General features: G+C 37.9%; 6 protein-coding genes, 1 long non-coding RNA gene and 2 other non-coding genes across 12 annotated transcripts; 7 read left to right on the top strand and 2 right to left on the bottom strand.

Moving 5' to 3' along the window:
• The first annotated feature begins 13,747 nt into the window (after positions 1-13,747).
• LOC121769851 (remorin-like) lies at positions 13,748-15,293 on the top strand. The gene is made up of 4 exons (XM_042166616.1): positions 13,748-14,061; positions 14,277-14,364; positions 14,617-14,698; positions 14,956-15,293. The coding sequence occupies exons 1-4, from the start codon at positions 13,896-13,898 to the stop codon at positions 15,154-15,156; spliced, it is 537 nt and encodes a 178-aa protein (XP_042022550.1). The 5' UTR covers positions 13,748-13,895; the 3' UTR covers positions 15,157-15,293.
• A 493-nt stretch (positions 15,294-15,786) lies between these two features.
• On the top strand, positions 15,787-17,440 carry LOC121769850 (LIM domain-containing protein WLIM2b-like). Its single transcript, XM_042166615.1, has 5 exons — positions 15,787-15,955; positions 16,359-16,458; positions 16,561-16,580; positions 16,684-16,773; positions 16,857-17,440. Exons 1-5 carry the CDS (start codon positions 15,821-15,823, stop codon positions 17,190-17,192), a joined length of 681 nt encoding a protein of 226 aa, XP_042022549.1. The 5' UTR covers positions 15,787-15,820; the 3' UTR covers positions 17,193-17,440.
• A 257-nt stretch (positions 17,441-17,697) lies between these two features.
• Positions 17,698-20,790, top strand: LOC121769849 (tetraspanin-10-like). Its single transcript, XM_042166613.1, has 11 exons — positions 17,698-17,931; positions 18,428-18,540; positions 18,640-18,694; positions 18,785-18,840; positions 19,328-19,375; positions 19,546-19,594; positions 19,695-19,778; positions 19,879-19,946; positions 20,028-20,153; positions 20,246-20,321; positions 20,438-20,790. Exons 1-11 carry the CDS (start codon positions 17,872-17,874, stop codon positions 20,510-20,512), a joined length of 810 nt encoding a protein of 269 aa, XP_042022547.1. The 5' UTR covers positions 17,698-17,871; the 3' UTR covers positions 20,513-20,790.
• Positions 20,791-28,809: 8,019 nt separating this feature from the next.
• LOC121773096 lies at positions 28,810-28,916 on the bottom strand. Its single transcript, XR_006044669.1, has one exon. It is a non-coding gene; the product is annotated as a small nucleolar RNA R71 (small nucleolar RNA).
• A 5,077-nt stretch (positions 28,917-33,993) lies between these two features.
• Positions 33,994-36,348, top strand: LOC121772440. Of its 2 annotated transcripts, none has more exons than XM_042169553.1 (2): positions 33,994-34,352; positions 34,807-36,348. In XM_042169553.1, exon 2 carries the CDS (start codon positions 34,817-34,819, stop codon positions 36,143-36,145), a length of 1,329 nt encoding a protein of 442 aa, XP_042025487.1. In that variant the 5' UTR covers positions 33,994-34,352; positions 34,807-34,816; the 3' UTR covers positions 36,146-36,348. The 2 variants fall into 2 exon arrangements, with proteins under 2 accessions (XP_042025487.1, XP_042025488.1); XM_042169554.1 differs by having other exon boundaries at positions 34,031-34,132.
• A 3,869-nt stretch (positions 36,349-40,217) lies between these two features.
• On the bottom strand, positions 40,218-42,632 carry LOC121770228. The gene has a single exon (XM_042166999.1). The coding sequence runs from the start codon at positions 42,630-42,632 to the stop codon at positions 40,218-40,220; it is 2,415 nt and encodes an 804-aa protein (XP_042022933.1).
• Positions 41,965-42,071, top strand: LOC121773108. Its single transcript, XR_006044681.1, has one exon. It is a non-coding gene; the product is annotated as a small nucleolar RNA R71 (small nucleolar RNA).
• A 6,220-nt stretch (positions 42,633-48,852) lies between the features above and the next one.
• Positions 48,853-59,236, top strand: LOC121771810. 3 transcript variants are annotated; one of them, XM_042168698.1, is made up of 13 exons: positions 48,853-49,067; positions 50,960-51,058; positions 51,590-51,694; positions 53,435-53,584; positions 53,663-53,761; positions 54,257-54,361; positions 55,258-55,365; positions 55,959-56,066; positions 56,440-56,547; positions 56,635-56,730; positions 56,865-57,011; positions 57,765-57,822; positions 57,949-59,236. In XM_042168698.1, the coding sequence occupies exons 1-13, from the start codon at positions 48,987-48,989 to the stop codon at positions 58,917-58,919; spliced, it is 2,235 nt and encodes a 744-aa protein (XP_042024632.1). In that variant the 5' UTR covers positions 48,853-48,986; the 3' UTR covers positions 58,920-59,236. The 3 variants fall into 3 exon arrangements, with proteins under 3 accessions (XP_042024632.1, XP_042024634.1, XP_042024633.1); XM_042168699.1 differs by having other exon boundaries at positions 48,933-49,067; positions 50,967-51,058; XM_042168700.1 differs by lacking the exons at positions 51,590-51,694; positions 53,435-53,584; positions 53,663-53,761.
• A 4,605-nt stretch (positions 59,237-63,841) lies between these two features.
• On the top strand, positions 63,842-65,398 carry LOC121769903. The gene is made up of 2 exons (XR_006043714.1): positions 63,842-64,743; positions 64,960-65,398. It is a non-coding gene; the product is annotated as an uncharacterized LOC121769903 (long non-coding RNA).
• The last annotated feature ends 5,502 nt before the right edge of the window (positions 65,399-70,900 follow it).

The raw sequence follows: 70,900 nt of genomic DNA, 5'->3' as shown, positions 1-70,900 counted from the left end.
TCCGGAAATTCACCTCTTCGGCTCTTTCTCTCCTATCACAGCCGAAACAAATTTTGTTATTTATACTCTCTTAAAGTAGGGCTTCAATAAGGGTGGAAGCTTTTGGGCTGGGCTTTGCTTGATTTAATTTTGTTTCAACTATATTTTGATAGTTAATGAGTAAATAACAATAGTTAATTGTTTCTGGAGCTTCTTTGGAAATGTTATTTTTTCGCATTATTTTTAACATGCGTATGTCAAAGTGGTCACTGTTTCATGCTCAAATTCATGACAATAAGTCTTTATTTTAAACTCATAGATATTATGTATTAATATTATTTTAATTATTTTTATACTTATTTTAATAGTATACTTCTTATAAATTTATATCATAATAATTAATACTCACAAATATAAAGACATTGAAAGAACACGCTTAATATAGACAAAGGTGAACACCCCATCCCCACTTTTATGTGTAGTTGTACAAAGAGAGAGAAGATAATTGAACTATTTGTTATAGAAACTAATTTTGGGTTGGAATAATATATTAACTTATTTTCATAATTCTAGCAATATATTATTATTATTGTTAATTATTAATCGATTTTTTTTAATTTAAGATAATTGTTCTTATTGTCAAACATTTATAATTTTAATCAATTCTAGCAATATACTATTATTATTATTAATTGATTTGTTTTTATTTAACATAATTGTTCTTATTGTCAAACATTTATAATTTTATTTCAATTCTTCAAAAAGAACAAAGTATACTCATTTATTTATTACTATAACAAATATTGTGATGTATGCAACATTCTAATAATTTTAAAAAATTTGACTGTTAGAATAAAGATAAAAATGAATTTTATTCATTTGAACAGAGATAATACTGTACATACTAATTTTTGAAATTTGACTCTCATAATAAAGACAAAAATGAATTATATTCATTTGAACAGATATAATACTTACTATTATTTATTCAAATTATAAATACAGTATAAAAAGATGTAATGCATTCAAATTTAATATGCTAGAATTATATATAAATACAGTATAAAAAGATGTAATGGAATACTCCTATTAGTTTGATTTTTACAAATAATCCAGTTACAGTTGCGGACGGGCGAAAATGAAAAAAATGAGATATTTAATGGCGGACGTATTGAGTATTACTTTATTCTTTCTTCACTCAAGTCACAAAATAAAAATGTATAAAATCATGTGTCGAATAGAAATACTTCACTTATAGTGGGATGAGAGAAGTACATTTATTTTTTGTGAAGTGTACATAATGATATTATTTTTTATTTTGTTTTATTTCAAATTTATATCCAATTAGTGAAAATCATATTACCCGCACGGGAGGTAATACTAGTGGGATTAAATGAGCCAAATTACAGAGCCAATTCCAGCTAGAGTAGTCCATAGAATGTTCGATGTCGCATACATTAATATGGTATACCTAATTTGGCGGACTTGAAACAGGTTTGATTGATTTGGGAAACACATCTTTGTTCCTATGGCTTGCGAAAGAAGTTTCACATTTACTACTTTCATTCTATATGATTGAAATAGTTAGAAACTCCAGCAGGTTTCATACTTTACTATATCTCAGAAAAACTGTTATACTGGCTTTCATAGTTACTATTCATAACTACTTACTATATCTGAGAATGCTGTCGTCTACTATCTGACTGGAAAAGGTCGAGAAATGATGTCTACAACAGTATAAAATTCATTGTTATAATCTTGCACGCCTAATAAGTGTTCTAAGAAAAAAAAAATTTGTGTTTGTGTTATTTGATTAAAATCTAGCATCCAATTGTTAAAAATTTCATACTCCCTCCGTCTCATGTTGGTTGCACTTTTCATTTACGGACATTTCCAAACTATTTGCACTATTTTTTTTTTAAGTAAAAGTTAGGGTATTTAGTTAAAATATTAGAGTTAGTTAAGTGTTCTCTTGTTATACTTGAAATGCTAATTTTATTACATTAATTACTCATGCTTAAATTTACGTTGTAAGTATGAGACAGAGTGAGTATGTTATTAAGGTTCAAAGTTGTGCTGATATTAGGGCTGCAAATTTGGATATTCAATTCGAAATCTGAAAATATGAACTCGATTCCTTTCGGTATCCAGTACTTTATTTATAAAAAAATTGAAATATTGGCGAGGGCTGCCATTAGGGCCGCGGCCACCGGATTCGGATGTCGGGTCTCTGTGCCGCCAAAATCTTCCAATTAACCGGAGAATTACCGCACTAATTGGACGGAGAGACCATCCAGTAGCTTGCGAAATCGTTGCCATAGGGAGTGGCACCATCCCTGTCTCCACCCTAGCCGTCGGCAACTGCGCAATTTCTCAACATGCCAACTTAATTTCGTCGGGCCTTCACCAAAATATTGACGATTTAGGCCTATGATTGGGGGAAATTTGGGAAGGACTCACGTTGTGGCTGAACTGATTTGAGAAGTGGAAGTGATTAGGGTTAATTGATTTGGAAATTGAGAAGTTAATTTTTCTAAATTGTTGTAATTGTGATTTAAAATAAAATTAAATTAAAAATTTACTGGTCAAAATCGGGTAATACCCGATACCTGAAAAAAATTAGAAATTATCCTACCCAAATCCATACCCAATATCAAGCAAGTCAGATATCAGGTACTGGAAAAAAATCGAGTTATGTCAGAAATACTAAATAATCAATATCCAAATTGACAGTCCTAATTGATTTATATCTAGTTGATTTATATTTCATTTATTAGGTATATATAAGTTTTGTTGTGATATGAAATTTTAAAAATATCATATTGATTAAATTGGAGTATATGGAATTTGTGGTCAATAGTCAATACACTTCTAGATCAAAGATAAGACTTGGTGAAAGAAATACTTCTATTCATGCATATAAGTGAATGAAGTCTGCAAATTATTTTATTTCACCGTAGAGATTGACAGATTGTATGCACTTACAAAACTCTCTTCCTTGTAATTCTTACTTAATAAAAATCAGGTGATGATCAAGAATAAGTTTACTAACTTAAGAATGTGGAAAAGATATTTATGTCTTGTCTATAAGAAATAGTATGTTACAGCTTCTTCTATGGTAATTGCGACATTAAAGTTAAAGGTTACTTTTTTTGCATCCCTATATTTAGTTTTACTCATACAAGTATTATGAAATGTGCACATATGCAAACACTCTCATTATGTTATTTTTGGGTAGAGTATTATTGAATGTGTACATGGACTGCCTTTCTTAGCATGTTAATAATCAAACATGTATAGGTGAAAACACCAATAATTGATACCTTAATTTGACTATCATACCAGTCTTCATAGTAGTACTATCTAAAAATGGCTCATTAGAAGCTTATGTTAAAGGAAGGAAAGAGGATTATGCGTTTTAGTAATAGTATGTGATGTACAAACATTGCCATATTATATATAGATACATGGACTGTCTTTTCTTTGGAAAGTTAACTCTGACATTAGGTCATTGAAAGACTTTCGTTGTGCAACCATAATCCAATATATATCAGGTGAATCTGAGTTCTGTCTTTGGTTTGTTGATTTTTTATATTTTTGCAAAATACTTATCTAGCTCTTGTTTGGAAAATAATTCATACAAATGTTGGACTAGAACAGTATATATGATGCATCAGCACAATGGTTAGAAATAAAGATATATATGTTGGGTTGCATGAGCATATTCTGGTGCTAAATTAGTCATACAGTGATACAATTACATTAAGATCACACCCTTCATGTTTCATTTTATAGAAATCTATGGTTCCATCTTAAAATCAATTGGTGAGAGGAGTAGCCCATGAGATTTATATAGTAGTTTCAGTTTTCTCTTGATATGAGGAGTGGCTCATAGGATTTATATACTAGTTTCAGTTTTCTCTTGAAAAAAGATGTGAGATAGTTTCTCAATACTATTCTTTCTCTTACTTTACTATTTATCCACTTTAATTATTTATTATCATTTTTATAAAACGAGTGCGAAAAAGTGATCGGGACTCCTAAAGTGGGACGGAGGAAGTATTTTTTAGTTTCAATTGTCAACACCTTCCTCAAGGCCCAAATTTTAAGTCCAAATATACTGCTGGTCAGTCATTTTTTTTGTTTCAGTTTAGATATGCTGCTGGGTCAGTTATCTTTTTTAGTTTCAGCCCAGATATACTGATGAGTCAGTTAAATTTGACCCACAGTCGGTGTCCCGCTCTGATACCATGATAGATTTGCATTGGTTCCATCCTAAAACCAATTGGTGATAGAAAGAGTGGCACATGGATTTATATACTCCATCCGTCCCAAGTTACTTGAGTCGTATTCCTTTTTGGATTGTCACACATTACTTGAGTCATTTCTCTTTTTGGCTAACAACAAAACATCTAATCACACCTATTTTATTCTTTCTTTTACTTTATTTTCTCGGATCTCTCTTACTTTATTCTCTCTTCTACTTTATTTTACTTTATTTAACTTATTAAACACAACTTTCTTAAATCCGTGCTAAAAAGAAACACCTCAAGTAACATGGGACGGATGAAGTACTAGTTTCAGTTTTCTCTTGACACCGATGTGTGATAGTTATATGTTATTTTTTAGTTTTAATTGTCAACATCATCTATACACAAACAAAATACTTTCCAAGCATCATATTCATGATTTTAGTACTATAGTGTCGTTCGATTTCTATAACTCATTATTATATAATTATTTATTTAAAATTAGGTTATAAGATTAATTTAATGAAACTGAGACATCTATGACTAATTATCATATAATTAAAGTTATAAAATTCAATTTTATAAACCAAACGTAATGATATAAGTATTGTAAAAATCATGGATTAAATATGCCCGGTCAATGGATTTTGACCAAATAATAAATGTGACGAGACATTTAATTTTGTGAAATTAAATGACATAGCGTCGATCTACATTTTACGTAGGTAAATGTAGTATATTCACTTTCTCAAATCCGATTTCCGGTGAGTGAGAAATAGTGGATTAAAGTTGGGCATAATTAGCTTTTAATTAAAGCTTGGAGATGGAGCTTAGGGAATAATTAACTAGTGTTAATTATCCCACATTGGAGGATTAACACATCTTTAATGTGTATAAATTAAGTGACTTTATGTTACTTAATAATTATAGTGGACCAAGATGGGTGAAAGAGCCCACACGCGCGCACACGCGCGCGCCGCCGCCGCCGCCCGCCCGCCCGAGCCCGAGCCCGTGCCCGTGCACGTGGTCGCGGGCCGCGGGCCCGGGCCCGGGCCCGATCCCGATCTCGATCCCGATCCCGATCCCGATCCCGATCTTGGACTTGGACTTGGACTTGGACTTGGACTTGGATCTTGGCAATTGGTCTTGGCAATTGGTCTTTGGGCTTGGTGCTTGGCCCAAACTATTCTTTTTGGACCACCGTCGAGTCAGCAATCCAAGTGGCTTGACACGTCGTCAAGCGAGGCACAGTCACGGGTGCCACGTGAGAAATCCACACGCTCCACACACGGATGGCACACTCCTGCCACACGTCTGTAACCGACATCGGTTACGAATTGCCATGATGACAGCCATCATGGCTGTTGACCCCCTGCAGTGGACTGAGCCTATAAATAGGCCAGCCATTCCATGCATCACTAAACAATTCAAAAAGCATTCTGCATCATAAGCTCTCTCCCTCTCCCTGCATAGTTTTTTTGTCGAAGCTCTGCCCTCTCCTCCATCCAGTTCGCCGGAGCTCTGTTGATTGCGGTGCTGCATCAATAGAGACGTAGCCGTTTTACCTTTGGGGACGACACGCCAAACCGAAGAGCACTACCGGGGCGTATCTCGTCTTGCGGGAAGAGGCCTCCTCGACTCGGCTAATCACACTGGTTTAGTAGTTTCGATTATACGTTGTATTTTTAAGTTCAGTTCTTCCTTTTCTTTCTTTTGGGTTGTATTACGCCCGGTAGTTATCTTTGTAATCCCAGAAACCAACATTCGCAAGACGAGATAACTTGCCTTTGAAGGAATTTGGACTTCTAAACTGAACTAAAACTTTCGAAATATTAAACACCTTTGCTGGAGATGTCTACCGACTCCAACACCGCCGCTGCCACCACCGCCGCCGCCATTCCCTCCACCATGGCGACCACTGGACCGGTCAACACTTCATCGGCTCCCTCGATGATGCCAACTCCCGGCTTCCCAGCTGCCTCATCCACCGTCCCTTGGGTTTGGGACAACCCCTTCGGGGCGTCCACTGGTTCCACCTTTGGTGGTTCGGTTGGTTCCACTTTTAGTGGTTCCTTCGGATCCTTTAATGGATCGAGTGTTGGTGCCTTCGGGCTCAATACTAGTGTTGGATCTTTCGGGATCAACACGAATGCTGGGGCCTTCGGGTCTCATGCGGGTGCTAGTCCCTTCGGGGCTGGTACGACCATGGCGGGCTCTATGCCCAACATGAATGGTGGGGGCTCTATGCCCAACCATGTTGTTGGCTCCTTCGGGGGCAACGGAATTGGTTCCTTCCAAGGACCAAGCGCGGCACCTTTGGCACCAAGAATGATGCCACCTGCCGAGAAGCCACCAAAGTTTGGAGGATCTGACTTCAAGCGGTGGTACCAGAAGATGTTGTTCTACTTGACAACATTGGGCGTCGCCAACTTCCTCACGGAGAACGAGCCGCCCGTGCCAAGCGACCAAGAGACTAGGCTCGAAGTCATGGCAGACTATGAAGCTTGGAGGAAAGGAGATTATCTTTGTAAAAATTTCATTCTAAGTGCTTTAGATGATAGTTTGTACAATGTATACTCCAATGTAACCACATCTAAACAAATGTGGGAAAGCCTAGAAAAGAAGTATAGCATAGATAATGCTGCAGGGACCGAGAACGTCATAGTAGCCAAATTTATGGACTACAAGATGGTCGACTCTCGACCCGTCATGGAGCAAGTCCAAGAGCTCCAAATGATCATCCACTCATTAGTGGCTGAAGGGATGACCTTGCCCGATAAATTCCTAAGGTGCACGATCATTGACAAGCTCCCTCCAAGTTGGAAGGACTTCAAGAGTTATCTCAAGCACAAGCGAAAGCAGATGACCCTTGAAGACTTGATCGTGAAGTTGCGCATTGAGGCCGACGTGCGCAAAAGTGATCAGAAGGCTAAAGGCTTCACCCCAAATGAAGCCAAAGCCAACCTGTTGGAGCGGGGCGGTCCCTCCAACAAACGCCCTCGCCCAAACCGTCCAAATGACAAAGGGAAGGGAAAGCAGCCTTCAAGGAAGTTTGAAGGCGACTGCTACAAATGTGGCAAACCGGGCCACTTTGCCAAAGACTGCCGCAGCAAGAAGAAGAAGCCGGCAGCCCACGTCGTTGAGAAGGAGTTCAAGGACTGGGATGAGAACGACCTCATTGCAGTGGTCACTGAAGAGGTTAACCTTGTTGATAACAAGGGAGGCTGGTACATCGACACCGGCGCTACTGCTCATGTTTGCTCCGACAGGAGCAAGTTTGCTTCCTACACTGCTGTTGAAGGGAGGAAGATCAACATGGGGAATCAAGCATCGTCCGAAGTCCTCGGCGTTGGCAACGTGATTCTCATGATGACGTCTGGCCTAACTATCACTTTGAAGGATGTGCTGCATGTCCCGGACATCCGCAAGAACCTAGTGTCAGGATCAATACTAGTTAATAAAGGGTTTAAACTTGTATTTGAGTCCGATAGGTTTGTCTTGTATAAGTTTGGAAAATCCATCGGAAAAGGTTATGTAACCGATGGGCTTTTCAAGCTTAGTGTAGCAACTCGAAGTGTTGCAAAGCCATTGGCTAATAATAATAAAGCATCTACTTCCTCTTACTTGACTGAGTGTTCAAATTTGTGGCATTGTAGATTGGGACATGTAAATTCAAAAGCCATTAAAAGATTAGTAAATTTAGATTTACTAAAGGCTAATGAATTGGATATCCAAGATAAATGTGAAATTTGTCTTGAAGCAAAAATGACTAAGTTGCCGTTTCACTCGGTTGAACGAAGCACAAAACCCCTTGAATTAATTCACACGGATGTATGTGATTTAAAGATGGTGCAAACTAGAGGTGGTAAAAAGTACTTTATCACTTTCATAGATGATTGCACAAGATATTGCTACATTTATCTTTTAAAAGGCAAAGATGAAGCAATAGAGGCGTTCAAAAATTATAAGAACGAAGTTGAGAATCAACTTGGTTGTAAAATCAAAATGATTCGAAGCGATAGAGGAGGCGAATATGTAGCCCCGTTTGAGGAGTTATGCAACGCAAGTGGTATAATTCATCAAACAACTGCTCCATATTCACCACAATCTAATGGTGTTGCAGAACGCAAGAATCGAACTCTAAAAGAGATGATGAATGCACTGCTACTCAGTTCAGGATTACCACATAACATGTGGGGGGAAGCTGTTTTGACAGCAAACTATATCTTGAATAAAATCCCTCTCAAAGGAAAAGATGTTACTCCTTATGAGTTGTGGAAGGGAAGGAAGTCATCCTACAAATACCTCAAAGTGTGGGGGTGTTTGGCAAAGGTGATGGTTCCTCCGCCCAAAGAAGTTACAATCGGACCTAAGACGGTTGATTGCATCTTCATTGGATATGCACTTAACAGTAGTGCATATCGATTTGTTGTTCACAAGTCTGAAATATCGACTATCACAGTAGGAACAACAATTGAGTCGAGGAATGCTGTATTTCTCGAAAATACCTTTCCTTGCAAAGATAAGGAAAAGGTATCAACCAATTCTGAGACAAGAATTGAAGAAGCCACTAGTTCTAAACAAGTGGAAGAAGAAGCCACTAGTTCTAAATCAACAGATGCGGAACCTGAATCGCGCAAGCGTGCAAGGCCCGATCCAAAAGATACAGTACTAAGACGTGGTAATAGAGTCAGAACACCAAAAACTTTTGGTCCTGACTACATTGCTTTCATGTTGGATGAAGAACCAACATCGATAAAAGTAGCCTTTGCTGGCCCAGACGGGCTGCATTGGAGAGAAGCTGTTCAAAGCGAAATTGATTCAATTTTGCTAAACCACACATGGGTGTTGGTTGATTTGCCCGAAGGTGCTAAACCTTTAGGATGCAAATGGGTTCTTAAAAGAAAGTTTAAGGCCGATGGAACAGTTGATAAGTATAAAGCCCGATTGGTAGTAAAGGGTTTTAAACAAAAAGAAGGACATGACTTCTTCGATACCTATTCACCTGTAACAAGGATTACATCTATACGAGTGCTTCTCGCTATTGCTGCTTTGCACAATCTTGAGATTCATCAAATGGATGTAAAGACCGCGTTTCTAAATGGTGAACTAGAAGATGAAATCTATATGGAACAACCCGAAGGGTTTGTAGTACCTGGACAAGAGAAAAAGGTATGCAAGCTCGTGAAATCCCTATATGGATTGAAACAAGCGCCATTGCAATGGCACTTGAAGTTTGATAATGTGATGTTATTAAATGGGTTTAAAATCAACGAGTGCGACAAATGTGTCTACATCAAGAGCACTAATAACGGTCATGTTATAGTGTGTCTCTACGTTGATGATATGTTAATCTTGGGTAGCAACACTCAAGTAATTAACGATACAAAGGCCATGTTAAAGAGAAACTTTGACATGAAAGACATGGGTCTAGCCGATGTAATTCTTGGAATGAAGATTCTAAGAACGAATGATGGAATCATCTTAACACAATCACATTATGTTGAGAAGATATTGAATAAATTCAAAGCCTATGATGGCGCGCCGGTTAAGACTCCAATTGAACTCGACGTTCACTTGAGCAAAAACAAAGGCGAGCCCGTTGCACAAGAAGAGTATGCACGGGTCATCGGGTGCATTATGTACTTGACTAATTGCACTCGACCTGACATTGCTTGTGCCGTGAACAAGTTAAGTCGTTACACGAGCAATCCAAGCAAAGAGCATTGGAGAGCTCTTGTGAGGGTTTTGAGATATTTAAAACACACTCAAAATCTTGGGCTACACTTCTCGAGATACCCCCCGGTACTTGAAGGGTACTGTGATGCCAATTGGATATCCGATAATAGAGACTCACTTTCGACAAGTGGATACGTCTTTACTATTGGGGGTGGTGCTGTATCGTGGAAATCCACAAAACAGACATGTATAGCCCGATCAACAATGGAATCGGAGTTCATTGCCTTGGATAAGGCTGGTGAGGAAGCCGAGTGGCTTAAGAACTTCCTTGAAGACATTCCATGTTGGTCTAAGCCAGTGCCACCAGTGCTGATTCACTGCGATAGCCAAGCGGCTATTGGAAGGGCAAACAATGGTTTCTATAACGGTAAGTCTCGACATATACGTCGACGACATAACACCGTGAGACATTTGATCACAACAGGGGTGATTACAATTGACTATGTGAAGTCAATAGATAATCTAGCGGATCCGCTAACCAAAGGGTTAAACCGTGATCAAATGAATAAGTTGCTAGAGGGAATGGGTTTGAAATCCACAAACTAAAGAATTGTCATAGTGGTAACCCAACCATGATGACTGGAGATCCCAAGAACTTGGTTCAAAGGGACAACTAAGCTATGAGAGTTCATGGAAAAACACTCAAACTATATCTATTCCCTAGAGAGCAATAGTGTGTTGGAGAACTTGCCTCGTGGTAAAGGCTAAGTCTATGACTTTTAATGGTTCTTAAGGATCTCAAAGAGATGGAATTCTCAAAGAGACCAAGTATGGCAAGGTACTTGACTAAGAATCACCTATGTAAGTGCGAAGTGTGGTCGCTTCATAAAAAAAAATGCACTTATGAATCCAAAGTGGTGTCCAAGACCGCAATGGACACAAAACGTGAGAACGGATGAGGTTGAGGTGTTTAAGCGTTAACACCATTGTCTCGGTGCACGCCGTGGGGGATTAGTTCAAAGCATCGCGCTACTAAGCCGCATGTGTATCCGATGGTGTCGACTATGGAGGGTTCAAAGTCAACAACTACCTATCCTTATGCTTATATACCTCTCGAGGGTTGAGCTTGTGTCTGCATGCATATGCATTTGGCTATTTCCACTCATGTGGGGGATTGTAAAAATCATGGATTAAATATGCCCGGTCAATGGATTTTGACCAAATAATAAATGTGACGAGACATTTAATTTTGTGAAATTAAATGACATAGCGTCGATCTACATTTTACGTAGGTAAATGTAGTATATTCACTTTCTCAAATCCGATTTCCGGTGAGTGAGAAATAGTGGATTAAAGTTGGGCATAATTAGCTTTTAATTAAAGCTTGGAGATGGAGCTTAGGGAATAATTAACTAGTGTTAATTATCCCACATTGGAGGATTAACACATCTTTAATGTGTATAAATTAAGTGACTTTATGTTACTTAATAATTATAGTGGACCAAGATGGGTGAAAGAGCCCACACGCGCGCACACGCGCGCGCCGCCGCCGCCGCCCGCCCGCCCGTGCCCGTGGTCGCGGGCCGCGGGCCCGAGCCCGATCCCGATCCCGATCTCGATCTTGATCTTGATCTTGATCTTGGATCTTGGCAATTGGTCTTTGGGTGGTCTTTGGGCTTGGTGCTTGGCCCAAACTATTCTTTTTGGACCACCGCCGAGTCAGCAATCTAAGTGGCTTGACACGTCGTCAAGCGAGGCACAGTCACGGGTGCCACGTGAGAAATCCACACGCTCCACACACGGATGACACACTCCTGCCACACGTCTGTAACCGACATCGGTTACGAATTGCCATGATGACAGCCATCATGGCTGTTGACCCCCTGCAGTGGACTGAGCCTATAAATAGGCCAGCCATTCCATGCATCACTAAACAATTCAAAAAGCATTCTGCATCATAAGCTATCTCCCTCTCCCTGCATAGTTTTTCTGTCGAAGCTCTGCCCTCTCCTCCATCCAGTTCGCCGGAGCTCTGTTGATTGCGGTGCTGCATCAATAGAGACGTAGTCGTTTTACCTTTGGGGACGACACGCCAAACCGAAGAGCACTACCAGGGCGTATCTCGTCTTGCGGGAAGAGGCCTCCTCGACTCGGCTAATCACACTGGTTTAGTAGTTTCGATTATACGTTGTATTTTTAAGTTCAGTTCTTCCTTTTCTTTCTTTTGGGTTGTATTACGCCCGGTAGTTATCTTTGTAATCCCAGAAACCAACAAGTATAATATTTCAAACCTAAGGATTCTTAATTAAAGTAAATATAGGTACTTTATTCTTCACGTCAACAGATCTAAAATCAACATAAATAAGTAAATAACCATTGTGTCAATTTGTCAACTGGGCATATATGGTCGGCCAGACTAGTTACCTACCAACATTATCTCTTTAATTATCACTACTAATTAATCTATAGTTTATTGATAAAACTATTAATCTATAGTTAATTATTTGTACAGTACGCAAAGGTTTAGGCAATCAATTACATTGACTTCTAAATCGGGTACACCCAATCAAGTGAAGCCACTTGTGAGAAGGGATCAATCTTAATTATTAATAGTATACTAATTTAGAAAATTTTAATTTTATGATTTTTTGCACATTATACACTTCATTTATATAAATTAACATATTTTTAATTACACAAATATTGACTAATATATTACGAATGTATAGAGTTGGCGATAATACGCAAGTAATGTTTAATGATGCAATTTCAGAATTGTAGAAATACAGAAAGGATAAATATTTATAAGGGAAATTGATCAAAAAAATTATAAGTTTTTACAAAAATTTGATATTTCCCACAATCTTTAAAAGTTGTCATAAAAATCAGCAACTTTTTGAATCATGCGGATTTCCTACAATAAAGTTTTCGGCATAAATTTTGCCTATGTGGAATGTAACTCCGACTATTACATGTAGGCTTTTCGCATTCCACGTATGCAAAATTGATGTCGAAAACTTTAGTACGAGAAATTCGCACAATTTAAAAACGTGAATATTTTTTAAGACCCCTTTTAAAGGTGGTGAAAATGCTAAAAATTTGTGAAGGTTCATTATTTTTTCTGACCAATTTTCATATTTATAATTATAAATGTTCAAAGATTGATTTTTTATCCACTTTAAAAAATACCGAAGTACCTTTGTATAAAACAATTTGTGCTGGAACATGTCAAATAGTGATGTATCTTCTCAATCCAATATATACTTTAATTCACACACAATTATATGAATGAAAATCAATTAATTTCATTTGCATTTGAGTATGAAGATAATCTAACATGCCAAAGAATAAGAGCAAACAATCCTTAATTAGAACATATTCTTGGCTGTCTATTTCTACCGGAGCGAAGATTAGAAAACTAAATAGCCAGTGAGAAACATTTTCAAGTATTAAAACCTCGAATATATATGTCATCTAAATCAATTTCTAACGTCGAATATCAATATGCCACTAAACCCAAGTGCGACACGAAATGATGTGGATTTGACTGATTAATTAAAAAATAGTACATGAATCTCGTCATTGATTAAATCTGAAATATTTTTTTTTTGGAAGTTTTTTTTTCTTTGGTGTCTCTCTCTACAAGATTGAAGATTCTCCACCTGTCAATGGAGTCATTGTTTCTTTGATTTTAATATTTTGTGGACTTCCACTTCACATATACGATTAGTCTATTCATGATTTTTTTCCCCACTAAATATTATCCAAATCTAATATTTTCTTTTTTAAAAGTTTCATTCTTTTCTCCTTTTCAAAAAAAAATGCGAGCTATATTCAACCGAACTTACCAATACTATGATGTGATGTCACCACCTCAATTTGGCATTTTCCAACTGCATAGATATCCAATTTTCACCCACCCTTCAAACCTTGGTTTTACTCACTCTTCTTCTCCAATTCTTTATCTCACACACTTGACAGAGAGAGATGGGAGAAGAAACAAAATCAGTGAATGGGAAAGATGAATCAACTGCAGCAGCAGCCGCAGTTTTGCCTGCTGAAGAAAAAGCAGATTATAGTGAAAAACCAATCACTCAATTTTCATTGCAGGATTCTCAATCATTAAACTCTAATCCACCTCCCACTTCTTCAAGTATTTCTCTTTATCTCTTTGTTACATGTGACTCTTTTAAAGATTATTACTATTGCATTAGATTGTAGTAATATAGTAGTATATGATATTTTTTTCTAATTTTTTTGGCAAACATATGTTGTTGGGAAAGCTGCAGGGGTAATTACTAATAATCATTCTTGAATTATCCTTTTTTGGGATTTATTCCAATTGCATCTATGGTTTTCTATGTTTAGATGATGTGCTTGCAAAAGTGGAGATTGAGAAGAAATTATCTCTTATCAAAGCATGGGAAGAAAACGAGAAAACAAAAGCTGAAAACAAGTACACTACTCTCTTTTACTTTTTAGTTTGTAATCAGAACCCTAGGAATAAGTATTACTATTAATTACAAATAAAATTTGAGAATGTTGTGATCATAAACGATTAAAAGATGGTGTGGTAATTACATTATTTTTGAATAATTGCAAATTCATATAAAATCTTTTATGGTGGTCTATGTCAAAGCTAACTATATGAAGCAATTTGTTCAAATAATAGTAATTGATTAAAAGCAACAAATTTATTATGATTCAGGGCACATAAAAAGTTATCAGCCGTAGATGCTTGGGAGAATACCAAAAGAGCAGCTGTGGAAGCAGAATTGAAGCAGATTGAGGTAAGGATTTTCTGTCTCAGTTTTACCATCTACAATAACTTCTTAATTTTCTTAAGTTTTTCTTCTTTTACTAATACAACCTGGTGTATTCTGTGTTTTTATCAAAACTGAAATGTTTATGGAAACAGAATATGTGAAAAATATTAACCAACCATGACCAAAAATTATTAATATAAAAAATAATTCAACTCTAGAGACCATGAGATAGAAAAGAAGTTATAACAACAATTTACTTTGATAATTGAATTAAAAAACAGGAAAAGTTTGAGAAAAAGAAGGCAGAATATGCAGAGAAGATGAAGAATAAGGAGGCTTTAATTCATAAGGCAGCTGAGGAAAAGAGAGCGATGATTGAAGAAGATCGCAGCAAACACTTTTTGAAAGCAGAGGAAATGGCTGCCGAATGTCGAACCACAGCCACCATACCCAAGATATCGTGTGCATGCTTTAGCTTCTAATTCTACTTTCTCATCCATTGCACTTTTATTTCATGTTTTAATTAGGCCTACTTTTGGTTTGTTATGATATTTGGATCCGTCTGTATAAATTATAACTCGATCACTTTTTGAAGTTGGAATTTATTATTATTATGTTATAATGTTATACAACAAAATTTATAAACTTATCTAATTAATCAGGATTTAATTCAATGGAAATTTTCTCTCATACAACTACTCTCTTCTCAGAATTTTATTGATTTCACTATGCTGAGAGGAATAGCTATTTATTTACCTGCTAACTATTAATGTGAATTGGGCAAATACTATAGATTAATTTTGTGAAAAAATCTTTCTTTCATCATAGTATATTATTTTGTTTTATTTCAAGGGTCCTACTCAACTAAGAATGGTATCCACTAACATATTTGCTATTTTCCGTATATAATTTCATTACATCTACTACAATGTACTCCATCTAATTTCAAGTTTCAGTAAAAGTAGCTCTTCCACTCCATTCCCTTGATATCAGGCTAAATTTGTTGCTCCACTAATATTTTTCTCACTTCATTTTCATCCTCATAATCTAACATATTAAGAACAAAAAGGATCAATTCACTTTTCAAATAATCCCTTCTGACTATTAATTTTAGTTTTTCTTCAACAAAAAAAAAAGAAGAAGAAAATGGCAGGTTATGGGACAACGCAGAAATGCAAATGTTGTGATAAAACTGTACATTTTGTAGAGATGATGTCCGTGAATGGAGTTCCATATCATAAGTCATGCTTCAAATGCAATCAATGCAATGGACGTCTCTCTGTATGATTCTTCGTCTCTATATATTTTCAATCTTGTATACTAAAAAATCTCAATATCTATGGACTTCTTTTATTGAACAATATGTTTTGTTATATAGTACTCCTATTTTATATGCATGTCATGTATGTTTGCTTGTACGCATATAAAAACAAAAAAGATCTTTACCAAGTCGATATGGACAAACATAATTTCAATAAGTCCTCCTATCAATATCATCGGTTACTGCACAAGACCAAACACATCGTGGAGGACTCAAGTTACTCAACTCTGATACGATATTATAATTGAGCCCATCACCAATAAAATCTTTTATAAGATGAGATGATTATCCAACTCAAAATTGGCTCTTTATCTCTACAAAGTCTACGAGAGATAAATAGGAGTAACATGAATGTGTTTGCAGATGAGTAACTACTCTGCTGTGGATGGAGAACTATACTGCAAGCCTCACTATGAACAACTCTTTAAAGAAAGTGGAAACTACAATTTTAGCAAGTCTCCAGGTTAGCTTTTTCCAAACTCTCAATTAAAAAATAACTATTAATATTACTTAAAAGTTTGATAACCAATTGTCTTATACACCATTTTAAATGTATTTCCTGCAGCAAAACCAGTAGAACCACAGGTACATGTAATTGATTCTCATATCCAGTATATTTAACCCCACACACTTTTCACAAAAATAAATAAATAAAAGGTTGGTTGTTTGGCGATGTAACTAAATGCAGAAGACTCCCCCTAGTAAATTCTCCTCCATTTTCTCCGGCACTCAAGAAAAATGTGCAAACTGCAAGAAGACAGTGTATCCATTGGAGAAGGTAAATTCTTGATATTAAGTCATTTTTAAGACAAAATTAAGTTAATACTAGTACATACAAAACAAACATTGTTGTATATATAGATAACAGTGGAGGGTGATTTCTACCACAAGAATTGCTTCAAGTGTGCTCATGGAGGGTGCCTCATCACACCCTCATCCTATGCTGCTTTGGATGGAACAGTCTACTGCAAAATCCACTTTGCTCAGCTCTTCAAGGAGAAAGGTAGCTACTCCAATATCACTAAGAAGAAGAATGCTGGAGATTCCACGCCCAACGACTCTGAGGCTGAGCCAGACAATGACCCCGAGCCTGCCTCTGCACCCGAGGATGAGGTTGTGGCTGAACCTGAACCCGAGCCAGAGCCTGAGCCTGAGGCTGATCAACCGAGTGGATCACCCCAAGCAGTTGAGAATTAGGGAGGGAAGACAACAATTTATAACATTTTCTTGCTTTTTTGTTTTTTAATTTATTTCGAAATTTCATCGAATTTTATTTTTTGATGAAATTATTTATTGCATGTATGATCATTTTATATTTCTCAGGATTGCATAGGGTCACGTTTGATTGAGAATGTTTGCACGTATGTAATAGTATCTTATTATCTCTCTATGTATACATACTTTACCATGTGAATTCATTTAAATTTTTAGCACTTTATATTTTATCTCATCGACCTGATTATATGTATGTAGGATTTTACTAAATTGAAAAGTTGTTGGTGTTTACATGACATAAGACTCGTTGAATAAGGCTGATTATCCCAGACAAGTGTTATTTGGGCCTTGACTCGAATTTGGAAAGAAGCCAAACTTTTGATTTTATAACTACAGTAGTAATTTTTTTATTAGAAATACAGTTATTTAATAAATATAATTGTTACTCAAACGAGGACAGACAAGCACAACTCGATGGTCAAAAGAAGTCTCGACTTTGGATTAAAATTATTTCATATGACAGCAAAGTGGAGTAATAAAATCCTCGAACAACTCCCATTTCTAAAGTTTCAATCTTTTACCTTGCACGCGATTCTTGCTGCGTGTTGTCTGTGGAGTTCTTGACATTGAGAGAGGAAGTGGAGGAGGTGTGGAGAAAAAGATGAGTTCAGAGGCAGGAACAAGTACTTTTGTAATCCGATGGATCAATTTTCTGACAATGGTATCAGTTCCTTTTCGTTTTTCCCTTTTACTTCTTTGAATGTCAGCTATGTTAAATTAAAAGACCCTTCTTTTCACGTGGGCTTCTGATTTTAATTTATTTTGTAGCTTTCTGATCGACCCATTTTTAAAAAAATGGATTCTTGCAGTGTGTAACTAATGCTTTAGTTTGTGCAGAGCAGGGGAAATCATGCCACCTCATTTGATCTCAATTGCTTCATAATCTTCGTTGAAGTTAATATATTTATGTGTATTTGTGTTGAATATGATGCTTCATTATGTTTTTTCGCATTGTTGGAGGATAATTCCTATTTTGAGAAAAACGTGGATGCTTCATTTGGTTAACCTGGTTCTTTAATTTTTACCTTCAATAGTATAATACACAATGCTGACTTTGCAATTTTGGAAAGTGTTAATAGGTGGATAGTTATAATGCCACCAATTCTTGCTTTACTATTGCCTTTTTTTTAAAACTGTGGTGTTCAATGTGTTTTTAGTTGATAGCTGTGGGCATTGTTGGTTTTGGGGTGTGGATGAACTCTCATCATGACAGTTGTAGGAAGTCTCTGACACTCCCTGTTATAGGACTTGGTGCTGTTATCTTTGTAGTGTAAGCTTTCGTTCTTCTATAACTTGTTGTTTTCTTTACTGGCTAGAATCCGAAACTTATCTTACTTGTTGCCAATTGATGTATTGTTCATCTTTTCAGATCAGTTGTTGGATTTTGGGGTGCATTGAAGAATAATTCAATCTTGTTGTGGATTGTATCCTTATCAGCTTCTTGTTTGCCTAATTTCCTTTTCTTGCTCTCTTTCGTACTTATGCTCAGTTCTTCCTTAGCGTGTACTTTGCAGTATCTCATCTTGCTTTGCATCATACTGGTGGCGATTTTGCTCTTCACGGTCTTGGCGTGAGTACCCTCATTGTGGAATTCCATTATAATCTTTTGATTTACTCGTGGTTATTTCCAAGTTATAGATCTTATAGGAATATCTTCCGCTGTTTCTTTTCCAACCTTGTTTGAGTTTATCTTTTGTGTTATCACTTATTTGAGCCTTCACACACTATTTGCTTTCTAATTTGAGAGATCGAAATGTCTATCAATTAACACTTCTGAGGTTTGGGAGGTCCTGTATTTACTGTGCTTACCTAAATAAGGTTTTCTACAATTCGGCTTTAGTTTTTCCAGAACTCTTTAAAATTTTATTATTTGTGGTGAATTGGATGTAAGCACAATATCCTCAATTTTGCTTTTATTAAGCTATGACTGCTCGAAATTCTTCTCCATTGTTGGATTTTTGTAAAGACTTTACCATATGCTGTTTTCATATTTTTTTAGAATACACCACATTAGACTACCATTCACTATGAACTAATCTTCTGTGTCATTGCTGCAGGTTTATAATAACAAACAATGTCTCTGGTCATAACGTCGAAGGTCTCAGGTATGAGTCGTATGACAACTTACTACTCAGTTCGGCTCTTTTTTCCTTCTTGCTATTGCACACTCTAGTGTTGTTCCCCCGCTGTTCATATGTCTGTGACAGTGTAGTCACTTGAGTGCTCGTTTCATCTCACTCCTTATCAACTAAGATATCAATTACTCCCGATTTAGGTATAAGGAGTACCAGCTTCAGGATTATAGTTCCTGGTTTCTGAAACAAGTAAGCTTCCATTTACACATCATAGAAGGTTGGCAATCGGCATTAACGAAGTCGAATCATGAGTAGAAATCATGTTTTCCACTTTCCACCTATGTTTCAGCTTAACAATTCTCATAACTGGGGACAACTGAAGAGTTGTCTTGTCAAATCGGATGACTGCAATAACCTTTCCAAAAAATACAAGGTTATCATGTGACTTTCAATTCCCACCACCTTCTTCTTATTTTTATTGCAAATTCATTTTTTTACAAACCGATTTTGTATTTCTGACCTGCATGCTGCAGACTCTCAAGCAATACAAATCCGCCAAATTGAGCCCCATTGAAGCGGGTTGTTGTCGACCACCATCTGAGTATGTTGTCTATTCTCTTTCCTTTATCGCCTTTGGCAACTACTCTCCCCGTGACGTGGTGGTATCATCTTTTCGTATCAGGTGTGGTTACCTAGCTGTCAATGCCTCTTTCTACGACATGAGCTTCCACCCGATAAGTTCTAACAAAGATTGCAGGCTCTACAAAAACTCCAAGTCTACCAAGTGCTATAATTGCGATTCCTGCAAGTATATACCTCTATACTTTTTTTTTCCATATTCCTCTTTAAATGCAAATAAAGTCTGACATGTCGTTTCATTGCACGTTACCAACAACCAAGGGCTGGAGTGGCACAATACATGAAAGTCGAGTGGAGGGTGGTTGCAATCTTCAACATTATTCTCTTCGTGGTCCTGGTATAGCATGTTTTCTTTTTGCTCGCTTTTCAATGATTTGTTGCTTACGTTATTTCTAGAGAAATTGCTTTCTTATCTGATTCCTTTTCCTGTATTTTCTGCTCATCTCATTGCAGTCGACGATCTACTTTGTTGGGTGCTGTGCAAGACGACATGCTTCCTGGAGTAACTCCAAAGTGTTAAAAGGATAAGAAGTCCAGGCATTTTGTCGAGGCGAATTAACTTTTGTCGACATCTCTCCTAGCCATATTGTGGAAACGTGGACACAGATTCGCGAAGTATCACGGAAAGCCAGATTCATTATTCGCTTCATCATATTCACTCACGTTCCAGGTTTAGGCCCGTTTACCATAAAACGATGAGAGCTCACATTACTTTATTGTATTTGAGATTGCCAAAATGAGTTGTGCCATGTACATCGGTGCTATACTTTTTAATTACATCATTCGATTCATTGCTTGATACGACATTCATTTTCCACGTTTTCTTGAATTCTGCTATGATATATATAACCTGATCAACTAAATAATCCCCCAAAACATTGTTGAGGTATGAATGCTATACATGATCACAGACAAGCCCATAATCATGGCGGCAATCAGGGCAACACGAGTTTCTGGTGGCCATCCAGCGGTAAATGCAGTGCTTGTGATAAGCGTGGCCGCAGGTAGGTAGCACTACTAAACCCTCGCCTTCTTTGAACTCTTCCAAGCATATGTGACAATCTGTGAAGTGAAACTTGCCATCTGTCTGCGGGAATATTATCTCTGGAAACGAGTCTATTACTCGCGTGTCAAGTTTCCTTGTTGCTGCTGTGATATGTTCGTCGTGCTGTGCTGCTGCAGCTGCTGCTTCTTCGTTTCTGATGTATCCTAGGATGAATATCAGAGCCCTTTTGTAGCGTTGTTTCGCTTCTTTCTCGTCGTTTCTGATGTCTGCATTGCCCGCTTTGACGACTGGGTTTAGGAAGGGTAGAAGTAGCCAAAGTGATGGTATATAAACCTGATTGAAGGTATGGTACCAAAAATAAATAAGGACACACATTGAAATCCATTAATTTCTCCTAATTTCCAGTATTTATATATATATAAAAAAAACAGACCTGTGATATGCATCTCTTTCTTTTCTATCAGTTTTTCTTTTTATCTTTATGAAGACATAATTATATACCTTGCTTGAAGCATAAAAATTTCTATGAAAATCGAAACTTGTTGAGTGAAAGGAAAAGGAGAAAACAAATGTTTAAAGATGACAAGAAATTGTGAATTGTGTCGGAAGCTGAAATATTTATGATCATGTTGTATTTATAGGTAGTATGGTGTTGAGAAATTACAGCTAATAAGTGTGAAAATAGATGGCAATTTCTTGAGTTGAGACTTGAGAATATCGGAATATATATATATATATATATATATATATATATATATATATATATATATATATATGCCCGCAATTTCACTTATCTGCATTCACCCATTAATAATAGTTTTGGTTGTAATGGGAAGTTGTTGTGCGCATCAACACCATTGGATTAAAAGATTTAACGACCTCCGTTTGGCATTTGTTCTACGTTTGGATTGTGATCAAGATAGAACCATTCTTAAACGTAGAACAAATGCCAAACGGAGGTCGTTAGATCTTTTAATCCAATGGTGTTGATTTGCACAGCAACTTCCCATTACAACCAAAACTATTATTAATGGGTGAATGCAGAGAAGTGAAAAAATAAAGCATGCATGGACTCTTCTTCGTTTCATTCATTCTTCCATCAACATGTGAGTTTTTTCACATGTTGAGTCCGGAATGTCGTGAAAACATAGTCTAATATGTATGATTTTTAATCTTGACCGTCATTTTTTCCTCATCCAATGAATAAAATATGTAGAGTTCTAGGTTCTACACTTAAGAATGGTTCTATCTTTAACGCAACCCTATATATATATATATATATATATATATATATATAGAGGGGGTTGTGATCAATGTCGAACCATTCTTAAGGACCGAACTAGAGACCAAATTAGGGCCCTCCATCTTCTAGATCTTGTGGTTATGATTAATTTACCATTATTTCATTGTTTTATTTTAAAAAACTTGCTGAGGTTATTTTAGGAAATCAATTTATTAACTCTCCAAAAATACGTGTATCATCTTTCTCAAATCTTCGATCGCGGATTTCTTCAATCTCCATCGATCTTCTTCCTGTAATCTCCTTAAATCTCCATCGTCTCCATCGCCTTCATCGCCTCCATCGCCTTCATCGATTCACTATCTGCATCAATTCATCAATTTCATCGATCGTTTTGCAATTTCATCAATTCAACAATCGTGATCTGCATCAAATTCTGGATCTGCATCAAATTCTTCAATCTCCATCGATCTTCATCGATCTTCTTAATGTAATCTCCTTAAATCTTCATCGTCTCCATCGCCTTCATCAATTCACTATCTGCATCAATTCATCAATTTCATCGATCGTTTTGCAATTTCATCAATTCAACAATCGCGATCTGCATCAAATCGTGATTCATCTCTGAATATAAAGCTGGATATATCGACACAATGAAGCCGAACGTGAAGAATTTCGATTACTTCGTGAGATCAGAATTCCGATTACTTCGTGAGATCAGAATTTCGATTACTTCTCAAGCTTACCTTCAGAATCTCATAGAAGAATTCTGATTATGGATGATCTACAAACACCAATTGGCACTCTTCTTCATGCAAACTCATATTAACAATTTGTATATTTTTTATTTTTTCACGTTTGTAATAATAAATATATCAGTATGAAGTAATAGATTATCTGAATGAAGTAATCACCAGATTGAATGAAGTAATATTAGCAGTACTGGGAGGAGGAGGAGGAGGAAGAAGAAGAAGAAGAAGAAGAAGAAGAAGAAGAGCATTAGTAAATTATTTCACCAGTAGGTTTCATTTGATTTTTTCACGCTTTTAGTAATAAACAGATCAATATGAAGTAATTTATTTCCAGTAGGTATTACTTCATTTTTGTAGTTTTTTATTTCATTACAGTAAGTTTATTGCTTCAGTTCATTATCTAATAAATTTAAAATGAAAATGTTTTTACTTCATTCTAGTTGGTTTTTACTTCATTCAAGTAAGTTCATTACTTCATTCCAGTACGTAATATATTGAAATGAACAGAATGTACTTCATTCCATATTACTTCATTTAAATGAGTCGTTACTTCATTCAAACAGGTTTTTAGTTCATTGCATGCAGTAGGTTTTCAAATGATTTAACACATGTTTCATTCGAATTCATTGAACTAGGTTTTTATTTCATTCCAGTTAGTTTTTACTTCATTTCAGTTGATTTTTACTTCATTCAAGTAAGTTTATTACTTCATTCCAGTACGTAATATATTGAAAATGAACAGATTTTTACTTCATTAAATACTACTTCATTTAAATGAGTCGTTACTTCATTCAAACATGTTTTTAGTTCATTGCATGCAGTAGGTTTTCAAATGATTTAACACATGTTTCATTCGAATTCATTGAACTAGGTTTTTACTTCATTCCAGTTAGTTTTTACTTCATTTTAGTTGATTTTTACTTCATTCAAGTAAGTTTATTACTTCATTCCAGCATGTAATATATTGAGCTAGGTTTTTACTTTATTCAGTATAAACAATAGTATAATTTATTCCAATAGATTTATTACTTCATTCAAAAACATAATTACTTCATTGAACTAGGTTTTTACTTCATTCCATTCCAGTAGGACTTCAAATGCTTTTATGCATATTTCATTTCTGCAGTGTCCAAATTCTGCGGTTGAAGATGGAGTAGGAAAAACACCGACAAATTCTGCGGTTGAAGATGGATCTTCATCGACCAATAATGAAGAAGCTAGTATAGGATCAATTCTGGATGTTGAAGCTGGTTGTTTTATTACTTCATTCGGATATTTCTGTTCTTCATTCTCTTACTTCTGTACTTCAGTCTTGTAGTTTCTTACTTCATTTACATTTTGAATTTGAATTTGTTAAAACTTTTTGCAAGCTTAAAGATAATAGACTGAAGTGTTTTTATATGGATTATTTTTTCTTTATTATAATGTTTTTCTTAGTATTACTTTGATATATTTTCCATTTGTCATTCACTCATCAATAATCAATAGATCTCAAAAATGAACTAAGATCTCTGAAATGAACTAAATATGGTACCCAATGCAGTATTACAAGCTAATATTGAACAACATTTAAAGAGGAAAATCCGATGTTAAGGCTGGTTATTCTATTTAGTTCAAGTAGTTCTGTTCCAAATTTACTTCATTCGGATAATTATGTTCTTCATTCCCTTACTTCTGTACTTCAATCATGTAGTTTCTTACTTCATTTACATTTTGAATTTGAATTTGTTTAGACTTTTTGCAAGCTTAAAGAGAATAGACAAAATATATTGTAGGAGTAGATTATTAATCTTACTTTATATGAAATATTTCCATTTGTCAATAGATCTTTGAAATGAACTAAGATTTCTGAAATGGACTAAATCTGTTACCAAATGCAGTAGTATAGGCTAATAATGAACAACATTAGAAAGCGTGGTACTTTATTCAATGCTCATAACAGATGTATGTCGAATACAAAATTTGATCTACTAAAATGATTGATGCGATATTTTAGAGTTCTTAATCAATGTAAAAAGATTATCAAGTTCAATTATTTTAACTCTAATAATACTACACTACTGCAAGAATACAGTATCGTAGTAGTATTTCAAGTGTCGATCCACAGGGAGGCGAGATTGCTTACGCTTAATAAGACTACACAAAGCATAAAAAATATTTTGTTTTGATTTTGAGATGGTTAACTAACTTAAGCTACTGAAATGAGATTTTTGACACGAGAAAGACAGGTCACTCCAAGTTGCTCACTAAGCTTGCGTTGTTTTACACCATTTACAACGAAACATACGACGGGATTATAATTATCAACCTAATCGCGTGCACTGAACATGTCTACGACGTATAGTTCACAGTCAGCTGAACACTTGTTCCATGAACCAACTTTCAACGAACATTTAGTTCCTGCGGATGCGCGGGAATAAATGTCGTCTACTATAATCACTTACCTAATCCACTATCAATTTATCCCCTGAACAGTTCTAAATCGAAAGCATACCAACAAACGATCAATCCTAGCTATGTTAAAGAGACAATAGTTAAGATTTAACAACACTACATCATTAGCCAAAAACGTAGCATTTTAATTAAAGCAAACATTGTTGGTATCAAAACACATGATTCGATGGTGTGAAAACATTCATACAAGCCTAGATTACAACTCGGAGCAACAAAGAGAGCCTAGCCTATACACATGGTAGAATGTAGAAATAAAACCATAGGTGTGATGCTCTCGTCGAGTGGAGTCGGGATTCGGGAATGGATGGTCGGAATAATGGCCGGAATGCCTTCCTTCTCTTCTTCCTCTCCTCCTTTCTCTCCCTCTGTCTTTTTCTCTGTCTCCTCTCCCCCAATCTAAATCCGTCTCCCAGCCTTTTTGATCCATCAACCGCTGGGTCAACTGCAAAATCGCAGTTACGCGACTAAAACGCCCGACCGGGCGAATTCAAAGGAGGTAATCGCCCGACCGGGCGAAAGGCTACTGCATGGCCTCGCGGGAAATGCCCGACCGGGCGTTTAGTTGAAATCAGAACGCCCGACCGGGCGAACTTTCTGGACTCCGCATGCACAATATGGAAACGCCCGACCGGGCGTTTAGCGACATCAAAACGCCCGACCGGGCGAACTCTCTGGAATCTCAGCTATGCATTTCCGACGAACTTCCAGCTTCTAACACCCGAAACTACACTCAAAGCACGACTTGGTGAGTTATAATTAACATGAAATCCGGGGTAAAGAATAGGAAATAAGCTTCGCATCAAATACCCCCAAACTTAAGCTCTTGCTCGCCCCGAGCAAGGTACATTTTTTTTTAGCACAAAAACTCAACGCAAGTCTACCCCGCAGAGAAATTTTCATCACAAAGAATCATGTAGGGACGTGAGTGACAAAATCTAAACCCCCAACATTTCCAATCAAGATTTCCCACTCTCAAGAACAATCACTCATCCCCCTAGAACGTCAAGTTAAGGTGCACTTCAAAATAAGTCCAAGCATGCGATCAAACAACTCAAACCATCATCATTGACTCATTAAGCAATACTAACCACATAGACTCACAGATTTCAAATCGAACCTCTTTAACTCTACCAAGTTCTTTACACAACATCCACAAGCATCAACGATAAGGTCCAAGGTCTTATTTCAAGGTTGTAATGGGGCTAGGGACGAGGTAGGATAAGTATGGATAGTGAGCTCAAAGGCTACTGACAAACTCATAGTTTAGGATGTTTAGATGGGTGATTAACACATGTTGTTGAATCTTTTGAGGTATAAAGTATATGTTTCACCCACTTTTCAGCTATTTTTTAGAGTTAACAAGTTTGTCGGAGTTTTGATGCAAGAACAGGTCTAAAACGGGCAAAACGGAGCGAACGGGCTGACCACAGAATGTTCGCCCGACCGGGCGAATTTCATATAAAAAACGCCCGGTCGGGCGCAAGCCGAAGAAAACAGAAAGTTCGCCCGACCGGGCGTTGTTCATCCAACAAAACGCCCGACCGGGCGTTTGAAGCCTCATCGCGATTTACCCAGATCGCCCGACCGGGCATATTCCGACTTACAGATCGCCCGACCGGGCGATTTGTCGCTGTTGCCAACTTTGCCTCTTTCTTACTCCGGATATAAAAGGGTTCTCACTCATTTCCAAACCCTAACTCCCACACCACGAATCTTAGCAAGAAAGTAAGGTTTTGAGAGGATTTGAAGTCAAGGAGCTTCCCATTTCCAAGAGATTGGAGGAAGGAGACCCCCCACCATCAATTCCACCATAGGGAGTTCTAGTATCATTTCTATTATGTGTAGCTTTGTTTTCCTTGTTTTTGCTTTTATGTTAGCTTTGACTATGAGTAGCTAAGCTTTTAGTAGGGATTTGGTGAAGTTTGAATGGATTGTATGGATTGAATCTATGGTTGAATGCGTATCTATCTCTTTTGTTGGTTTTGTTGAACCTTGGTCTTTTAATATCTAATTGCTTAGCTACCAATTAGATAAATCTTGTACCTAATTGATGTTATTGAGAAATACAAGATTAGGATAGATGTGTAATCAACAACTCCGTGCATTATATGTAATCGAGAGATGCATAAGCTAGAGAGAGGGCTTGGGTCCGTTGTGCTTTGGAGTCAATCTCGAATTGTATGGACGAGACTCCTACACTAGAGATTGACCCACGTGTTAGATGCACCCGAGAGGGGGTCTAACCGATTATCCCGACTTTCCTAACCGCATTTGAGGCCCAATAGATGAGCATGACCCATAGATGAAATCCTTGATCCATTCTAACGGATCCATTTCCCTATACTTTCCCAATTTGTGTGAAAACCTATCTTTGTTTGTTTGTTTTTCTTAGTTAATTGTCTTACTAGCTTATTTGTTCTTTGATCTTAGTTAAGAAAACCAAAACCCCTTTTATTAGTCTAGATAGTGTTCAAAGTTACATCATAGTATTCAAACCGGCTTTTAGTCTCCGTGGATCGATAATTTAGCTTACCACGTGCTACTTAACTCGTACACTTGCGGGTGACGCTTTTGAATACTAAATTAGCACGAGTCAAGTTTTTGGCGCCGTTGCCGGGGACTAAATTTGCTTTTGTGTTTGATATTGTGAAAAGATAGAGAATACTAGTTTAGACATTTTACTTGCTTTAATTATTTAGTTTAGTTTTCTAGTTTAGCTCTATTTTGACTTTGTTTCCTCTCTTGTGTTGTGTAGGTTTTTATGCTCACGCGCTCAAGTCGTTTACCCCTTGAGCCGATTAATTTAGAGATAGAAGCCGCCAATAGAAGAAGAGGAGGACGAAGGAGAAGAGCAAGAGCTCAACATCAAGTTGAGCCAATGGAAAATCCACATGGGAACAATGAGGGAATTCCCCCTCCACCTCCACCTCTATTAAATCAAGACCAAATCATTCTCCAACTACAACAAGAAATGGCGGAGATGAGAAGGGAAAGAGAGGAGGAAAGGAGGCGAGAGGCTCCGGTTAGAGACGCATTTGGGAACGTCAATATCCCACATCCACCCTATGATACAAGGGTGAATGCCAACAATTTTGAGTTGAAGACAGGATTGATTCAATTTGTGGAGCAACGTGTTTTCTCGGGAAGGCCCACGGAGGATCCTAATAGGCACTTATCTAAATTCTTAGAGATTGCCAATACAACTAAGCTTAATGGGGTTCCCGACGATACAATCAAACTTAGGCTATTTCCATTCTCATTGTCGGGATATGCTAGAGATTGGTTTGATAACCTTGAGCCGGGCTCGGTTACAAGTTGGGACGACTTAGCCCAAAAGTTTTTGGATCGATTCTTCCCTCTAAGCTCCACTCTCAACCTCCAAGCAGAGATCTCCCACTTTAAAATGAAGGGCCAAGAGTCTATGTTCGAGGCTTGGGAGAGATTCAACGCCTTGCTAAAGAAATGCCCCAACCATGGGTTATCTCCGGGCCATCAAGTGAGCCTCTTCTACAATGGATGCTCGGAGTTTATCAAGAGTCAATTAGACTTTGGTTCGGGGGGTTCATTCTTGGACAAGGGGGTCGAGGAGTGCAAGAAGATGCTTCAAAGGCTTGCCTATACTAGCAAGGGTTGGAGCTCGGGCCGAGATAGTTCAATGCCGGTGGCTTCGGTTGTGGATTCGGATGCATTCAATCTTCTCAACCAACAAATGATATTGTTGAATCAAAAGGTGGATGGCCTTAGTTTGGGAGTGGCACCTATGGGAGAGCCTTTACATACCGTGGAAGATGTCAATTATGTGCATCAAGGAGGGAATCAAAGGAACTTCTACAACTATCGCCCTAACAATGGGGGTGGTAATTACCAAGGCTATCGCTCACCCTTCAATGCACATCCAAACCTTTCTTATGGCAATCCAAACAATGCTATCCAACCACCTCCACCACCTCGTTTCCCTACACCTAGTGGGTCGACAAGTGGGGCCGCTAATGTGCCCACCAATTCTAAACCTTCAAGTGATGATGTCACCCATGAGCTTCTAAAAGCTCTAATGGAGAAGACCGATGGAATCATGACACAATCTACTAAGAGAATTGATAAGGTTGAGACGGCGGTAGTGGAGGTCACCACGAGAATGGGGGCTTTGGAGCATCAAATGAGTCAAATTGCCCAAGCCGTGGGCCAACTTCATCAACCGGGGCAATTCCCAAGCAACACCATTCCTAACCCAAAGGATTGCAAGGCTATCAATTTGAGGAGTGGAACAAGCTATAAGAGCCCCCCTATGCCCGAAAAGGAAGCTATTGTGCAACCCGAAGAAGAAGAGACAATAGAAGTGGAGGCATCAACGAAGAGCCCACCAAAAGATCAAGCCGAGACAATAGTTCCTCCTAAGCCCACGGAAGTTAAACTTCCTTTCCCTCAAATGATGCAAAAGAAAAAGAAGGATGAACAATTTTCAAGATTTTTGGATATCTTTAGGAAAGTTCAAATTAACATCCCTCTTGTTGAAGCACTTCAACAAATGCCAAGTTATGCAAAGTTCCTCAAGGATGTGGTATCACAAAAAAGGAAATGGGGGCACTATGAGACGGTCAACTTGACGGAGAGTTGCAGTGCAATTATTCAAAGGAAGTTGCCGGCCAAAATGCAAGATCCGGGAAGCTTCACTATTGAGTGCACTATTGGAAATTGCTTTGTGGGGAATGCCTTGTGCGATCTAGGGGCTAGCATTAATCTTATGCCATTGTCCTTCTTCAACAAGTTGAATATTGGTAAATTGAGATCGACTAGCATTACTTTGCAAATGGCGGATAGATCGGTGACATATCCCTCGGGCATAGCAGAAGATATATTGGTGAGGGTGAATGAGTTCATATTCCCCGTTGACTTCGTGGTGTTGGACATGGAAGAGGATAGAATTGTACCTCTTATTTTGGGAAGACCGTTCCTTGCCACCGGGAAGGCCATGATCGATGTTTCAAAAGGGGAACTTACACTTCGCCTCAATGATGAGAGCGTGACATTTTCGATATATGAGGCCTTAAAGAGGCATGATGCGGAACCGGGAGGAAGCCTACAACATTGCAATGTTGTGACCGTGATGGATGAGTGTGTTGGAGGAGTGGCACCGACCTCTTACTTGGATGATCAATTAGAGAGATGCATTTCTCATTCCATGTATTCTTCTCATTCTTTTGATGTTTTGGATGCTAACCCCGAGTTGTTGGAATTTGTAGGTGCTTTGGACTCGGCTAAAGAAATCCCTAGATCACTTCGTCCACAATTTCTACCTCTTAGGAGTGGAAGTGAAGATAGCAATAAAGATGGGGAAAACAAGAAGCTTGAGTTGAAGCCACTTCCACTACACTTGCGATATGCCTTTCTTGGAGGGAATGACACTTTTCCGGTAATTGTATCATCTTCTCTCTCTAGTTTCGAGTTGGATAAATTGTTGAGAGTTCTTAGGAAGCATAAGAGAGCCATTGGGTGGTCCATATCGGACATTAAGGGAATAAGCCCAACCGTTTGCATGCATAGAATTCATTTAGACGAGGGGTATAAGCCTAAGGTACAAAACCAAAGGCGACTAAACCCTATTATGCAAGATGTGGTTAGAAAAGAAGTGTTGAAATGGTTAGATGCCGGTATGATATATGCTATATCCGACAGTGAGTGGGTGAGTCCTACTCAAGTGGTGTCTAAAAAGGGGGGCACCACTGTGGTGAAAGGGAAAAATGATGAGTTGATAGCTACTAGAGTGGTGTCCGGGTGGAGAGTTTGCATTGATTATCGCGCTTTAAATTTGGCCACTAGGAAAGATCACTTCCCCCTTCCATTTATTGATCAAATGTTGGATAGGTTAGCCGGACATGAGTATTATTGTTTTCTCGACGGTTATTCGGGATATAACCAAATTTTGATAGCTCCCGAGGATCAACATAAGACGGCTTTTGTGTGTCCTTATGGTGTCTATGCATTTAGGAGAATGTCTTTTGGGCTTTGTAATGCCCCGGCTACTTTTCAGAGATGTATGATGTCCATTTTTCATGATATGGTTGAGAATATTATGGAGGTTTTCATGGATGACTTCTCTGTTTTTGGTATGACATTTGATAGTTGCTTGGATAATCTAACCAAAGTTTTGCAGAGATGTGAGGAGACCAATCTAGTACTCAATTGGGAGAAATGTCATTTTATGGTCCGTGATGGGATCGTGTTGGGACACAAAATTTCAGCCGGAGGACTTGAAGTGGATAGAGCCAAGATAGTTGCCATTGAGCAATTGCCACATCCTTGTAGTGAGAAGGCCGTGAGGAGCTTCCTAGGCCATGCGGGGTTCTATAGGCGTTTCATCAAAGATTTTTCACATATTGCTAGACCCCTTTGCCATTTACTAGCTAAAGATGTAAAATTTGATTTCACTCTTGAATGTGCGCAGGCATTTGAGAAGCTCAAGGCGGCGTTGGTGAGTGCCCCAATCTTGATCTCCCCCGATTGGTCTCAACCTTTCGAGATCATGTGTGATGCAAGTGATGTGGCGGTAGGCTCGGCTTTGGGACAAAAGAGAGACAAGATATTCCGGGTGATATATTATGCTAGTAGGACATTGGATTCGGCTCAAGCTAACTACACCACTACCGAGAAGGAAATGCTTGCGGTGGTCTACTCTTTTGACAAGTTCCGCCCTTACCTTATTGGGGCCAAAACTATTGTCTTTACTGACCATGCCGCCATCCGCCATCTATTTGTTAAGCAAGATGCAAAACCAAGGCTTATAAGGTGGATCTTGCTCCTTCAAGAATTTGATTTGGAGATCCGAGATAGAAAAGGGTGTGAGAATGTGGTGGCGGATCATCTTTCAAGATTGGAGCATGCTAGTGAAGAGGAAAAATTGAAGTTGGTCATCAATGAAGAATTCCCGGATGAGCATTTGTTTTATGTGGCCAAGGGTCAAGTGGCATGGTATGCCAATATTGTGAACTATCTTGTTGCTAAGGTGATTCCCGAAGGACTTGAGGACTATCAAAAGAAGAAGTTCTTCCACGACGTGAAGTTCTATTTTTGGGACGAGCCTTGTCTTTTTAGAAGATGTGCCGACATGGTGATTAGAAGATGTGTCCCTCAAGAGGAGTGGGAGTCCGTTATTATGCATTGCCACACCGCACCTAGTGGGGGGCATTTTGGAGCTAACCGGACTGCTATGAAAGTGCTCCAAAGTGGTCTATTTTGGCCAACCATCACCAAAGACTGCCAGGACTACGTGAGAAGATGCAACGAGTGCCAGAGAATGGGGGGTGTTTCTAAGAAGAAGGAGATGCCATTGACGACAATTGTTGAAGTCGAGTTGTTTGATGTGTGGGGCATTGACTTCATGGGGCCCTTTCCTCCATCTAGTGGGTTCCAATACATTCTACTAGCCGTTGACTATGTATCAAGGTGGGTGGAAGCCATTCCTACCCAAACTAATGATTCAAAGGTGGTGATTAAATTCGTTCAAAAGAACATATTCACGCGATTCGGCGCACCTCGGGCTATCATAAGTGATGGAGGGCCTCATTTTCGCAATAGGTGGCTAGAGGCGGTCTTAGCAAGGCATGGAGTGAAGCATCGGGTGACAACTCCTTATCATCCACAAGCTAATGGTCAAACCGAGTTGGCCAATAGAGAGATCAAACAAATATTGCAAAAGAGTGTCAATGCTAACCGTAGAGATTGGGCTCTCAAGCTTGACGATGCTCTATGGGCGTATAGGACGGCTTACAAGACGCCAATCGGGATGTCACCTTATCAATTGGTCTTTGGGAAATCATGCCATCTCCCGGTTGAATTGAAGCACTCATCATATTGGGCGGTGAGGCAAATGAACATGGACTTCACCAAGGCCGGCAAGGAAATGAAGCTTCACCTCAATTTACTTGATGAATTTAGGAATGAAGCTTATGCTAATTCCTCAATCTACAAGGAGAGGATGAAGACGTATCACGACAAGATGATTGAGAGGCGTGAATTCCACAAGGGGGATGCCGTGTTGCTTTTCAACCACAAGTTGAGACTCTTTCCGGGCAAGCTAAAATCTAAGTGGTCGGGACCCTTCACTATCAAGGAGGTCATGAGCAATGGCACAATGGAGCTCAAAGGACCCGATGGAAGCACGTTCAAGGCAAATGGTCAAAATCTCAAGAGGTTCTTTACCAAGGAGCAACAAGACGAGGTCTTTGTGGTTGCCTTGATTGAGTAGTGGAGCTTGCAAAGCGTCGGGCAAATGACGTTAAACAATTGCGCTATGGGGGAGGCAACCCCTAGTAGGTAAAATTTATAGCTTTTGTGTTTTTGGTGTGTTTTTATTTTGTTCTTGTTTTTGGTGTGTTTTGTGTGTTTTAAGTGGAACAGGAGATAGGCTTTGATGGGTGAAAAGCGGACAAAAAACTGGAGAAATGGCGAAATGGACTTGGAATCCAGAAAGTTCGCCCGACCGGGCGTTTTTCAAAGTGCAAATCGCCCGACCGGGCGTTTACAGAAATCGAGATTGTCCAGAAAGTTTGCCCGACCGGGCGTTTTGCAAAGTGCAAATCGCCCGACCGGGCGTTTGATGAAATCGGGATTGTCCAGAAAGTTCGCCCGACCGGGCGATTTTCAAAGTGCAAATCGCCCGACCGGGCGATTTCTTCGCGCGATTTAAAGACGCAAACCAGGTCAGTTTTTACACTTTCAAAACCCTACCCCCATTTCTCTCTCGTTCCTCTCTACTCTCTCTCGCCCCTCCACCTTCAAATCTTCCACTTACACTGATTTCACACACATACCATCCTCCCAATCCATCTAATTCAAGGGTTGAACCGATTAATCGGTTGATTTACTCAAGAACAAGCAAAAAGGAGAGAAATCCGTTTTCTATCACTCTAAGCCCGAAAGGTATGATTTTTTTCATTCTTCGGTGTTTAGATGATTATTGGTGAATCGAGGGTTGGAAACTAGCATGTCTTTCGTTTGTTTGGAGATTTCTTGACTAATTGCTAGTTAGAGGATGAATTTGGTTTGAATGGTTGCTTTGAGCATGAATTGTGCAATTTCCTTCATGGGTTTGTGGTTATTGAGTGTGGGGAACTAGCATGCTTTGATTTGTTGATGTCTACATAGATGCAATGTTAGATAAGTGATGCATGTTGGTGGAATGTTTGAGTTAAGCATGATTGAGGTTTATTGTTGTGGAAGAGACATTGTGTGACACAATGGGGGGTTGATTCTAGTCTCGATAAATGTATGAATGAGAAGTTCTTTTAGTATAGAGTATGTTTGGGGGAGAGTGTCTACATTAATGCATCTTTGTGGTTTCTTGTCGAATTGATCTAATACTCTCAATTTTTAGGTAGTGAACGATGGCGCCCAACCACTCTGGAGTTAATTTGAATGCCGAAGAGAAGAAGAAATGGGCCGAACTCTCACAACTACCCTACCGGGTAGCTAGATATCCATGCCCTATCACAATCCGACGGTTGGGCATTGAGCAGTGCTTCAATGAGCTACGTGAAGAGGGGCAACTAAATGGGCTCTTCATGGCACAGAGGAACCCCTCCTATCAGAGGCTTACACTGGAGTTCTTGTCTACCCTTGAGGTAATCATGAACAGGAGGGAGATAGTTGCCATCAAGTTTCGTATGAGGAATGCTGAGTACACAGTGACGATGGCACAATTCAAGGAGATCTTTGGATTTTCAGGGGAGGTGTATAGAGAGCCGTTTAACTTCAGTCACAATGCGAATGACTTCTGGAAGGCCATCACTACCGTTGATGACAACTTCGCCGCCAACAGGGCAAAGGGTTCTCTCATTAGGAACCCAGCCTTGCGCTTACTCCAGAAGGCGTGTGTATGTTACCCCTTCGCTCGTCATGAGCATGGGAGTGTGCAGAGAGACGAGCTCTTCCTGTTATGGACTATTTTGCACAAGGAGGCTCCCTTGAATTTGGGCCACTTCATGATCAAACATCTTGAGAGGGCTTCGAAGAAGAAAACCGGCACACTCTGTGTCGGTGCAGTTGTGTCAGCTATTGCACTCCATCTGGGAGTGTCGACGAGGGGCTTGGTCGCCGACATTGGTGACAACTTGATGGACTTCGGCTTTCTGAGAAGAACAAGGCTGGTCGGAGTGGACCAACGAGGGCAGATATATTTGATACAGAGGGCAGCAGATCATTACCCCCTCCCGGACACCGTCAACACCTATGTGAACGGTCCTTTCCACAAGGAAAACTGGAAGATGAAGGCTGCGGTCCACGAACAAGTCACGGCGGTGAATCCGCGGAACTTGCAATTTAGGGATGTGAGCCCGAGCTCGAGTGTTGATGAAGCGCCCCACATGGGCTTTCCCGAGATCGAGATGGGGGACGAGCAGAATGAAGAAGAAAATGAGGAGGAAGGTGAGGATCAACCGACCTACCAAGGGGGAGATGAAGCCGGGACAAGCACGCAGAGGACACGAAGCCGACAAGAGAGACAAGAGGAGGACTACGGCTCGATCAATGAGAGGTTGACACGGATGGAGTTGCGTCAGCAGGAATATTGGGTCCAGAATGAAGCGCGATGGGACCAGTTCGAAACCAACTGGACCCAATTCACTGATTTCAACAATGCACAATGGGCCAACATCAATGCCCGATTCGATGAATTCCGTGGCCAGTGGCAGCATCCGCCTCCTCCTCCGCAGTGAAGGTCCATGGGAGATCCACTCTCTTTCAAACTTATCCTAGCTTTGCTTGGAATAAGTTTGGGGGGTGTCTAGTGGATTCCCTCTTTTACCTCTCTCCCTCTTTATTTGATGATGATACCCCGGCCTGTACCCCTATTCTTTTGATGATATTTGATGATGATATGTGGGCATGTAAACTTATGTGGTTTTGTTTCCTTGTTCCACTTGTGTTTGTGTCTTTGTTTTTCTTTTTAGGTTTGTTTTTCTTGTTTCCTTTTGTGTTGAATTATCTCCCTTGGCTAGGATGATAGTAGGGTTGAGAAAAATTGAAATTTGAACGAGTGTGAGACATGATGGAGGAGTTGCCAATGATGATTTTGTGCAAAAACTTTCGAAAACCTTGTTGATATGGCTAAAGAACATGTGATTTTTCATTTCAAATTGCCTAAAGTGAATTACATGGTGCCTTGTCTTTTGCCAAAATGACCTTGTGAGAATTGAGCCTATATTGTTCCTAAATGTGTGATTTATCTCAAACATGTCGTATGTTTCTAGAACTTGCTCGCGATTTCTTTGAGTCTACATAGTGATCATAGAGATAAGGGAGGACGTTAGGCCATCCTTGTTAGCCAAATTCTACTTTTACCCGTTATCATGTTAATAATCTTTGTTAGCCCACTTTGAGCCAATAACCTTTCCTTTGACAAACCATGGGGTTGGATTTCTTGTGTTCTATTTTTGAAAAATCAAAAGGAAATGAAAGTTTGAAAGGGGGAATTAGCAAATGAAATAGAAGCTTATTGAGGTAGAAAAACAAAAGAAAAAGAAAGAAAAAATAGTGATGTTACCATGCAAAGCATGGAGAAAAAGAAAGAAAAGAAATAGAAAAAAAAAAAGAGAGAGAAAAGAAAAGAAAATTGAAAGTGAGAAATAGTTAATAATTGGCATTTATTGGAAAGGGTGTGTGAAGGTTGAAAAAGAGGTGAAGAACAAAAATGGAATGTTGGTAGATGAGAAGAGTCTAGGGAAGCCTAGAACTAGCTAGATTGGGGAAGAAAGTTGGTGAAGTTGAGCAAGATATTGGGAATTAAAGTCACTTTAGCCGAAAATTGCCTCACCTATCCAAAGAGCCTACATTACAACCTATTGAAAAGACCTTTCGGACCTTATATCTTTAATCACACCATAGTAGAGGAGAGTGTAAATTTCGAGCAAGCCTATGGTAAACTATGCATGTTTTGATGATTTGAGAGTTATGTCAAGAGTTTATATACTTTGAGAGTGAGTGAAATTTCTAAAATGCACATTGCATTTTCTCCTTGAGAGGGCAAATTGGCAAGGTTGAGTACATGATAGTAACTTGAAGCTATATTTCATAATACTTTACATGCATCCGAGGCCATTGATACTTGTCGTATTTTATTTCTATTGAGGCAATGATGACACTCCACATCCTTGCATGAGTTTGTATGTCTTGTTTCTTTCTTCTTGTTCGAGGACTAACAAATGTTTAAGTTTGGGGGAGTTGACAAACTCATAGTTTAGGATGTTTAGATGGGTGATTAACACATGTTGTTGAATCTTTTGAGGTATAAAGTATATGTTTCACCCACTTTTCAGCTATTTTTTAGAGTTAACAAGTTTGTCGGAGTTTTGATGCAAGAACAGGTCTAAAACGGGCAAAACGGAGCGAACGGGCTGACCACAGAATGTTCGCCCGACCGGGCGAATTTCATATAAAAAACGCCCGGTCGGGCGCAAGCCGAAGAAAACAGAAAGTTCGCCCGACCGGGCGTTGTTCATCCAACAAAACGCCCGACCGGGCGTTTGAAGCCTCATCGCGATTTACCCAGATCGCCCGACCGGGCATATTCCGACTTACAGATCGCCCGACCGGGCGATTTGTCGCTGTTGCCAACTTTGCCTCTTTCTTACTCCGGATATAAAAGGGTTCTCACTCATTTCCAAACCCTAACTCCCACACCACGAATCTTAGCAAGAAAGTAAGGTTTTGAGAGGATTTGAAGTCAAGGAGCTTCCCATTTCCAAGAGATTGGAGGAAGGAGACCCCCCACCATCAATTCCACCATAGGGAGTTCTAGTATCATTTCTATTATGTGTAGCTTTGTTTTCCTTGTTTTTGCTTTTATGTTAGCTTTGACTATGAGTAGCTAAGCTTTTAGTAGGGATTTGGTGAAGTTTGAATGGATTGTATGGATTGAATCTATGGTTGAATGCGTATCTATCTCTTTTGTTGGTTTTGTTGAACCTTGGTCTTTTAATATCTAATTGCTTAGCTACCAATTAGATAAATCTTGTACCTAATTGATGTTATTGAGAAATACAAGATTAGGATAGATGTGTAATCAACAACTCCGTGCATTATATGTAATCGAGAGATGCATAAGCTAGAGAGAGGGCTTGGGTCCGTTGTGCTTTGGAGTCAATCTCGAATTGTATGGACGAGACTCCTACACTAGAGATTGACCCACGTGTTAGATGCACCCGAGAGGGGGTCTAACCGATTATCCCGACTTTCCTAACCGCATTTGAGGCCCAATAGATGAGCATGACCCATAGATGAAATCCTTGATCCATTCTAACGGATCCATTTCCCTATACTTTCCCAATTTGTGTGAAAACCTATCTTTGTTTGTTTGTTTTTCTTAGTTAATTGTCTTACTAGCTTATTTGTTCTTTGATCTTAGTTAAGAAAACCAAAACCCCTTTTATTAGTCTAGATAGTGTTCAAAGTTACATCATAGTATTCAAACCGGCTTTTAGTCTCCGTGGATCGATAATTTAGCTTACCACGTGCTACTTAACTCGTACACTTGCGGGTGACGCTTTTGAATACTAAATTAGCACGAGTCAGCTACACATTTGAGTGCCAAAATCTTCCCTCCTACAACTTCCTTCCAAAGATTAACCAACGAAAAATTACAACCAAACCCACACTCCCCCAAACTTGAGATCTATTCCAGACGAGATTACACAAACAAACATAGAAGCTCTATCTTTATTTCATCAACTTATTTCTTTTTTTTTTTTTTTTAAAGACCTCGACTTTTGTGAATTTGGAGGTCGTCTTTTTCTTTTTCTTGTTTTTTTTTTTTTTTTTCTTTTCTTAGAACTTCATTCTTTTCACCTTCTATCAAGTCTAGAAATGTCTACTCTTTACAATTCACCACCCACACTCAAACTCAAACCACAAAGCTCAACTTGTATTTAGCACCCAAATAGTAGCAAGGTCTATCGATGAGGCTAAAATTAGGCTTATTTCAGTGGCTAAGTGTTTGGCTAAGTGTTTACACAAAGAATAAGAAATTAAGCTCAAGGTGGCTTCTAGGGGATCATTTGATGGACTAGGCATGTGATCATTTGGCCATGGAGTTCATCCTAGTGCCTTGTCCTCCCATATCGTTAACACAAACGAACGCAAGCACTTCACTCGATAAAGCAAATCAATCCAAAATAATTTCCACAAGTCATGCGATTTTCATACTCTCCTCAACTTAAGAAATCGGATGTAATCACGACATGCTTTTTCAAATAGATTCATGCACCCATTCCATTCATCCTAAGCTTCAAAGATGAAGTAAAATCAAGTAAGATTTCCTAACCAGAAAGCCGAAGATAAAGCATGCACCCGTCAACTACATAGATTCAAAACATCTTTATCACGCAAAACACCCAAAAAACATACATCACAAATCATTCATAACCCCCCCAAACTTGAATGCATCCTTGTCCTCAATGCATGCAAAGAAGACAAATAAAGTAAAGGGAAAGAAAACTCCCCCAAACTTGAGATGACATCCATAGTGCATTCGGGTGGGAGGGTGGGTGTAAAAATCCTTTGCAGGTGTGCTTCCTCCTACGCTCCAATCCTAACTCCCAGTTTCTCCTACAAAAAGAACAAAAACTACAAAAAGAAACACTCAATTCAAAATAAATGTTAGAGGAAAGAATTGAGCAAACAAAACCTCCAACATATGAAATCAAAAATAAAAACAAAAAAAACTTGGGTTGCCTCCCAATCAGCGCCTTTGTTTATAGTCGTTGGCTCGACCTTCTTCATCCTTGTCTACCTCTATCCAGGCTCCAATAGGCGCTTCCCCGCCTTCTCTTGCTTGATCACCACATTCTCTCCATCTACTCGAAACATGACCGTATTTGTCTTGGTCTCTATCACAACATCACCGGTTGCTAAAAATGGCCTACCAAATAGGATAGGCATATCCCTGTCCTCTTCCATCTCTAGGACAATGAAGTCAACCGGGAGTACAAATCTATCAACCTTCACCAAGACATCCTCGATGATACCTTTTGGTTTCACAATTGAATGATCCGCCAATTGTAGGTCAATGTCGATTGGTTCAATCCTCGCTTCTAGACCGATTGACCGTGCGGTTTTCAGAGCCATCAATGATATTCCCGAGCCTTGATCAAGTAGGCACTTTGGGAACTCCTTATCTCCCATCTCACATGGGATCACACAGCTTCCAGGGTCTCTTCTCTTTGCCGGCATCTTTCCCTTCACAAATTGTGAGCAAAATGCGCTCAATATCACCACACCATCGTCTTGTATCTTCTCCTTTTTCGCAATAAGATCCTTAAAAAACTTGGAGAATTTAGGAAAGTGTAGGAACAAATCCACCAGGGACACATCTACATTAACTTTCCTGATAATGTTCATCATCCAATCGAGTCCTTTCTCTTGAATTATTTTCCTACCCTTCTTCTTATTCTCGACTGGGAAAGGTGGTGGCGGGATAAAATCTGGAAAATTAAATGGACACTTCGGGTCCATTGCCGGACTTAGTGGATTCTTCTTGTGGATATCACTCATGGTTGACTCTTCTTTTTCTTGTTGACCTTCCCTAGCTTCGGTAGTAGCCCACTCAATCCCCTCGTCCGCCCCTGCGTGCGAGGTTTGTGAGCCAAACAACTTGTCCGCCCCTGCGTGCAAGATGTTCGAGCCATTTTGTGCATCTAGCATGATTGGAGACTCAAGATCCTTCCCACTTCTTAACTTAACTGCCTTGCACTGTTCAAAACCTTTAGGATTGGGCACCGTATCACTCGGGATAGCATTAGGAATTCTTGTGTGAGATGCTGTAGCAATCTGCCCAATTTGAGTCTCGAGGTTCCTCAATGTAGCCTCCATCTGACCAAACTTCTCTACCGTCCTTTCTTTGAAGCTCTCATTCTCCTTTTGACTCTTGGTCATGAAAGAGAGTATCTGTCCCAATTGATCTTCTACCGATGGCTTCTTCTCATAACCCGGGGGTTGAGTGTTTGTCCTCCATTGGTTCCCCGAGTTGTTGCTAGGACCACTTTGATTCCAGTTCGATTGCTGAGGCCTCCAATTCTGCTGATTGCTGTATTGGTTGCCTTGGTTAAACCCTTGGCCATTGTTACCAATGTAGTTCACATCCTCCGTTGGTGGTCCTTGAAGACTAGAACATTGATCAGTATGATGCCCTCCTTGGCACAGTCCACACTTCATCACAGTCACTACTTGAGGTTGAGGATTCAGTTGAAGAGATTTCACTGCTTTCGTCATTGAAGACATCTGGGTGCTTATATCTGCCAATTGAGCTTCAATTGCAGATACTCTCTCTGCATCCTTTGTAGCACCGAATGTGTCTCCTCCTTTCTCCGCTGCTCTCCTTGGGTTGTGCCAGTTCCGTTGATTGTTAGCCAACCTTTGGAATAAGGCTCTCACCTCCTCATGCGTTAAGTCATCCAGGTTTCCATTAGAGCCTGCAGTAACTAGTCCCGTGCCTTCATTGTTGAGTCCCTTGTAGAATTTGAGTAGCTCATGCCCTGGAGCAAGACCATGGCTCGGGCATTTCCTAAGCAATTCAGTGAACCTCTTCCACGCTTCCGCAAAAGACTCATCATATTTCTGTCGGAAGGTAGTGATCTCCTCTCTCAACTTCTCAATCTTCATCGGAGAGTTATATTCCAAGAGGAACAACATCTTCAACTCTTGGAATGTGGCTATGTTGTATCCCGGAATAGAATCATACCACGCCCGTGCTTTATCCCTCAGTGAGAAAGGGAATAAGGCCCTCTTAATCTGATGATGGTCCACATTCGGGGGTCGATAAGAGTTCGTCAATTCATAGAACGCGTTGAGGTGGCTCATCGGATCCTCATCGTCTCGCCCATGGAAGAGATTTCCCCCGTTCACCAAGCTAATGTAATGAGGAGGAATGTTCACGTTGTCATTCGCGTAGGCGAATTCTCCTAGAAAGTCGACTCCCGACCTAAGAGTGTCACCGAACCTTCCTCCAGGTGGTGGGACAGCGTTGTTGTTATTATTGTCGGCCATCGACTCAGCTTCCAGATCACTGTCACTATTCTCAAACAATGGGTTATCTCTGATTGGACTCGGCGAATCCTGTTGAATTTCAAACCCGGCTGAACTTCCTGACCCTTTCCTTCTTTGATAACAGAGTAATCCGAAAGGCGGTGTACCCTGAGATCTCGTGTGCATTCACGACTTTCTTTTTTATTTTTTTTATTTTACCTACACAACAGAAAATACACCAAGCACAAGCACACTATATTTCCTATAACCGAAAGCGAGACCTCTCGACAACTTCGGGGTAGGTACTATAAATCGTGTGTGCTAGTGTGCAAACAAAACTACCTAAAACTAAACTAAGAGTTAGCTAAAATTTACCTAAAATAATACACTCCTTCGTCTTCAAGTCCGGACGTGGTAGATGGCTATCACACCGTGGAACACGAACAATGTACCTAAAAAACTCAAAAAGAAAAATCAAACAAAACAAAATAACAACTAAAACAATTAAGCATAAACAAGCTATTGCCTCCCCGGCAACGGCGCCAAAACTTGATGCGATATTTTAGAGTTCTTAATCAATGTAAAAAGATTATCAAGTTCAATTATTTTAACTCTAATAATACTACACTACTGCAAGAATACAGTATCGTAGTAGTATTTCAAGTGTCGATCCACAGGGAGGCGAGATTGCTTACGCTTAATAAGACTACACAAAGCATAAAAAATATTTTGTTTTGATTTTGAGATGGTTAACTAACTTAAGCTACTGAAATGAGATTTTTGACACGAGAAAGACAGGTCACTCCAAGTTGCTCACTAAGCTTGCGTTGTTTTACACCATTTACAACGAAACATACGACGGGATTATAATTATCAACCTAATCGCGTGCACTGAACATGTCTACGACGTATAGTTCACAGTCAGCTGAACACTTGTTCCATGAACCAACTTTCAACGACATTTAGTTCCTGCGGATGCGCGGGAATAAATGTCGTCTACTATAATCACTTACCTAATCCACTATCAATTTATCCCCTGAACAGTTCTAAATCGAAAGCATACCAACAAACGATCAATCCTAGCTATGTTAAAGAGACAATAGTTAAGATTTAACAACACTACATCATTAGCCAAAAACGTAGCATTTTAATTAAAGCAAACATTGTTGGTATCAAAACACATGATTCGATGGTGTGAAAACATTCATACAAGCCTAGATTACAACTCGGAGCAACAAAGAGAGCCTAGCCTATACACATGGTAGAATGTAGAAATAAAACCATAGGTGTGATGCTCTCGTCGAGTGGAGTCGGGATTCGGGAATGGATGGTCGGAATAATGGCCGGAATGCCTTCCTTCTCTTCTTCCTCTCCTCCTTTCTCTCCCTCTGTCTTTTTCTCTGTCTCCTCTCCCCCAATCTAAATCCGTCTCCCAGCCTTTTTGATCCATCAACCGCTGGGTCAACTGCAAAATCGCAGTTACGCGACTAAAACGCCCGACCGGGCGAATTCAAAGGAGGTAATCGCCCGACCGGGCGAAAGGCTACTGCATGGCCTCGCGGGAAATGCCCGACCGGGCGTTTAGTTGAAATCAGAACGCCCGACCGGGTGAACTTTCTGGACTCCGCATGCACAATATGGAAACGCCCGACCGGGCGTTTAGCGACATCAAAACGCCCGACCGGGCGAACTCTCTGGAATCTCAGCTATGCATTTCCGACGAACTTCCAGCTTCTAACACCCGAAACTACACTCAAAGCACGACTTGGTGAGTTATAATTAACATGAAATCCGGGGTAAAGAATAGGAAATAAGCTTCGCATCAATGATCATTTCTTCTTTAAATATGCTGCAATCATTTTCTCAACATCAATTTCAATGTGTTTGCTTTCCTCTTCGTAATACGCTGCTGTAACAATTTTGTTGTTGAAGCTTTCGTGGCTGTTTTCGGCTAACATCAGCGCCGAACAATATTTAGCCCTAAAGCTCTGAAGCACACCCGAACTTGATTTCTTCAAGTCACAATTCCAGCAACCTTCTCGCTCACCCTTGTACGTTTCCATATGCCGCATTAGAAATACTCCACAATCTTCAACGTTATCCCTCATGGCATTTTCAATCTCTGCATTTTGGAGTTGGACACGATCTTACAATATGCATGGAGACCATTCTTGGTGAGGAAGTGACAAAAGTATGATCTCTGCATGTACAAAACAAATACATATCATTTATAGTTGTGTATTCATATGTATGTGCTATAAAATTCAATCATAAGAGAAGAATACAAACCAATGTTTCTGGAATGTGACCATAATTTATTGTGAGGTCATTGTCATCCCGTTTGCAGAATTGTCTATTACAGCAATAGCATTTCTCTTGAAGCAAAAACAAACAACATAATAATGCTGATTTGCACATATGAGGAACAAGACCTATTGAATGAAATAACAAGCAACATGAATGAAGTAATAAAGTATACTAATGAAGTACTATGAACAATCTGAAAAATGAAGTAACAGGCAACATGATTGAAGTAATATAGTGTACGAATGAAGTAACATGCAACATGAATGAAGTAATAAAGTGTACGAATGAAGTACTATGAACAATCTGAAAAATGAAGTAACAGGAAACATGATGAAGACATAAATTGGACTTGAAGTAATACTAATGATGTTGCGAATTAGCCACCAGCAAACGATTATATTTCACCCCTAATTGAACTTGTTACCCACTGATTGATAAACTAATTACGCAAAAATCAGAAACCAAAGTAAGAAAGTATGAAGTAAAGTAGAATTTTGAAAAATATAAAACTTCAATACAGTGTATTACATGAGGCATAACGTTTTGCCGGAACGCAATCGGCGTCCATCTGAAACAGTAAATCGAAGCAATTTTAGCCATAGACTTCAAAATAGGAAGTTTAGAAAAACAATATAATATAAACCTTCACCTTCCATTGATGAATTTGGTGTCAACTATTTCAAATCGCGTGGAGATGTGGACGTCGGCTGATAGAGAGATAGAGATGCTGAGATCGACGGATATAGATGTTGAATCCGTGGTTAATCAACGACTATCGATCGACGACTTTCGTGTGTCAACCATTTTGAATCTTTGGTTAATCGACTTGAATCAGCTTGAGATGTCGTCGATTGTAGAAGAGGAAGTTGTGGAGTCGTCGATTTTGGTAGAGAAGCAGCGTTTGAGCGTCGATTTGCAGTAGAAGTGAGAGTTAATTTTGAGAAGAAGATGAGCGTCGCTTTGAAGAAGAAGATTCGTCGCTTTGTGGAAGAAAATTCATCGATTTGTAGAAGAATTCTTTGATTTGGAGAAGTATTCTTCGATTTAGAGAAGAAGAAAACGAGAGAGATGAGAAAGAAGATGAGCGGCGTGAATAAGGAGAAGCAGCATGGGATTTTTTTTAGCCTAGATGTAATTTGACCGAAATACCCCTGATTTGAAGTATATTGCTTACATAATGAAGTAGCAAAATTCATGAGACATGGTTTAATCTCATCCATTCAAATCTAGATCTAAGGGCCCTAATTTGGTCTCTAGTTCGGTCTTTAAGAGTGGAAATGTAAATAATAGGACTCTATATAGAGGTGTGATCAAATACAAACTCTCTAAAATACAAACTATGTCACCGGAGTGTACAAATTCTGTCACCGGAGTGTACAAATTATGTCAACGGAATGTACAAATTATGTCACCGGGGGATGTACGGAGTGTACAAATTCTGTCGACGGGGGTGTCCAAATTCTGATTTTTCGATGTCAAAATGTTGACATTAGAAAGATCTTTTATATTAACCGTTGATTAATTGTATTAAGTGAGTATGATTAAAGTTTGTATAGTTTGTATTTTAGAGAGTTTGTATTTTATCACACCTATATATATATATGAAATGATGAAAATTGAGTGTTAAGGCGATTCATACTATATTCGAATCTAAGGGCATATTTAGTAAACCATCTCAATGTCATCGAATGTAGGAAACTAGAATCACTAATTGACATAAAAATGAATACAACATCAATTTGCGAGGACTTAGAGCACCCACAACCGTGCTCTTGCCAATGAGCACGGTTGTGGGTCCGGCGCCACTATTCCTGCATGCTCTTAGCCCTTAGGCAAGAGTACAACACCCATAGTTGTGCTATTTCGCAAGGACGAGCACAATTCATTTTAAATAAAAACATTCCCATAACATTAAAATTTATTAAAAAAATCGAAATAATATTACAAATTATAAATAAAATAAAAAAGACATAATTAAAATCATAAAAAATAAAATTTACATAATTAAAATCCTAAAAATTAAAATTTACATAATTAAAATACTAAAAATTAATAATTACATAATTAAATTCGTAAAATTAAAAAAACCCACTATGCGTTGCCGAAATTCGCCCACATGTGTTTGATTAGGTCTTCTTGTAGCTCAATGTGGGTTCGGGTATCGCGCATTGTGTGTCTTGTTTGGATCCTCTCACCCACCGTCGTATGCACACCTCGACGTGGGGGAGAGCTCGCGCTTGAGCTTCCGGCTTCATCCACGTCGTAGAAGCTAGGCGCCCTCGGTCATTCGTCGGCTATAATCATGTTGTGTAAGATAATACACGTGTACATGATGTCGGCGATATTGTTCAAGTACCACAGCCGAGCCGAGGCCTTCACAATGTTGAATCGAGCTTGAAGGACCCCAAAGGCTCTTTCGACGTCTTTCCGCGCGGACTCTTGACGCTGCGCAAAAAGAACCCGTCTCGGGTCTTGCGGGTTGCTGAGCGTCTTCACGAAAGTCAACCACCTAGGGTAGATACCATCGGCGAGATAGTAACCCATATGGTATGTATTTCCGTTGACGGTGAAGTCGATCGCCGGTGCTACACCATTCAACACATCATTGAAGAGGGGGTGAAGAATAGAACACGTTCAAGTCGTTGTTGGATCCGGCAACACCGAAATATGCATGCCAAATCCATAGGCGGTAGTCGGCGACCGCCTCAAGGATAAGTGTTGGGCCGCCACCTTTGTGGACGCTTAAGTGTTGCCCCTCCAAGCAGTCGGGCAATTCTTCCACCCCCAATGCATGCAGTCAATGCTGCCAAGCATTCCGGGAAAGCCATGGACTAATTCGTGAAGACGAAGCAACCGTTGGCAATCATCGGTGGTGGGTGCTCGAAGGAATTCATCACCGAAAGCTGTACGAACGCCATCGCAAAAATTTTTAAAGACAAAGGATTCCAGTGGACTCACCGATATGCAAATACTCGTCGAAGAGGTCGGTCGTTTGCCCAGTAGCGAGTTGTCGGATGGCACACGTACACTTCTGCAGCGGCGTGATACTTTGCCGGCCGACTGCATCTAGACCTGTTTGGAAGAATTCAACACGGGCGGACAATGTGTTGACAATACGCATAAACAGGCGCTTTGACATGCGAAAACAGCGCCTGAAGTAATCCGCTAGAAACCGCGGCTGGTAGACAAAATAGTCGGCAACGGGCCTTTCGTGGGCTCCCTCCCGGTCACGATGGATGTATTGGCGAGTTGATCTAGTTGGTTGAGGAGGAGGGGCAGGGGTATTCGCTGCGACATATGCACCATAAGCGGCTCGATGTTGTTCGTAGTATTCTTGTTCTTCGCGCTCCGCTTTCGCAATAAGATGGGTGAAATCCATTTGAGGTTTTGAGTGAGAGATGAATGTGTAGATAAGTTGTATGAAAAATATGAATGAGAGATAATTTGATGTGAAAAATGGATGATGAATGTGCGTATTTATAGATGATTTTGGGGAAAAAAATAAAAAAATACAGAAAAACGGACAAAAAAGCGGCCATTTTTTTGGGATTGGGAAAATAATTTTTTTTTATTTTTAATCGACTTTTATAATTAAAAACCGAATTTTTGAAAATAAAAATAAAAATAAAAATATTCAAATGCAACGGCTATGCCGTTGCCCAATCAGCCGTTGACACGTCACCTGCTCGATGGCACGGACGTGTTCGATGCATCGAGCAGCGCCGTGCCAGCGGCGGACGACGTCTTCCGTGCCGCTGGCACGGACGGACGCCGTCCGTCCACCGTTGTGGGTGCTCTTAATAAAGTACTAATTGAAAATTGATGTTAGTCGGTTACTATAAAGTAGCTTCTCGTAACTTTAATTTAAATAATGTTTGGTTCATTTGCTAACGGTTGTTTAGTAAAACCTTTAATTAATCTGAAATCATATTCTTTCTTAAGACTATTATTAGTTTTATTAAAATTAACAAAAAATAATCCACAAAATAAAAAAGTGAGTGAGATTTTTTTTTCCGGTCCAACTCTCCAACTGTAGCAGAGTATATATAACCACGTGTATCCTATCAACACTTTTTTCGATTTGCCCACCTTCCTCAATTTCAATTTTCAACCCATATAAATAATGATTTTCCTCTATTTCCCACACAAACAAAATCTTTCTTTAATCAGAAAATTTTCCGACCATCACCGGAAATTTCAACAAAGGGTTTTACTCTCCGAATTTTGGCGGAAATGGTCGCTACGGACTCGCCTGAGTGGCTTCCTCCTGGCTTCATGGTCAAGACTAACTACAGGTCTGGGAACAAAGTTAAGGTAATCACTTCACTTGGTTATTTTATTTTCAGCTTGTGTGGGAAATAAAATTGAAATTTTAGTTCACTGTTGGATGAAAAATGGAAAGGAATCTTGGTTTTTGCAAGTGTGTAATTGAATCCGTGGAGTTATTGTGCCTTTAAAACTATATGGCTTTGGTATCTTCCAATCAAAATTAGGTTTTGTATCGTTACTCGACTTGGTCGAATTGAATGGTTGCATGTTGAAGTTGGGAGTAGCTATATTGACTTGAATTTCATTCCTATTGGCCTTCTGTTATATGGATTGATTTAAAACCGAGACATATGAATGTTTGGTGGTGTAAAGTTGTTATTTTTATGAGCTTATAAGTATTGTAGAGCATATCTGTATATGTGAACCGACTTTGTTTTTCTTGTGTTGGGATTGCATGGTTAGAGAGAATTGGTGGATTGGCCAATTTAATTCCCTTTCTTTCAGTCGGCAGTGGTCTTGTAGAAATAAGCTGAATTTTGCAGATTTCATATGCTAGATTGTTATACTTTGGGAAGTTGGCGGGTCTTCTTTTGAGCTGAAACTCTTACATTTATGGTAGGTAGTTTAATATAAAAGCAAAGGCTATGAACTAAAGAATGAGTGTGCAATTTTTAAGCGAGCTTTTACCCCTTAAAGAATCCCAGGACTTATGAGTTCTCCATTGGCATATGCTGGGAGGACTGAGGAGTACGTTGTTAGAATCTCATTAGCCGCATATTGATCCCATAAGATTCTGAATTAGCCGTGCAGCATTATTGCAGTCATTTCAGTTGATGTGGAGTGAGTGTACTATTTCTATTAGAAACATATATCCCAAAGTGGAATGTATGCTTTATGCTGTATGTAATTGGACAGTGAGGGTATTGGACCTACGCGATTAAGTTTAGCACTTCATTTCTACAAATAATGGACTATATTTAAAACTCAATAATACTCCCTTCCGTCCCACAAAGATTGTCTCACTTTGACCGGGCACGGGTTTTAAGAAATGTAATGAAAAGTGAGTTGAAAAAGTTAGTGGAATGTGAGTCCTACTTTTATATATTAGTTTTATAATAAAATGTGAGTAAGAATGTGTTAGTGGAATATGGGGTCCACTACCAAAAATGGCAAAAAGTGAAATGGGACAAATTTTGTGTGACGGACGGAAATGAAAAAATAGGACAATCTTTGTGGGACGGAGGGAGTAATAACTGCCGTCATTCTTCTTCCTAGCAACATATATGTACACGTATTAGCATATTTTAGCAACCCTTGCTATATATTAATAATTCATGTGTAAAGCATGTTAAATAAATAGCTGACATGAAGCGACATCTGGTGATTCCTTTCCTTTATGGAATTGTAAATCTATAAAAACTTGCTTTAAATTTTCATAAATGAGGGTATCCGTATAATTATAAAGAAAAATAGAAGTGGAAGCAATGGGTCTAAAAACTTAGATTGGTGTGCATTTAACTTTTTATGTTTGAATCCCCCTTTTATGGGGGCGAGCACTTGGACTTGGAGTGATGTAACTAATAAAGGACAGAGAAACACGACTTAAATTTTCAAGGAGCTTCAAAATGTGCTAGTGACTGTTGATAAAAAGCATAAAAAGTAGCTAGGGACTCGTTCAAGCAGGAAGTATCAGTATGAGATCAATTTTTCTTAGTTAAACATGACTGTTAAAAAGAATTTGCTTCCATTCTTTAATCGAGTGTTGTTACCAAAATATAAAACATTCTCGAAATGATCCACGGTCCACCTAGAAAAATGCTGATGACAATGGGCCCTCCTCGGTTGCCAAAGTTGATGTGGTAGATTTCCACACTAATTGATTGGAGATGTTCTATTCTTCTGCACATTTGTTCTGTGTCTAAAGGTACCTTTTGTAGATATCAGGAAAAACAAATGATTCTACACGGTTGCCTAATGGATGGACAGTGGAAGAAAGAAGAAGAAAGAGAGGCTCAACAGCGGGAATATCTTACAAGGTCTGTAGTATGCATAATGAATAGTTTCGTTTTTTAATGCTTACCAGTGTATTCCCAATATTGAAATCTCCGATGCTCAGAAGAACACAATTGAAAAGGCCACCAAATAGCAAAATTTCTGCAATTAGTCATTTTTATACCTTTTTATAATATACCTCATTTGTCACGTGGCTTTAGCTGGCACTCTTGTGTTTGTGTAGTTGAAGTTTCTCTTGAATATATGCATCAGATGGACTCAGCAGTTTTTGGGACTAAGGGCTAGGGGCTTGTATTTATGTTCAGCCTTTATTACATTTTGTCTGTCCATCCCTTCCTGGTGTAAAGCTATTTCTTGGACATTCTTTTGGGAGGTTCTTAATTTAACCCTGTTTTATTATGAAGTGTCGGCTACGAGTTAATAGCTTTTATCTTTATCTTTAATCATTTACTACATAGTTATCTTACAAGTTACATTGTTCTACTTACACTCAGTATAAACATTGAATTTCTTACATATGGTGCTTTTGCCCTCTCATTCTTGTATCCTTGCAGATATATACCGAATCGTCAACTGGAAGAAAATTTTATTCGATGGCATCTGTCACTCGATACTTGGATAACATAGCCCATTCTGACATCACGACTGAGCAAAATAAAGTATGCACTGGATCTTTTAGTATTTCACTGCTCTTGAACTGATTTAATCCTATATTGCTCTTCTTGTGCATTTAGTCCTTGTAGAAGGATGTGATATTGGCCGGTTTTTGGGAAAAGGATAAGGGAAAACATGGGTGAATAATTTTTAACTTGCTAAAGTTAATCTTGGTGACCAATATTCCAATGGTTTATGAAGGCTTTGCACTTTTTGTGAGAGGATGAAGGTCCTTCCCTTATAAATATGGTTCACGTTTAATCTATGAAGTTGTTAAAAAGAATAATGTAATTTTTCAGTTTCAAATTAATAAGCATAAGTATAATTATCTTAATTTTAGGGATAATTGCTAAATAAACCATGACTTTTGCCAAATTCTGTAAATTATACTCCCTCCGTCCCGAGCTACTCGCTCATTTCCTTTTCGGCACGGAGATTAAGGAATGAGTGTATAGGAAAGTAAAAAATGACGGCTATAGGTGAAAATTTTTACTAAAAATGGAAAGAGTGCAAGTAACTTGGGACGCCCAAAAAGGAAATACGTGCGAGTAGTGCGGGACGGAGGGAGTATAATATTTAAATAATACCACCACTGCACCACATTTCCATTCAAAGCAAAGTATACATTCGTAATTCTATTTAGTGTTAGGAGTTAGAACAATAGCATTTCATGAACTAAACTAAGCTTTTTCAAGGACAATTTGCTGAAAACATTGGGATGTTGAATTTGCTAAAAATAATCATCAGAAGGTGGTATTATTGCAATGCTTTAGAGCTAATTTTGAATTATGGAATTAGCAAAATGGGCAAGCAATTATTGATTTATCTACTTATCATTGATATTTTTTTATGCGTGGTTCCATCACATATTTAGTTTGTTTCAATATAGATACGGTTTGTTCATTTTTTAGTTGTCTTGAGATAAGAGAGAAAATATGCATTTATTATATTTATTGTAGGTAGTTTAATACAATGACAAAGGCTATGAACTAGTAAAAAATGAGTGGTTCAATTTATAAGCGAGCTTTTGCCTCTTAAAGAATCCCAAGACTTGTGAGTTTCCATTGGCGTATGCTCAAGGAGTAGGTTGTATTAGAATCTCATTAGCCACCTATTAATCCCACAAGTTTCTGAATTAACCATGCAGCATTGTGAAATTGCTGTAATTTCGGTGGATATGGAGTGTACTAATGACAAAATATATCCCAAAGTGGAATGTATGCTTCATACTATCGGTAATTAGGTAAATTTGGAGTACATGATTAAGGTCAACACTTCAATTCTACAAATAATGGATTATCTTTAGAAGTCAATAGTCATAACCACCAGTCCGCCATCATTCTTCTTCCTAGCATCGTATATGTATGCGTATCAACTAATTCTAGCAACCTCTGCGATGTGTAAAGCTTGTTAAATAAATAGATGACATGAAGCAAGATCTGGTGATTCCTTTACTTTTATGGGTTGATGGTTGGCTGGTTGGATGAATTTCATTTTCTCTATGCTACCCATTTAGGTTTATCACCATGTGATATTTTGGCTTATTGCAGACATAGTCCTGAAGAAGTAAAAGGTGATGTCAATTTGAAAAATTAGAACTGATGTGTCACGTTATGGTTGGGGGTTCAGACCCTCACCCATTCACTTCTCCCAACAGTAAAAGGAATCAAATATTTGAAACCATAATAATAAAAAATTAAAAAAATTAAAAGAATCTTCACTAATATCGTGTCTTATTGTTGCAGTACTATCTCAATGTTGCAACCAGTAAGAAATATAATTCCAAGAATGAGGTCATTCATTGTGCTGAAGAAAACAACAATATTCTGCTTGTTGCACCTCAAACGAAAAATGCTGATGACAGTGGGACCTCTTTAGTTACCAAAGTTGATGCGGTAGAATTTCGCACTAATTGATTGGAGATGTTCTATTCTTCTGCACATTTGTTCTGTGTCTAAATGTACCTTTTATAGATATCAGAAAAAACAAATGATTATGCATGGTTGCCAAGTGGATGGACAGTGGAAGAAAGAGGAAGAAAGCGCGGCTCAACAGAGGGATTATCTTACAAGGTCTGTAGTACACATAATGAGCAATTCCGTTTTTAATCGTTACCAATGTATTCCTTATATTGAAATCTCTGAAGCTTGAAAGAACACAATTGAAAGGCCAGCAAATTGCCAAATTTCTGCAATTAGTAATTTTTTATACCTTTTTATAATAAATCTCTCTTGTCATGTGTCTTAGCTGCTGCCCTTGTATCTGTGTAGTTGAAGTTTCTCTCGAATATATGCATCAGATGGACTCAGCAGTTTTTGGGACTAAGGACTAGGGACTTGAATTTATGTTCAGCCTTTATTATATTTAGTCTGTCCATCCCTTCTTGGTGTAAAGCTATTTCTTGGACATTCTTTCGAGGGGTTTCTTAATTTAATTCCCTGTTTTATTATGAAGTTCGGCTACGAGTTAGCTTTTGTCTTTATCTTTAATCATTTACTACAGAGTTATTACAACATTGAATTTCTTACATATGGTGTTTTTGCCTGCTCATTCTTGTATCCTTGCAGATATATACAGAATCGTCAACTGGAAGAAAATTTTATTCCAAGCCATCTGTCACTCGATACTTGGATAACATAGCCTGTACTGACATCATGACTAAGCAAGATAAAGTATGCACTGATCTTTTAGTAAATCATTGCTCTTGAATTGATTTAATCCTATATTGCTCATCTAGTGCATTTAGTCCCTGGAGAAGGATGTAAAGTTGGACATTTTTTCGTCAATACTGAATTGGATTTGTCGCCAACACTTTTGGGAAAAAGATAAGGGAAACCATTAGTGAATAATTTGTAACTTGCTAAGGTCAATCTTGGTGACCAATCTCCAAATGGTTCATGAAGGTCTTGCCCTTTTTATGAGAGGATGAAGGTCCTCCCCTTATTAAAATAGTTCACATTTGATCTATGAAGTTGTTAAAAAGAATATATGTTCTTTTGCAGTGACAAATTAATAAGCTTAAGTATGATTATCTTAATATTAGGGATAATTGCTAAATAAATCATGACTTTTGCCATATTTCTGCAAATTCTAAAATGTTTGAATAATACCACCACTGCACCACCACCTTTCCATTCGAAGCAAAGTGTACATTCATTAGTGTTAGAACAATAGCATTTCATTTATGAAACTAGCTGTTTCAAGAACAATTTGCTAAAAATAATCATCAGAAGGTGGTATTATTGCAATGCTTCAAAACTCATGTCGAATTTGCAATATAGGCAAGCAATTATTGATTTATCTACCGATCATTGATATTTTTTTATGCGTGGTTCCATTACATATTTAGTTTGCTTCAATATATATACTGTTTGTTCATTTTTAGTTGTCTTGAGATAAGAGAATGCATTCATTAGTTCAAGTTTTTTAGTTATAGTTGATTTTAGGAGACACTAGATGGATGCTTCAATGGTAAAAGTTTGGTTTGTGATTTGATAGTTTTAGAGCATCGATTCTTGATATTTATTGTTTTCATCTTATAATTTCTGGATGCTAACAATTTTATCAGATTGACAAAGTGGGTGAGCCACTTCCAGACACATCTCTGCAGATATCACCTGTCAGAAATACTGGTAGCATTTCTTTAAATAAAAGGAAGGCCGACTCTCTTATAAAGGTTTGTGCTCTAATGACCTCAGATACTTACAAAGATCTGATAGGAACATTTATTATTAATAATAAGCTTTTCAGATTCAATATTTCTAGATTAGCCTTTGAAAGCACAACGTGCATGAACTGCCACATTTTGGATCATAGACTTTTTACATAAAGTTTGTTTCAAATAAAAAATAATTTCATTAATTATTTGTACTTGAAGTAAGTAGTAAGAGTTATCCAAGCCCCTTGGCCTAGCGGTAAAGGGTGCTGGATACCGCGTCCATCCTGGAGGTCTCGAGTTCGAACCCTGGGCGGCGTAATTTGTCTTTCCTCCTTGTTATAGGAGTTGATTTGTAATTTCCTCCTTCATATATATGATATAAATATATGAAGTTAATTTCTTTAAAAAAAAAAAAAAAAAAAAAAAAAAAAGTAGTAAGAGTTAGGTGATGGACTGGATGGTTCTTCAATATTAAGTTTATACTTTTGGAGATACTAGATGGATGCTTCATTTGTTGAATTTGCTTTATGATTCCTTTTGCTAATAATTTTACTCTCTTCTAATGATATTCTACTCTCTTCTAATATATATTTGGCTGTTTATCTTTTCAGATTGATAATGTGGATGAGAATGTCCCAAAGCAGTCGCAACAGATCCAATCCATGACAAATACTGATGCCGGCCATGAAGATAGTGGGAAGGGAAACTCTGTTGTAAAGGTTTGTGCTTTGATGAGCTCTATATGCATCCTAGATCTAACAGAACGGCCATACTGCAGTTTAGCCTTTGATGCATTGAGGTTTTCTAGGTTAACTTTGAGAGCAAAAAAAGCCCCTTGCCTGCCTCATTTATCAAGTTATGTAAAGTTTGCTTTAAATATATGGTTGTGCATGTCTTATGTTACTTTTCCTTGAGATAAGAGAAGTAATAGATTGATTTTTTGTTTGAAGCTGCTTAGTTTTACAACTTACTAATCATTAGAAGCTAGTATTGTAGAAGCTAGTATTGTGATGATTCATTTATTGAACTTTATTTGTGTTCCATTTGATAATTCTTCTCGTAGTATTGATTCTGTGTTACTTATTCTTTCAGATAGACAATGTGGGTGAACCATTTCCAGAGATGTCACCACAGGTCGTATCCATGACCAATAATGATGGCATTCGTGAAAAGAAAAGGAAGATCAGTTCTTTTGTGACGGTTTGTGCTGTGATCAGTTCAGTACTTACTCTAGATCCGATAAAACTCTCCAGTGAATTTCGCTTCTGACATTTCGAGGTTAAGTAGGTAGCTGTTGAGTGGTCAACTGATAAGGACCTGCCTGATGGCTGGATAAAAGAAATCAGGACAAGCAAGTCTGGGGATAGGATAAGAAAAGATCCGGTAATTAATTTGTTTAACCTTTTGGTAGCTCTTCAAAAAAATTTCTCAATTTCTTTTTGACAATTCTGACATTATTTATGGTGATACCCTGTTTGCGTTTTCAAAATCTCGTCTGTTATCATATTACTATGCAGTTTTACACAGATCCGGTCAGCGGTTACATGTTTCGTTCTAAACCAGATGCCTTGCGGTATCTGGAAACAAATGATATTGGTAGCTGCGCCTGCAAACCCCGGAAAAGGGAATTGGATGATATCAAATCAATTGAGAACATAAACCTTGTGAGTTTTCTTGCTTGGTCATCCTCATCTATACATTTTGGTGCATCTCCCCAGTCCAGTCTTCAATTCCATGGTATGCTATGGCCACATATAGATCCATAGGCATATGAATTGAAGTTCATTTACATGTGAAATTTCTCCCATTAGTCGAAATTTTATATACAATTAAAGCACATGGAAAGTTTTCCCATGTGATGACACAACTCTTGATGTGATGCTTGAAATCCCGAATTCCATCATTTCAGGCCATTTTAATATTCTACTCCTATTTTTTAATTTTCTTTTAGAATTTTCATTCCTTTGCAAAGCAGGGTCTTTTTTTTAGGCTCATAAATACATGTTTATATGTTTTATGACTTGTGAGGTAACCTGGTATTGTTATGGAGTTTTCAATAAAAAACTGTTTTTCGTGAAGGAGCGTCGTCTTCTACAGATTTTCTCATGTGTTAGATGAGGTTGGGTGTCTTTTTTGTAAAAATTTATTTTAATTCATATCGATAAAAAAGTCTTTTGAATTTAAATTACGCCATTATCGTTTAATGTGTGTCGGAAGCAGCCCAATTAAGAGCCAGAATGCAAAATGTGTGCGAAGATGTGGATGGACTTAGTGGTATGGTTTAAAAAAGCTATACCGCTAAAACCGTCATGCTTTTTACGTGCATCTTTGTATTTGTTTTTCCAACTTCTTATTCTTTTTCATATTAACACAATTGCTGGCGGAGTTAGTTTTTGAAATACCTCTTTTCTGTTCAGTCTCCAACTCCAGCTAAGCTCAAGACACAGCCTTTTCTTGGTGAAGAGTCAAATGGTGGTAAGAATAATCTAGTAAAACTAGCTACTCCTACTCTAAGATAAAATTAAGGAGTATTTAGAGCTTCTTGTTAACCTTTAATAAACTTGTGTAGTTCTGTTAGTTCGGTTGAATTGTCTTGTGCAGGCGCAGAAAGTTCGGGTACGAAGGTTTCAGCAGAATTAGACACCAACACTTTAGAACGTGAGCAAGTTAATCAAGAAAATTCTATCAAGAGTGCCGAAATAGGAAATAAGCTTGAACCGGAAAATGATGTCTCTAAAAAGGACGTTAGAGTTATGGCCGTTGTGGCTGATCCCTCAACCAATCAGCAGCTTCGAGAAAGTGGGTGTAGAAATAAGATTGGCTCAAGAAAACCCAAGAAAAGAAGGGAGAACAGCAGCACACCAACACGAACTTCGAAAAGGCTTGCAGGTTCTGAACCTGAGATGAAAATCAACTTGGATTTGAACGAACCCTCTCTAAGGGCTGGTCTGAGAGGATCAACTGCTAAGGTAGTTGATGCTTCTCCGATTGCTCCACTTAAGGCTTCAGATATTTCCCAGTCATCAAGTATCGAGCCACCCAAAGAGGCTGTAGAGCAAGTAGTTATAGGCATGGAAACTTGTCAAGATGCTAATCGGCCGAAAGAATTTGAAAAGCCTACGCCTACAGAGGGCTCAACTATTCCAGCAGAGCAGCCAGGTGTGACAGGGACAGCTGGTACGAATTCATTCATTGATGGTCAACAATCACAAGTTTCGCAGCTTTGCTACGATTTTGGGGACTCATGGACTAATCCGTTGGAATTCGCCTTGAAGACTCTCACTGGGGAGTTACCGCTTGAGGATACCGTGACATTTCCAAGTTGCTTCAGGGAGCCATTCGACGACACTTTCAAGGAGGCTGATGTGTGGTTGAAGCAATCAAGTTTTGATGCTCCCGTCAACTTCCAAAGCGAATTTCCATCCCATTCTGAATCATCGAAGAAACAAAATGCTGTTGATCCGTCGCCAGTGTCATTCTCTGGCCTGGGCTTCAGTTCTTGCGGTGGCTTCAACTTCCAGCCTAGCACAGAGGCCGGGAAGAAGGATTCGCAGACCAAATTTAACCCTTAGAAGAAACAAAAGGAAACAACATGCCGGACCAAAGGTCGAATTTTTTGGACTAGTGCTTGTGCTTGAATATAAAATCGTCGTGTTTCTCGTGACGTCTAGGCTATGGGGAAAATTGGTCGCATTCGATGATTTGATTTAACTGATAGTACTATAAGTTTAGGATGTTTTGGTGCCCATGGACGCGATTATGCTAAACTATGAATCAATATTCCCCATGTAAAACTACAGTGTTGTTCTATGTGAATACTCCAACTCTGATGGAACATCTTTTGTTGGATAGTCATATTCAATTTGGAATGGTTGTGTAACTACTTCAATCGCGTCTTGTTTCTTGATTGCTATTTATTCTGTTTATGGTTTGGATCATCAATTAATGTGTGTAATGGCGGACGTAGGAATAAATTTTGGTAGGGGTTTCACTAAAAAATCTTGACAGGGGACACACACATATTATATATATATAGGGGAGTGTTATTCTCCTTTTCACATCTTAGATCTTTTTTCCTTCTTAATATTACGCGTTAGATCTAAGGCATCAACATATCAGATTGATTCTATAAAACTGGTTCCGTGTTGCATTATAGAAGGTGGTTGTATGCATTACAGGGTTATTATTGACATTTGACGGAAAAGTAACTGCCACATTTTGATATCTGCGAATAATGCACCACATGGTCACGAGTAATGCATATAATTGACTATATAATGCACAATATGTGAACTGCAATGCATACGAATAAGATGTACCATGTTATGATGTTTGGACACACGTTTCTTGTTTCCCCTAAGGGTTTAATAAGCATAGGGGCTAGGGTATAGTACGTAGACACGTATATAATCTTCACATGGTAATGAGTAATGGATATAATTGACTATATAATGCACAATTTGTGAACTGCAATGCATACGAACAAGATGTGCTGTGTTATGATGTTTGACACACGTTTCTTGTTTCCCCTAAGGGTTTAATAAGCTTAGGGGCTAGGGTATAGTACGTAGACATGTATGTAATAACCCATATACACAATACCCTAGCCCTAAGCTTATTAAACCCTTAGGGGAAACAAGAAACGTGTGTCAAACATCATAACACAGCACATCTTGTTTGTATGCATTGCAGTTCACAAATTGTGCATTATATAGTCAATTATATCCATTACTCGTTACCATGTGAAGATTACATACATGTCTACGTACTATACCCTAGCCCCTAAGCTTATTAAACCCTTAGGGGAAACAAGAAACGTGTGTCAAACATCATAACACAGCACATCTTGTTCGTATGCATTGCAGTTCACATATTGTACATTATATAGGCAATTATATGCATTACTCGTGACCATGTGGTGCATTATTCGTAGCGGTTTCCAGCCATTATTAGATTACTATTGTACCCTCATAATGCACAAAATAGGACAAATAATGCAACACGGGATTAATTACCCAATGTTGATCTTGACCGTCAATTTCTCTAATCTAATTGCTGATATTAAGAAGGAAAAAGGAGGAAATATAGGAAAAGGAAATGAATATATATATATATATATATATAGATAGAGTTGTGATCAATGTCGAACCAATTTTAAAGACCGAACTAGAGACCAAATCTGGGCCATTAGATCTATTTTTTTAATGAGATGTGCTGCTGTGTAAATTTTTCGGTCTTCATTAAAAGCCCATTTTACTTCATTGTATAGGTTTATTACTTCATTCCGTACGTAATACCTTGAAACTACAACATGTTTTTACTTTCTTCCAGTAGGTTTCGAAATGATTCAACATATGTTTCATTTGAATTCATTGACCTGAGTTTTTACTTTATTTACATTAAAAATGCAATTTATTCAAGTGAGTTTATTACTTCATTCAGAAACATTATTACTTCATTGGATAAGGTTTTTACTTCATTCCAGTAGGACTTCAAATGCTTCTACACATACTTCATTCCAATAATTTATTGCATCATTCCATGTGTTTATTACACCATATCAGTGTTGTGGCGGTGGTGATAGATATTGTAGAGAGAAAGAACGGCACGCGACGGCGAAACCGCATTTACGTATTGGAATGAAGTAATAATCCTACTGAAATGAAGTAAAAACCTACTGGAATGAAGTAAAAACCTACTGGAATGAAGTTAAATCTTCGTAACATGTTAGTATGACTTATTTACCTTCGGATGAATTAAAATAGGCTCGTGATAAAGGCGAAAATAATTGATAAATTTGTGTCTCTCATCCATAAAAAACTAGATCTAAAAACCCTAATTTGGTATGGTTCGGTAGTTCGGTCTTTAAGAGTGGATTTGTGAATAATGGGACTATATATATATATATATATATATATATATATATAGAGTCGTGATCATATGATAACCCCTAAATATCGTAATAACCCTATAACCAAATCTGGACCACACATATTTCTAATCATGCGGTTTAGATTCAAACTTAGATTTACTTCATAAAAAAAGCGCGGGGGTAAAACTGTCATTTCCCTCATTTAATTTCTGAATTTCGCCAAATATCACGTAAAATGATAAAATGATAGGTTTATTGCATAGAATGATAGTTTTGAGATTCAAACTTAGATATACTTCATAAAAAAAAGCGCGGGAGTAAAACTGTCATTTCCCTGATTTAATTTCTGAATTTCGCCAAATATCACGTAAAATGATAAAATGATATGTTTATTGCATAGAATGATAGTTTTGCCGGATAGAATGATACTCTGAGTTGATAAAATGATACTTTTGACTGACTAATAAAATGATAGGTTTATTACATAGAATGATAGTTTTCCCGGATAAAATGATACTCTGAGTTGATAAAATGATACTTTTGACTGACTGATAAAATGATAAAATGATAGGTTTATTGCATAGAATGATAGTTTTGCCGGATAGAATGATACTCTGAGTTGATAAAATGATACTTTTGACTGACTGATAAAATGATAAAATGATATATGTTAGGTTTATTGCATAGAATGATAGTTTTTCCGGATAGAATGATACTTTGAGTTGATAAAATGATACTTTTAGCTTATAAATGTTAGGTTTACTGCATAAAATGATAGTTTTTCCGGATAGAATGATACTTTCAGCCGATAGAATGATAGTTTTGCCGGGTAGAATGATACTTTCAGCCGATAGAATGATAGGTATGCATAAAATGACATTTTTGTTTAATAAAATGATACTTTTACCTGATAAAATGATAATCTAAGTGGATAAAATTACAGTAACCTTATAAAAATGATACTCTGAGTTGATAAAATGATACGTTTACTGCTTTGTGATAAAATGATAGGTTTATTTCATAGAATGCTAGTTTTGCCGGATAGAATGATACTATGAGTTGATAAAATGATACTTTTGACTGACTGATAAAATGATATATGTTAGGTTTATTGCATAGAATGATAGTTTTGCCGGATAGAATGATACTTTCAGTCGATAGAATGATAGTTTTGCCGGGTAGAATGATACTTTCAGCCGATAGAATGATATGTATTTTTGGTGTATAAAATGACATTTTTGTTTAATAAAATGATACTTTTACCTGATAAAATGATAATCTAAGCGGATAAAATGACAGTTAGCTTATAAAAATGATAGTTTAGCTGAAGAAATTGCATATAAGCTGATAAAATGATACTTTAACGTGACAAAATGACATAAAACTGATAAAATGATAGTTTTTGCCAGATAGAATGATACTTTCAGCCGATAGAATGATAGTTTTGCCGGGTAGAATGATACTTTCAGCCGATAGAATGCTAGGTATTTTTGGTGTATAAAATGACATTTTTGTTTAATAAAATGATAATTTTACCTGATAAAATGATAATCTAAGCGGATAAAATGACAGTAACCTTATAAAAATGATAGTTTAGCTGAAGAAATTGCATATAAGCTGATAAAATGATACTTTAACGTGACAAAATGACATAAAACTGATAAAATGATAGTTTTGTCGGATAGAATGATACTTTCAGCCGATAGAATCATAGTTTTGCCGGGTAGAATGATACTTTCAGCCGATAGAATGATATGTATTTTTGGTGTATAAAATGACATTTTTGTTTAATAAAATGATACTTTTACATGATAAAATGATAATCTAAGCGGATAAAATGACAGTGACCTTATAAAAATGATACTCAGAGTTGATAAAATGATACGTTTACTGCTTTGTGATAAAATGATAGGTTTATTTCATAGAATGATAGTTTTGCCGGATAGAATGATACTCTGAGTTGATAAAATGATACTTTTGACTGACTGATAAAATGATATATGTTACCTATATTGCATAGAATGATAGTTTTGCCGGATAGAATGATACTCTGAGTTGATAAAATGATACTTTTGACTGACTGATAAAATGAGCCAAATTCAGAAATTAAATGAGCGAAATTTGGATACGTAAATTTTATCATGAGGGAAATGACATATTTACCCCCGCGCTTTTTTTTATGAAGTAAATCTAAATTTGAATCTAGACCACGTGATTTTAAAAATATGTGGTCCAGATTTAGTTATAGGGTTATTACGGAAATTGGGGTTATCATTATAATGCACCCATATATATACATATATATTATATATATATGGTTTTGATCTATGCAAAATTGATTTAAAAATACAAAAACGCAGAACAATATAATACGTATGACAATTTTAGGTCATAATTAGTTAATTTTTAGGTCATGCTAACAAAGCATGACCTAAAATGATCTTAGCATGACATTGAACCCAAATATTATATATGACCTAAAATTGCTTAATTATGACCTTCCGTGTTTTTGGTTAATTATTGACTATTAGATCATCTAATCCTATGACCAAGATTTGGGCTGCATTTCTGGATTTAAATGCATTTTTATTTTGATCATCTCCATATATATATATATATAAACAATAATAAAAATTCTAAAAATAAATAAATATCTAATACATAAAATTAATCCAAAACAAGTTTGACAAAAAGAATAATACAGTTTGCTAAAGCGGTGGAAACTGAATTCTACGTGTTTTCATCGATTGAAAACGCTGCAGGATCGGCTCGTTATCAATCGTTGAAAAAATATCCTTCTCAATGTACACAACTAGACTGTCATTCATCCACTCGTCTCCCATTCGATTTCGTACATCAGTCTTGATAGTATTCATTGCAGAAAATGCTATCTCAACAGAAGCAGTAGCAACAGGTAAAACCAAGACCAACTCAATAATCCGATAGACCAATGGAAAAACTAAATGCTTCTTAGTTTTGACCATTTTCATAGCAAAACTTCCCAAATCACTAAGCGCAACAAATTGAGGATCACACCGCACATTAGCAATAAAATTACTAACTTGCCGTGGAAGATGTAAACATTCGCTCGCAAAGAAGTCCTCGGGATATAAAGTAGCAATATGAATGACTTGATGCTCATTGAATTCAGAGAAAGAATTTCTTGGATCAAGACACGCTATGCATTTTAGCAAGTCGGTGCTTGTAAGAACCCAGAAAAAAAAATTTAAAAAAAATCAAATTTATCTAACTTGGTCACCAAGTCAGTAAATCATTTAATTAAAGATTCTCACATATTTTCTTTCCCTCAACCCACGTTGGAAAACCGTTCACACTCCCCAAATCTCTCTCACATCCAAACCACCCATCCCTCTATTTTAAATCTCCAAATTCAGTTTATTTTCCTATTCTACTCGTTCAAGAAAACCAAGACCTCTTCTTCACAACTTCAATTCAAGAAATCGAGAACCAAATTCGTGAGAAGAGAGAGAGAGCTACCGGTTGTCTTTCAAAATCTGCCCAAGGTATAATTTCTACCCAGTTTTTAAAGCATGAATTTTTTTAGCATTCTATTCACGACATATCATCCTATACCCTTCCCACATAATGCAATCAACAAGCATCACCAATCAAACTCCAATAATCAAACACCCATCACGGTGAAATTGTTTACTAAAAACGAAAAGAAGCATACTTTGAATGATAACCGATCTGTTCGGTTGAAATCGGGTTGGTTTCAGGGCTGTTCGGGTTAGTTTCGGGACGAATCGGGGGCTGCGGTGATGTTTCGGGGCTGCACGACCATCGACGGAGCAGCGGCGAACAGCAGCCGACGGCTCTGTGCAGACGGAGCAGCGGCGAACTGCAGCGACGACTCTGTGCAGCGGCGACAGCAGCGTCCTCCCGGCGAGACAGCAGCAGCTCTTCCGGCGGATTGGCGGCGGTGGCTGGACGCTGAAGACGACCGACGGCTCTGGCGGAATTGGAGACGGCGACGGAGATCCTGGAACTGCCCGTTTTGGGCGAAGAGAATTAGACAGATAGAGAGGGATGAAGTTTGGGGCGTGAAGGAGGGAGGAGTTTAAGTGGGCCATTTGTTTTTTTTTTTTTTTTCAGATTTGGGCATTTGTTATTTTAAAAGGATTTGGGCCTTATAATTAAATTGGAGGATTTATTTAAGTTGGGCTAAGTAAATAATTAATTTGATTCTTGGGCTGATAAATTAATCGTGGGAAATTATTTAATTAGTTCCCGAATAATTTATCCTAAGTCCGAAATAAATATATTTTTGAGGGAAAATAATTTCGATGATAATTTATGTGCTTAAATAATTTTGGGATTTTAATTCGATATCGTGGAGGGAAATATGAGGAGCCAACGGAGGAATTATGGGCGTAAGCGGCCGACCGGCGTCTCAAGCGATGTCTTGGGCGGCCGCCGAATAATCAAAAATATGCGAAAACCGAGAAACGAGATAAAAGACTCTAATGAGGGTGCATGCATTCTAATTAGTAGTTTTCTTGCGCTGATTGTTGTGTTATTATTTTATTTATCTAAAGGGAATTGTTCCGTGAGACTCTAATCCGGAAAGAAGAAATACTCAAGTGCGACACCTTTAAGCAGTCGAGGTGGGCTTTCGAACTAAATTATTTTCAAGAGCTTGCGATTTATTATATCCGGTTTGAGCATCTTTTAAAGTGATGAATTGCTTTCTAGGTGTGATTGCCAAGTATTATTTCATTCCATGGCAATGTGATATATGTGTTTAAGGTGTGAAAGTGATTGTCATATGTTGTGAATTGGTTGTGAACGTGATAGCTTTTGAGTGGTTGTGAATTGCTCGACTTTGTGGATGTGATATGATGATGCTCGACCTTGACAGAAAAATGATTTATGTTTTAAATATGATTTTGAGGAAAAATAAAGTTTGCAAATGGTATGTCATGCCATGTTTTTGTTTTGGAGAAATTGCATATCTGTTTGTTTAGCAAGGGAGTTGTCCCTACTAGACCTATTGAAATCGACATCGGGTCTGACTAGGGAGTGAGTCCCTACTCGGACTAGTGTACACCAATGGGGATCGTGAGCCGTCTTTTGGGTCGGTCGGTCTAGTGATCGAGTTTGCGGCCACATTCTCGTTCACCAGATGTTGATGTTGATGTTGATGTTGTTGTTGAGGTTGTTGAGATGATGATTATTTAGTGGGGAGTGAATCCCTACTATGAGTTTAATCGAATTCGGGTCCTAGCAAGGGTGCGTCCCTACTCAGACTAGTGTACATGATGAGGACTGTGAGTCATCGAACGGGTTGGCCGGTTTTCGTGCTCGTGGAAAGTGGCCCCTTACACGGCACCCTAAAGAACATATATGGCAGTTTCTTAAATAAATCAAGGAGAAATGGTTGTGTTTTGAAATGATGAGGAAAAAGGATTTGAGGATGAGTTGAAAGTTTGTGTTTGGGATATTTTTAGTGTCTCGGGCCTTTTCAAGTTAAAACCCCGAGGTCACTCAATGGTGGCATGATATAATTGTTTTTATAAAATTGTTTTGGCATTTGTTCACTGAGTACATCAAGTACTCAGCCCTGAATGTGTTTTCCCTATGTGCAGGTTGAGCGGTGACGAGCGCGGTGGGTGTTGAGCATAAAAGTGAAGAATGTCTATCAAATGTCTAGAATATGTTGTGTCTTCATACATAGCATTATTCTACTCTCGAAATGCTACCGCTAAATATTGTTTCTTTTGAGTTCGTGTATTGTTGAGATATTTTCGTTTGAAGTTGTTGATTGTTGAAATGATACTCTGATTTTATTCGAGCTATTCCCATTTGTTTCGAGCTATGGCCGATGTGTATTGTTTTCCCCTTTCTTCCCCGCTTCTTTAATCCACCCCTAGTCGCGATCAACCGTGTTTTCTATCCTTAGAAAATGCGGTCGTGACAGTGCTAGCTTCAGAAAACCGATTATTCATCTCTTGTATAATTAAATCAACCACCTTAACATTGCAGCCACAATAAGTTAATGACAAGTAAATATATCGATAAAAATTTGAATAACAATATTAGATTACCTGATAAAAAATCTCTACCAGATAATGATGCAAGTTTGTGATCAACTCTGCTCCATGCTTTTTTCGACCAGGGCGTGGTATGATGTCCTCTATATTAACTTTTGAAATATTGTGCAACTCACAAAATCTATTTGTTTGGTCTAACATGGCTTCCCATCCATCATCCCTAAAACTTTGCAATTGATGTTTCACACTTTGGATCAATGATATAGCCTGTACAATGTTTTGATCTTTCCGTTGTAGGGCATGAGACAATTCATTTGTAGTTCCTAGTAAGTGTTTCATCAAGTGCAAAGTAAAAACAAACTCATAATTATCCATCATTTCGATAAGGCCTTCAGTAGTACTTCTATTATCAAGGATACTGACATCATCTCTAACAATTTCCAGCACTTTCTCAACTACAGGCCACATAGAGTATAAACGAAGCAATGTAGAGTAATGTGAGCTCCCAACGAGTGTCTCCTGGTCTTACCAAAGTACTTTCTTGATTTTGACCTCTTCCACTAGTCACTTCTTCATCATTAAGTTGTGCAACTAATCTTTCATGTTGCAACTTCCTAAGTTGATCCTTTCTCTTACAAGATGCCCCAACCATATTCACAATCATAGAGATATAGTTAAAAGAATCCTTCGTAACTCTAACACCCTTAGTAATAGCAACAATTATCAATTGGAGTTGGTGAGAGAAACAATGGATGTACATGGCATAAGGATTTTCTTGCAATATTAGAGATTTCAATCCATTGAACTCACCTCGCATATTTGAAGCTCCATCGTATCCTTGACCTCTCACTCTGGATAGAGATAAATTATGCTTCGATAATAAAGCATCAATAGCATTTTTCAAAGAACGAGAACAAGTGTCAGTTACATGTACAATCCCATAAATATCTAAATCACATATCCTTCACTATTCACGTATCTTAAAACAACACCCATTTGTTCCTTCAATGAAACATCTCGAGCCTCGTCAACCAAGATAGTGAAAACTCTATCCCCAATATCTTTAACTATGGCAAGTGTGACTTCTGAAGCACAAGCATTTGCTAATTCCTTTTGAATTCGTGGAGAAGTCATCTGATTATTAGCAGGAGCATTTGTACCCAACACTTTGGAAACATCGACATTATGTTGACCAAGCCATTGAAGTAACTCAAGAAAATTACCTAGATTTGAAGAACTAGTTGATTCATCGTGTCCACGAAAAGGCAAACCTGTTTTAAATGAAAACGAGTCACATCCAATGAAGCAGTGAACCGAACACGATATGCAACCTCCGCCTTACGAGTATTTGCTCAAAATACATTTGCCACACTGTGCCTTTGATCTTGAAAAGCTTCAAACTGAATTCGAGCATTATTGTGACAACTATTTGCAGCCCCAACATGTTGATTGAATTTTTCTAGTGCATTTTTCCAATTGTTAAAGCCTGTCTTTGTAAAAGCATCTTCTGCATATCGACATCCTTTATCTGATTGCTTGAAAAGATAGCACCAAAAGCAAAACACTGCATTTTTTTATTCACTATGCTCTAACCATGGAAATTTTGTAAACCAAGCATCTTGAAAACTTCTTTCTTGAATACCATATTTCTTTTTCGGATATGTATTACCAATCAGTGGCGGACGCAGGAATACATTTTGACAGGGGCTTTAATAAAAAATCTTGGCAGGAGACACACACATATTATATATATATATAGTATTTTGATCAAAACAAGAATTGCTTTAAATAAAGAAATACAGGCCAAACGTGATCCTTAGGATTTGGCGAGATCATCTTGAGATTAAAAGATCTAATGGCTCAATTAATTCCCTAAATCTTATTATTTTATTCACTAAAAATTCAATAAGGTTACTATTGTCATTAGCTACATCTCGATTATTATGGCAACTCCTATAATCTTGCTATTTCTCTTTCCACTAACAAATCATATGCGTGAATTATGAGTTAATATTCATCAAATTCATCTCCTTCGTATCTTCATCTTCTTCAGCGATGTACCATTAATCTTCCATTATACTTTTTTCCATGAAGATTTATTATTTGTGATTAAGTAGTTTCCAGAATATTCGATTTGTTAATATCCAGAATCAATCTCTCGTCGCATCTGTCTGTATCCTTCATCGGCAATTTTTTCTCCAAATCCAATATAACTGTAAGTTAATACTCCGTACCATTGCTCTCTCATCTCCTTATTCACTTCATCAGTTTGTTATCATTTTGTAATCTATAAATTCAGTTTTGTAATTTTCATCGATTTTGTTTCATGATTTGATAACTTTCATTTGTCAGTTTTTTTTTCTGGCATAGATTTTTGTACCTTCTTTTTGCCAGATCCAATATATAATATAAGTTCATCTCCTTTTTTTCAATTTAGCCGGCGGTTAATATATAACTCAGAGTTTTAGTTTCTGTATTTTCATTGATTTTGTTTAATGTTCTGATTACAAAATCTGTTGTTTATGTCTTTGTATAGATTCTCGTTTCTTCACTCCAAAAATGGAATCTGAAACACCTTCTACTTCGCATGTAGATAATCAAGCATCCTATAATGACATTATTGAGAATACAGGTTATGATTTTAATTAATAGAATATTACGTTAGTATGATTAATTTTCGTAGTCAGTCTGCATAATTTCTTCAGAACAGTTTCTGTGACTGTAATTTTGTTGTTATGCTCCGATTCTGCATTAGTCAGTGTCCATAAATGTTTTCGAAGGTACTATGTATGACTTAACTATGGGTTTAGTATGACATATAATTGTTATGACCTCAGTCCGTATTTAGCATGATCTAATGTTATTAACACTTATTTGTGTACTTGTTCTTTTTTAACTTTTAGTACTGTTACAACCATGACTTATTAATAGTATTATTATGACATAATTTCGTATGACCTTAATTCGCACTAAGTATGACATACTGTTATTAGCACTTTTTTTCAACTTTTAATATTGTTACAACCATGACATATTAATAGTATTATTATGACATGATTTCGTATGACCTTAATTCGCACTAAGCATGACATACCGTTATTATCACTTATTAGAAACTAATTAAGGAATTTTATGGGGCAGAGGCACCCCAGGAAGTAGTTGTTCAACCACCTGAAGTCGTCAGCACGAAGGGATCTGGTAGTAGACTCCTCTCAAGAGTGGAGAAGGCTTTGAAACTTAAGAGCAAGCCTTTGCGTCAATGTAAGAAATGTCAGGAGTGGGGTCACCACGATTCAAGGACTTGCGACAAATTCAAAGAAAAAGAAAAGCGGCGGTCTAGAAAAATTCTGAAGTTTGATACCATGTATTCTTTTTTTTGAAGTAACGTTAGTTAAAATTTTTTTTGGACTCCATTTTATTTGTAATGTCAGGTTGTTTGAAATTACTCAGTTCGTTCAGTTTTGTATGAGACATTCTGGTACTCAGTAGTTTTATGTCATGACTTGAATATTGGATTATTATGACCCAATTTACCCATACGTTTCCATGACTCAAATATTCGTTTATTATGACCCAAAAGAACTGATGATGTTTGGGTTGTTGTTTGTGTATTATGCGTTCGTAATACTTTTGTGTTTATTTTGATATGATAAAAACATGAGAATAA

This window comes from Salvia splendens, chromosome 16 (genome assembly GCF_004379255.2).
Source record: "Salvia splendens isolate huo1 chromosome 16, SspV2, whole genome shotgun sequence".
Taxonomy (NCBI): Eukaryota; Viridiplantae; Streptophyta; class Magnoliopsida; order Lamiales; family Lamiaceae; genus Salvia; species Salvia splendens.
The sequence above is the reverse complement of the archived record's forward strand: the minus strand, read 5'-3'. Positions and strand labels throughout refer to the sequence as shown.

What these genes read in the sequence shown, in the direction of transcription:
- LOC121769851 (XM_042166616.1), top strand. Translation starts at nt 13,896, where the DNA reads ATGGGAGAAGAAACAAAATCAGTGAATGGGAAAGATGAATCAACTGCA. An exon ending in AAAACAAAAGCTGAAAACAA is followed by an intron (nt 14,365 to 14,616) that starts GTACACTACTCT and finishes ATTATGATTCAG; the next exon opens with GGCACATAAAAAGTTATCAG. An exon ending in CAGAATTGAAGCAGATTGAG is followed by an intron (nt 14,699 to 14,955) that starts GTAAGGATTTTC and finishes ATTAAAAAACAG; the next exon opens with GAAAAGTTTGAGAAAAAGAA.
- LOC121769850 (XM_042166615.1), top strand. Translation starts at nt 15,821, where the DNA reads ATGGCAGGTTATGGGACAACGCAGAAATGCAAATGTTGTGATAAAACT. An exon ending in CAAAACCAGTAGAACCACAG is followed by an intron (nt 16,581 to 16,683) that starts GTACATGTAATT and finishes AACTAAATGCAG; the next exon opens with AAGACTCCCCCTAGTAAATT. An exon ending in CAGTGTATCCATTGGAGAAG is followed by an intron (nt 16,774 to 16,856) that starts GTAAATTCTTGA and finishes TTGTATATATAG; the next exon opens with ATAACAGTGGAGGGTGATTT.
- LOC121769849 (XM_042166613.1), top strand. Translation starts at nt 17,872, where the DNA reads ATGAGTTCAGAGGCAGGAACAAGTACTTTTGTAATCCGATGGATCAAT. An exon ending in ATTCAATCTTGTTGTGGATT is followed by an intron (nt 18,695 to 18,784) that starts GTATCCTTATCA and finishes TGTACTTTGCAG; the next exon opens with TATCTCATCTTGCTTTGCAT. An exon ending in GTTCCTGGTTTCTGAAACAA is followed by an intron (nt 19,595 to 19,694) that starts GTAAGCTTCCAT and finishes CCTATGTTTCAG; the next exon opens with CTTAACAATTCTCATAACTG.
- LOC121772440 (XM_042169553.1), top strand. Translation starts at nt 34,817, where the DNA reads ATGGCGCCCAACCACTCTGGAGTTAATTTGAATGCCGAAGAGAAGAAG.
- LOC121770228 (XM_042166999.1), bottom strand. Translation starts at nt 42,632, where the DNA reads ATGCACACGAGATCTCAGGGTACACCGCCTTTCGGATTACTCTGTTAT.
- LOC121771810 (XM_042168698.1), top strand. Translation starts at nt 48,987, where the DNA reads ATGGTCGCTACGGACTCGCCTGAGTGGCTTCCTCCTGGCTTCATGGTC. An exon ending in GGTCTGGGAACAAAGTTAAG is followed by an intron (nt 49,068 to 50,959) that starts GTAATCACTTCA and finishes TACCTTTTGTAG; the next exon opens with ATATCAGGAAAAACAAATGA. An exon ending in TGGTGAAGAGTCAAATGGTG is followed by an intron (nt 57,823 to 57,948) that starts GTAAGAATAATC and finishes TGTCTTGTGCAG; the next exon opens with GCGCAGAAAGTTCGGGTACG.